The sequence below is a fragment of the Pyrus communis genome, chromosome 4 (assembly GCF_963583255.1).
Source record: "Pyrus communis chromosome 4, drPyrComm1.1, whole genome shotgun sequence".
Taxonomy (NCBI): domain Eukaryota; kingdom Viridiplantae; phylum Streptophyta; class Magnoliopsida; order Rosales; family Rosaceae; genus Pyrus; species Pyrus communis.
The window spans coordinates 9,534,291-9,603,578 of NC_084806.1; the positions used below are offsets into that span (position 1 = coordinate 9,534,291).

General features: G+C 37.6%; 9 protein-coding genes across 9 annotated transcripts in view; 7 read left to right on the forward strand and 2 right to left on the reverse strand.

Annotated features, from left to right (window-relative positions):
* Positions 1-4,725: 4,725 nt before the first annotated feature.
* LOC137732012 (large ribosomal subunit protein eL29z-like) lies at positions 4,726-5,439 on the reverse strand. Its single transcript, XM_068471293.1, has 3 exons — positions 5,322-5,439; positions 5,131-5,234; positions 4,726-5,004 (listed from the first exon to the last, which is right to left on the reverse strand). The coding sequence occupies exons 2-3, from the start codon at positions 5,230-5,232 to the stop codon at positions 4,921-4,923; spliced, it is 186 nt and encodes a 61-aa protein (XP_068327394.1). The 5' UTR covers positions 5,233-5,234; positions 5,322-5,439; the 3' UTR covers positions 4,726-4,920.
* A 2,383-nt stretch (positions 5,440-7,822) lies between these two features.
* On the forward strand, positions 7,823-9,614 carry LOC137732092 (small COPII coat GTPase SAR1A-like). Its single transcript, XM_068471386.1, has 3 exons — positions 7,823-8,160; positions 8,275-8,406; positions 9,062-9,614. The coding sequence occupies exons 1-3, from the start codon at positions 8,032-8,034 to the stop codon at positions 9,380-9,382; spliced, it is 582 nt and encodes a 193-aa protein (XP_068327487.1). The 5' UTR covers positions 7,823-8,031; the 3' UTR covers positions 9,383-9,614.
* Positions 9,615-10,508: 894 nt separating this feature from the next.
* LOC137730600 (small COPII coat GTPase SAR1A) lies at positions 10,509-12,159 on the forward strand. The gene is made up of 3 exons (XM_068469587.1): positions 10,509-10,783; positions 10,880-11,011; positions 11,574-12,159. The coding sequence occupies exons 1-3, from the start codon at positions 10,655-10,657 to the stop codon at positions 11,892-11,894; spliced, it is 582 nt and encodes a 193-aa protein (XP_068325688.1). The 5' UTR covers positions 10,509-10,654; the 3' UTR covers positions 11,895-12,159.
* Positions 12,160-12,558: 399 nt separating this feature from the next.
* On the reverse strand, positions 12,559-19,120 carry LOC137730599 (calmodulin-binding transcription activator 5-like). The gene is made up of 14 exons (XM_068469586.1): positions 18,978-19,120; positions 18,775-18,890; positions 17,792-17,917; positions 17,164-17,279; positions 16,992-17,080; positions 16,837-16,882; positions 16,410-16,545; positions 16,063-16,164; positions 15,886-15,950; positions 15,300-15,704; positions 14,531-15,225; positions 13,587-14,133; positions 12,957-13,265; positions 12,559-12,869 (listed from the first exon to the last, which is right to left on the reverse strand). Exons 2-14 carry the CDS (start codon positions 18,827-18,829, stop codon positions 12,822-12,824), a joined length of 2,739 nt encoding a protein of 912 aa, XP_068325687.1. The 5' UTR covers positions 18,830-18,890; positions 18,978-19,120; the 3' UTR covers positions 12,559-12,821.
* A 3,240-nt stretch (positions 19,121-22,360) lies between these two features.
* Positions 22,361-24,881, forward strand: LOC137732980 (chitinase-like protein 2). The gene is made up of 3 exons (XM_068472208.1): positions 22,361-22,776; positions 23,521-23,680; positions 24,222-24,881. The coding sequence occupies exons 1-3, from the start codon at positions 22,386-22,388 to the stop codon at positions 24,643-24,645; spliced, it is 975 nt and encodes a 324-aa protein (XP_068328309.1). The 5' UTR covers positions 22,361-22,385; the 3' UTR covers positions 24,646-24,881.
* Positions 24,882-26,420: 1,539 nt separating this feature from the next.
* LOC137730915 (acetate--CoA ligase CCL3-like) lies at positions 26,421-31,026 on the forward strand. Its single transcript, XM_068469917.1, has 3 exons — positions 26,421-26,771; positions 28,882-29,472; positions 29,896-31,026. Exons 1-3 carry the CDS (start codon positions 26,556-26,558, stop codon positions 30,790-30,792), a joined length of 1,704 nt encoding a protein of 567 aa, XP_068326018.1. The 5' UTR covers positions 26,421-26,555; the 3' UTR covers positions 30,793-31,026.
* Positions 31,027-36,055: 5,029 nt separating this feature from the next.
* LOC137731006 (putative beta-D-xylosidase) lies at positions 36,056-40,978 on the forward strand. The gene is made up of 7 exons (XM_068470041.1): positions 36,056-36,540; positions 38,261-38,542; positions 38,756-38,925; positions 39,042-39,139; positions 39,239-39,589; positions 39,703-40,116; positions 40,201-40,978. The coding sequence occupies exons 1-7, from the start codon at positions 36,133-36,135 to the stop codon at positions 40,800-40,802; spliced, it is 2,325 nt and encodes a 774-aa protein (XP_068326142.1). The 5' UTR covers positions 36,056-36,132; the 3' UTR covers positions 40,803-40,978.
* Positions 40,979-63,830: 22,852 nt separating this feature from the next.
* LOC137732120 (uncharacterized) lies at positions 63,831-67,374 on the forward strand. Its single transcript, XM_068471418.1, has 7 exons — positions 63,831-63,904; positions 64,051-64,111; positions 66,329-66,388; positions 66,510-66,557; positions 66,714-66,776; positions 67,057-67,129; positions 67,219-67,374. Exons 1-6 carry the CDS (start codon positions 63,831-63,833, stop codon positions 67,114-67,116), a joined length of 366 nt encoding a protein of 121 aa, XP_068327519.1. The 3' UTR covers positions 67,117-67,129; positions 67,219-67,374.
* A 1,082-nt stretch (positions 67,375-68,456) lies between these two features.
* LOC137730536 (uncharacterized) overlaps positions 68,457-69,288 on the forward strand; it is a 1,347-nt gene continuing 515 nt past the window's right edge. The window contains exons 1-3 of the mRNA XM_068469525.1: positions 68,457-68,743; positions 68,847-68,959; positions 69,244-69,288. The exon at positions 69,244-69,288 is cut by the window's right edge and continues 181 nt beyond it. Coding sequence (XP_068325626.1) covers positions 68,668-68,743; positions 68,847-68,959; positions 69,244-69,288 — 234 coding nt within the window. The 5' untranslated portion in view covers positions 68,457-68,667. The remainder of the gene's footprint in view (positions 68,744-68,846; positions 68,960-69,243) is intronic.

The following is a 69,288-nucleotide window of genomic DNA, read 5'->3' on the forward strand; positions in this document are numbered from 1 at the left end:
GAGGATTATGTGAATGCTTACTATTCAAAGGCACGGTACTTGGAAGTTTAATATCACTTAATAATGCCAATGAATGATATGTCATTGTGGGAAGATATTGAAAACCTACCAATCTTGCCTCCATTATATACAAGGCATCTTAGAAGACCAAGGAAGAAAAGAAACAAAGAAACTGCTGAATTGGAGAAAGATGGTGAACAAACTCCCACCAACCCACCTAATAATCTTGAAGATCCTCCTAAGCCACTTAAGCTAGGAAGGAAAAGGCAAGGTGCTTTGAAGTGTACCATATGCAAGCAAGAAGGACATAATTTAAGGACCCATCATCGACATCTTCCTCCAAGGGACAAACATGTAACATTTTGTAATTTCTTTAATCCTTTCATCCTTTAATCCTTTAATCCTTTAATCCATGTGCTCGAATGATTTTATACGTTGTTATAGGCATCCACATCAACATAAGGGAGAGCATCATCATCAGCCAAAGCTGCATCTAGAAAGAGGACAAGGAAATCTAAGGTAAAAACCCAATCCTCTCCTTTATAGTTTACAACAACAAGTTTAGTTTAGAACCTTGCTTTGCATCTGACATTTTGTAATGAACATTGAAATTAGGCATCACAAACAGGGGATGGTTCATTTGCAACTCCTAAAGCTCATTCACCGAGACCCACCAAGCAAAGAAAGACAAGGTAAACCAACACCTAAAGATGCCAGAAATTGTAACAAATTACTGTTTTTTAGTTCATGTTTTATGTGCAATAGGAACCGAAATTATGGTACATGGGTTCTGGAAATGCACTGTTTTGCTAGAAGAATTTCAGTAGGTTTTTTAAATCAGTGCACTGTGCATGTTGGGATATTTAAGGATCTCTAATGGATATCTTTGTAAATGTTGGATGGATTAACGATATCATATGAATTACAGTTCATCATTTGGTCTTTGCAAATGTTTTGTTTCAAGTGGACTTTGTGTTCATCTTTTGGTTATATCATGTGTTTATGTAAGATTTGTGTTTATCTCTAGCTTACATCATGTGTTGATGTGGGATCATGTGTTTATGTAGAATTTCCATTTGGTTTTTTAGTTGTATTATCTTCCAAAATGGATATAACATCTCACATCGTCTAGGGGAGTGGATCTTATAAGCCTTATATGTATATTCTCATCTCTATCTAGCACGAGGCCTTTTGGGAGCTCACTGGCTTTGGGTTTTATAGGAACTCCAAAGTTAAGCGAGTAGCATGCGAGAGCAATCCCCTGATGGGTGACCCACTGGGAAGTTCTCGTGTGAGTTCCCAAAAACAAAAAATGTGAGCATGTGGTAGGGGCCCAAAAAGGACAATATCGTGCTACGGTGGAGTTAAACCCGGGATGTGGTGGGGGCCTGGGCTGGGATGTGACAATTTGGTATCAGAGCCTAACCCTGGCCGTAGTGTGCCGACGAGGACGTCCGGCCCCTAAGAAGGGTGGATTGTAACATCCCACATCGTCCAGGAGGTGGATCATGTAAGCCTTATATGTATATTCTCATCTCTACCTAGCACGAGGCCTTTTGGGAGCTCACTGGCTTCCGGTTCCGTAGGAACTCCAAAGTTAAGCGAGTAGCGTGCGAGAGAAATCCTATGATGGGTGACCCACTGGGAAGTTCTTGTGTGAGTTTCCAGAAACAAAAACCATAAGGGTGTTGTAGGGGCCCAAAATGGACAATATCGTGCTACGGTAGAGTCGAACCCGGGATGTGGTGGGGACCCAAGCTGGGATGTGACAATTTGGTATCAGAGCCTAACCCTGGCCATGGTGTGCCGACAAGGACGTCGGGCCCCTAAGGGGAGTGGATTGTAACATCCCATATCATCCAGGATAGTGGATCATGTAAGCCTTATATGTATATTCTCATCTTTACTTAGCACGAGGACTTTTGGGAGCTCACTGGCTTCGGGTTCTGTAGGAACTCCAAAGTTAAGCGAGTAGCGCCAGTGCCGGCCCTGAGGGGGTGCAATAGGTGCCACCGCACAGGGCCCCCGATTTTTCAAATTTGCATGCATTTACGTATATATGGTAGTATGTATAGAATATTACAAACTTGAATATTAGCGCAAGTGGTATTATTGCTTCTTTACAACAACCTAGGAAATGGGTTTGAAACTTGTCTCCATCATCTTTTCAGTTTATTTTTATTAAATGCATGAGCTTCCACAAAATAATATAAAAATTTCACATAATAACATGAAAATTCAAACTCTGACCTTCTAAATAGTTAAGAAAAAACAATACGCCACATTTTCACATGTTGATTTGTTAAATTTGTTTGTGCTATTAGAATTTATAGAAGTTTAATTGAAAACTAAAATTATTTTTTTGAACAAAAAAAATAAAATAAAATAAAATTCTTAGTGTTTTTTAGGGCCTCCAATTCACTTTTGCACAGGACCCTGAAATCTCAATGCCGACCCTGAGTAGCGCGCGAGAGCAATTCCATGATAAGTGACCCACTGGGAAGTTCTCGTGTGAGTTCTCAGAAATAAAAACCGTGAGAGTGTGGTAGGGGCCCAAAGCGGACAATATCGTGCTACGGTAGAGTCGAGCCTGGGATGTGGTAGGGGCCCGAGCCGGGATGTGACAATGGACCCTTCAAAAAAAAATACATTAAATTTTTTATTATTTTATTTTTTTTGTTGACGTGGACTACTTTTGGCTGGAAAAAATTATGCTGAAAAAAATGACGTGAAAATTAATTTTAGGGGGAAATCTACGTGTCATACCACGTGGAAGTTCATATGTGGAGAGGATGGGACCCAGCATAAGCCACATTAGCATATAACAGAGGAATTGACAGATAACGTAACGGAGGTAGAACATTGCAACAAATTCGTACATAAGGTATGACATTTAAACTTTTTAAAGACAATGTATGAAACTGTTAATGACCCAATAGTTGAGGTAATTCTGTGTAATCTACCAAAAAAAAACCTTCACGAATAAAACCAAACACACAAGACACTAACCGAAAAACATAAAATGTTAGCCCTTCTTCTTAGGATTCTCTTCATTCCTATTACCATTTCATTTTCTCCCGTCCTCTCACACTCTCCTTTGTCTTTTTCTCTATATAAAAATTCAAAACAAGATATTGAAGTATGTTAATTGTAACCATTGAAATAAGAGAAGAAGGAAGAGGAGAACAATTAGGAGGGGAAACAATGCTACTCCCCTTCTTCGGATGATGCACAACTCTACCTTTCAGCAGGAACAAAACATTGGTTCATTTTATTTGTGAACAACAACATCCTCTACAACAAGTGTTTACAATATTAATACATATGAAAATAACAGTATGTAAATCTAGGGAAGTATTAAGTAACATGTTGATATCGGCTGCATTCAATGGAATTATAAAAATTTGTAATAGAGTTGATACATCAACTCATTCAGATTTACTCAAAATTAGAGAAAAATTTATGTAAAACATTGAGAGGTTTGAAAGCAATGAGTTCCATCAAACTTCTTGTAGTAAATTGATAAATATCATCAATTTTCATTGATTTTCTTTATCTCGTTGATATAATATGAAGTTTCCATTTCACCCCTCTCCATGTCAACCATTGTTTTTTCGGAAAATTTGACATAAATATCAACAAATTTGTGAGTATTTAAACACTGCATACAACAACAAAAATATAGTTAAAATTATATAAATAAGTATAAAATATGAAAAATACTAAAAACACTTAAAATTAAAATGGCAAAAATACGGTATATCCAATTTTTTTTTAGAAAAAACAATATTATTTTCACTAAGCCTAAGAGAGTGTGAAAGTGAACTAAACCTCACAATAGACCAGCCATAAAAATGTGATTGCTAGAACCGAACTTAAGACCTTTCACTTATAAGTGAAGAGATACTACTAAACCATAATACTAAGTAGGTTGCCGAAAATAGAAAATGACCCTTTTATTCTCCTCTTACAAACAAATATTTAATTAGGTTAAATATTTTAATTTTATTTATTCAATTCCATGATAAAAAGTAAAGAGGGTGAAAGGCTAAGAAAATATGAACATCAACTCCCTTCTTGAAGAAACTCAATAATTGCCCCAGATTCGGAGAGTTCAGATTTAATTAGGTTTTAACTTTACAATCTCATAGTTAAAAGGTGACCCCAAAATCATAATATCAATCCATTGATAAGAACTCAACCAACAACAAAATGAAGCATAAAACGACATCAAAATCAAAACACCCTACCCGGAAAAACCATGAATTGAAGGTCTCACTCTGCTCTTCTCACCCAATCGAAATCCAAAAACCCTAATCGGAAAAATGTCAACAAAACCCTAGATGTACTCAAATACTAACTACAGTTGTGAACCCAAATTTTAATCTGCAGAAAGCGCAGCGGTAAGGGCGTCGATTCTGGCAATACTTGAGTATCCCAGGAAATGAATTAAACCATTAAACCCAAAAAACAAAAATCTTAACAAATACAGAGATGCGATGCTAAAAGCCTAAAATCCTTCAGAAACTGTGTCCAGCTAACCAAAAATGCTTGCTAAAAATTAGAGCAACTAGCTCCTATGAATGCAGAACCCAAATACCATTATCAACCACAATCCATACAAGTAATCTAAACTAAAGAAATTGAAATTCCATACCACCGTGATAATTAAGATTAAGCATTCGTCGATTTCAATCGATAAAATGAATGCAGAAACACAGAAAGTATCTCAAAACCTCGTAATCTCTTTAACAGAAGTAATAAATTAGGAGTACTGCTCGTACATGAAATTGAAATAAATCCCACTTGAGTAACATCAAACTACTATGTTACTAACGACAAAGTAAGCATAAAACGGCATCGAAATCAAAATACCCTAATCGAGAAACCCAATCAGAGCCATGATTGGAAGGCCTCACTCTACTCTTCATCAGAGGCGGATTCGTTCTTGGTGTTGTTGTGCTTCCTGGCGTACCTCTGGTTCCTCAGAAACTTGGGGTCCATCTGAAACCCAAAAGCCCCAAGAATTGAAACCCAGAATCCAAAATAACAAAACCCACAAACAAGTATTTAACAAAAAAGCTTAAATAACACAAAATTTGATGAGAGAGAGAGAGGTAAAATGGTTACCCCTTTGGTTGAAGTGTGGCGGTGCCTCTTAGGCTTCTTGATGCCGTTCCTGTGGGCCTTTCGGGACTGGTTGTGGGCGGTGTGATTCTTCGACTTGGCCATCTCTGCAAATCCAAAAACCCCAATTCAAAATAAGTGATTAGAAGCAAAAATGGAGACGACGATCGAGTTAGAGAGAGAAAGAGACGAACCGGAAAGAGAACGACGGATCTAGCGCGTCGACGCTTGGGTGGTTTAGGGTTCTCTTAGCCGCTGTAAAGTGAGAAGTAAGGCTTTATATGTGAGCACCTCCAAAACCCTAGCTGCCGGGTCTTGTATTTCGCCATGACGAAAGTACTCTTTCAGTACCAAATTCAAATCTTGGGCTTCGGTTGGGCTGGAGATTCAGGACCCGGTCTTAGAACGATTGGGCTTTATTGTTATCGTCACATAATTTGGGCTTAGTTTCATTTTTGGAAACTACAACACTTTTTTTGTTTTGTTGTTGGAATAAGACTACAACATTTGGAAAAATATAAAAAGAACACACTTGATAAACAAATGTTGGCCAGGATTCGTCTTCATACACTTCCACAATTTTCATGCTGTATTTGTATAGCTCTCTGATAGAAGTAGGACTTACCGCACATATGAGTTTCGTCTATATTATAAATAGGATGCAAATGTGATATGAAAAATATAATAAATATAAAATTTCTGATATAACAATACTATTTTGTCAAAAAAACAACACGAACAATACATTTAAAGTTAGCGAGAAACAACATATTAAAATGAAAAATAGGATAATTTATGAATAAAAGTGAAAGAGTGAGAGAATTATTAAAAAAAAAAATTTGATAAAATTTGGATTGTCAAATAATGACGTCATTCAATACAAGTTTTTCATACATTCTAGTAATTCGTGGTTGGACCTTTTTTTTTTTTTTTTTTTCAAATTTGGATAATCATATTATTAGTCAAATCATCGAAGATATTCGAATTTGAGTCAAATTTGGAAGGCGGAGGTCCAATTACATTGTGAAAAGGGGAGGTATCGCAAACCGGATCCTATCTGTGATGATTTTGAGAATCTGTGAATTATATCCGTTTATTGTATATCGTGCGGTTATAAATTATTTTAAATATTTTATTTAAAATTAAATACAAAAAGTACCTAACAAAAATTAATGTACGATGAACGAACATGATTTATAAATTCTCATATCCTCACCAATGAATCGGGAGAGGATACTGTTGGGTGTATTTGTATATCTCTCTAATAGAAATAGGACTCATGCTGTATTTGTATATCTCTACAATTTTCATGCTGGCCAGGATTCGTCTTCATACACTTCCACAATTTTCATGTTGTATTTGTATATCTCTCTAATAGAAATATGATTCATTACACATATGAGTTTCGTCTATATTATAAATAAGATGAAATGTGATATGAAAATATAATAAATATAAAATTTATGATATTACAATAGTATTTTGTGAAAAAAGCAACGCGGACAATACATTTAGGGAGTGTATTCAATTGAGATTTTGAGGGATTTTAATTCTTTTAATGAATTTGGGGTATTCAATTAGGATTTTAAGTGATTCTCTGAAATTCAATGTGTATTCAATTAAGATTTTAACATAGTTTATTAAAATCTTTAAAAATACAGGTGTATTCAATTGAGATTTTGAGGGATTTTAATTCTTTTAATGAATTTGGGGTATTCGATCAGGATTTTAAGTGATTATCTGAAATTCAATGTGTATTCAATTAAGATTTTAAGATAGTTTATTAAAATCCTTAAAAATCCAGGTATATTCAATTAGAATTTTAAAGAAGTTTATAACATTCTAGGTGTATTCAATTAGAATTAGAATTTAGAGAATTTGCAAAAGTTGAGGAATTAGAGGGAATTGGAGAGATTTTGTAATGTATTTTAAGCATCCACAAATCTCACATATTCCCATGAGATTTCAAGGGAATTGAATCAAAATTTTACATAGAATCTCTACAAATCAGTTAAACTCCGTAAAAATCCATAGATTTATAAATCCATTAAAATCTCTCAAATTCCCAATTAAATACACCTCCCACAAAGTTAGCGTGAAACAACAACATATTAAAATGAAAAATAGGAAATTTATGAATAAAAGTGAAAGAATGGGAGAATTGTTAAAAAACAAATTTGATAAAATTTGGATTGTCAAATAATGACGTCATTCAATACAAGTTTTTCATACATTCTAGTTATTCGTGGTTGGACTTTTTTTTTTTATTTTAAAATTTTAGATAATCATATTATTAGTCAAATCATCGAACATATTCGAATTTGAGTCAATTTTGGAAGGCGGAGGTCCAATTACATTGTGAAAAGGGGAGGTGTCACAAACCGGATCCTCTTAGGATCTTAAGAATCTGTTAATAATATCTATTCATCGTATATCGTACAGTTAAAAATTATTTTGAATATATTTATTTAAAATTAAATACAAAATATACCTAACAAAAATTAATATACGATGAACGAACACGATTTATAGATTTTGGTATCCTCACCAATGAATCGGGAGAGGATCCCATTGGGTGCATTTCATCTTATTTAATCTTTCCCATACATGATTGCTGTTGATGGTCAAAAGTCAAAACGACAGAGAGGAAGAGGAAGAGGAAGACAACAAATCAAAAGCCAACCAAAATTACATAGTATATATTGTAGGAGTCCAGGCTCCTCCAGTTGTACCGCCCAACTGGATTCGCTTGTCTCCACCGAAACGACAAACCACCACAAACCCATTTATTAAACCCCGCTCCGATTCGATCCCTCATCCTCCGATTCCTTGTGGGTTTTTTCCTACTTCCCTCGCAACCCCGCCGAACGATCTGCTCCCGGAGAAGCATCAGCCGCCGCCGCCATGTTTCTGTTCGACTGGTTCTACGGCGTCCTCGCCTCCCTCGGGTTGTGGCAGAAGGAGGCCAAGATTCTGTTTCTGGGCCTCGACAATGCCGGCAAGACGACCCTCCTCCACATGCTGAAGGACGAGGTTTGACTCTCTTTCTCTCCCTCCTCGTTTTCGGGTTTTCGAGGTTTGATTTTGGGTGGGGCTTTTTGTTGTGTTTGACTAATGTGTGTGAATGCGGTGGTGGGTTTGTTGCAGAGATTGGTGCAGCACCAGCCGACCCAGCATCCCACGTCCGAGGAGCTCAGCATTGGGAAGATTAAGTTCAAGGCCTTCGATTTGGGCGGACACCAGATCGCTCGCAGAGTCTGGAAAGATTACTATGCTAAGGTATTAGATTTGTTGAATTGGTACTGTTGGAATTTTATTGGATAGTAATTTTCAGCTGAAATTTTGATCTGCCAATTGCTTTGGTGTATGAACTTCATGCTTTCACTTTAACTCCGGCCACTACTTATATCCGAATCGCGATCTCTTGTTTTGTTCTGATTGAGTGGAGGTTATGTTTTTCAATACGAAAATGTCATACAATGCTGTTGTTTATGAGATTTCGATCAATTTCAACTTGGGACAGGTTGTTTATGAGATCTCCATGCTTCCTAATGGAGAAGTCATTGGTATTCCAGAAAAGATTTAGGCGTGGTTGCTTCTCTTTGCAAGTGAACAAATCTGTTGTGATTTTATTTTGGTTCAGACTTGAGACTTCTTTATCAAAGTAAAAGCGTAGTAGCTGCCTTCTTGCATTCATTTTGATTCCCTCTGATACACCATGTCTCGCCGTTTTCATGATTTCATATAAAATTCTGAGTTCCTGCTCATTTGCTCCGGTTTCTATTTTGTCCTATGGCGTCTATGGTCCATACTCTTGGCCTTGATTCTTGTTAATGGATTTAAGTTATATTGTAATTTCGTCGGATTGCTGATTTGCATTCTAAATGCTGCGAGCTTTCCAATTCAACTTCTTATTTTTCTGTGCTGTGAACAGGTGGATGCAGTTGTGTACCTGGTTGATGCATACGACAAGGATCGTTTTGCAGAATCAAAGAAGGAGCTGGATGCGCTCCTTTCAGATGAGAGCCTCGCAACTGTTCCATTTCTTGTGTTGGGCAACAAGATTGACATCCCTTATGCTGCTTCAGAAGATGAACTGCGATATCATCTAGGACTGACCAATTTCACAACTGGCAAGGGGAAGGTGAATGTTACAGACTCCACTGTTCGCCCTCTCGAGGTTTTCATGTGCAGTATTGTGCGCAAGATGGGGTACGGGGATGGCTTCAAGTGGGTCTCCCAATATATCAAATAGAGAGTAGTGTGTAGGAGGAACATTTCGGCTCAATATTCGTGTGGTAATTTTTCCTGCAAATTTGTAGTTTCTGACCACAATTATATTGGAAGAGGAATTTCTTATCTGAGTTTGATCAGATTGAAGGATTAACAACTCAGTATATCATTTGTCGCAACGTTCGATTTAAATCTGTGCTTCCTGAACAAGATTGTGATTTTTTCTGTTGAACTATTACACAATGTTTTTGGTTCTCAGCAGTTTCATATTCATTTACTTTTGGAATTCTTTGTTTTTTAATCCACATTTCCCATCTGGTGATTGATTCAATTGTCATTTCCATGAGCATGGATTCTTCTTGTTGGAGATTTGCTTTTGGAATGGCTAAGAGCGGTTTCGGATAACCAAAATCACTCTATTTACCGTTTGACGTGAAATTTGAAATTGTATCTTACAAAACCATTCAACGAGCTTTGTATCTCAATTGAGAACATTCGAGTTCACTTCTAAGTGCCATTTTTATCAACCAAATATATCTAGTAGGTTATATGTTATATTAAACTATTGGTGAATAAATAAATTGATGTGAAACTCGTCATTTAAAAATAGAAAATGATCGTCGTCATATTCTTTTTTGGGAATTCTGGGTATCCCGTGATCATAACGGTTCATCGTATATCGTGCAGTCAGAAATCATTTTAAATTTTAAATTTTAAATTAAATATAAATAGTAATTAACCAAAACTCATCGCACGATATACGATGAACGATCACGATCACGGAATTTCCGAAATCCCTTGGAAAAGATAGGTTCCTTTGAAAAATTTGAATAACGACATAAAAAGTGCTGATTTGGTGCTTTGCGTTATAGTGGATAATTACTTTACCGCTCTACCTGTCCACCAATTTCCAAATCGATGGTGGCACACGAGGACACAACCTAATGACGCGCACCATCCAATAACAACTTTCCACGTAGGATCCGCACTCCCTAAACCGGCATTTCTCAGTCACCCTTCCTATCCACCGGCTCCACGTCACCACCGTCCGTCACCAAACCCCTTCCGCTTACCTACCAAAGCAGTCACACCCCAGTACAGCTTACGCACCCTGAAGTCCCACATAAATACATATTTTTCCCGGAAAGTCTTTGAAATGCCAACCAAAACAGAAAATTAGGATTTTCCGTCACTTTTTTTTGGGAAAATCTCGATTAAATTTTTGTATCACTCGAAAATTGAAAATCTCGGTGATTTGAATTTCTGCTCCGATTAAAAGAGAAGAGAAGAAATTATGTTTCTGGTGGATTGGTTCTATGGAGTTCTGGCGTCGCTTGGGCTATGGCAGAAGGAGGCCAAGATCTTGTTCTTAGGGCTCGATAATGCCGGAAAGACCACCTTGCTTCACATGCTCAAAGACGAGGTTTTGATTTATTTGAATTCTTTTATTGCTAATTTCAAATTATTGTTGTTGAATTTTGGATTGAAGAAATTAGGGTTTTTGATTTGGTGGTTGCAGAGATTAGTTCAGCACCAACCGACGCAGCATCCGACATCGGAGGAGCTGAGTATTGGGAAGATTAAGTTCAAGGCCTTTGATTTGGGAGGGCATCAGGTCGCTCGCAGAGTTTGGAAGGACTATTACGCCAAGGTTGAAATTTTACTTAAATTATTTGTTCAAATTTCACTTCCTTTACTTTTGGTATGCTAATTTAGTGTCTGATCTGATTTATTTTTCGAAATCGTGGTTGCATGTTGTAGATGTTCGATCCTAAACCCAAAAAAAAAATGAAAAATGCATATACGTGCGGGTGTTATGGTATTTGTGTGTGCTTATATGCAATGGGTTGAAGCCCCATTGCAGTTTTGAATGATGGTTTTTAACCTTGCTAGTGACTGAATGAATATTTAAGCAACGCCGCGGTTTTGTTGTCGCATCCATGGGTGTGAAATTCAGTGGATTCCGTGTGATTTTATTCCTAGTCGCTTGAAATTGTAGTTGTAGGTGCAGGGTTGCAGTCAAGAGTTTGGTTCTTCTGCTTAATATAATGCCAATTGATTGTTTATTTATTATACGATTGATTTTCGGTGTAAAGGGTGACTTGTGAGTGTCGAACCTAGGACAATAATTTCACATCGGGGATTAGATCAAGATTTTGCTTTATGTGATGGGCATATATTCATAGATGTTTTACGATCGTTTGATTGTTTAGGTGGATGCTGTGGTCTACCTGGTTGATGCTTACGACAAGGAGAGATTTGCAGAGTCAAAGAAGGAGCTTGATGCTCTACTCTCTGACGAGTCACTGGCAACTGTCCCGTTTCTTATTTTGGGAAACAAGATCGACATACCTTATGCTGCATCAGAGGATGAGCTACGTTACCATTTGGGCCTGACTAACTTCACCACAGGCAAGGGGAAGGTCAATCTGACCGATTCCAATGTCCGCCCGCTTGAGGTGTTCATGTGCAGCATTGTCCGCAAGATGGGGTACGGTGAAGGCTTCAAGTGGCTTTCTCAATACATAAAATAGGGATGAATGGGCAAGCAACTATGCCACAAGTGATCGACACAGTGGCTTCCCTGCCACTGATGCTCTCCGGTTGAATTGACGTTGGCTATTTATGCATCGGTGCTCGTGTAAAGTGGATATGTTATCTTAGATAGCAAGTTTTTGCTTCGGAACCCAGCGTGCCCTCGTTTCAATTACTATTTTGTGTTCTGGATAGATGTGTTAGTTTCCTTACTCTGTATTGGTAACTAGATTGCAGAAGTAATAAATATTTACAGATTGTCTACTCTGCCTCTATGCTTTCCTTTTTCGACTGCAATTGAATCTTGCTGGTACTGCCATTTAGTTAGGCAACTCCTAGTAATTGTGACCACCTCTCACAACCAACCATTCAGTAAGTATTGTCTCCCTAGGTTGCACCGGGCCCATACCTGCGAAGGTCAATTGTGCACCAAACCACTAGCTAGATTAATTGTCTACTCTGCCTCATGGTCGTTGACGGGTTATAACGGATGCATATGGTTTGCGGCTTATAGCTAAAGTGGTTAAGTGCATTTATTCCTATCAACCGAGATCTTAAAGAACTAGTATCACTTATATAAAAAGAACTAAACAAGCAAACGAAGAAAACTATCTTTCGGATACTAGGACATCGGGAACCATGTCAAAATGTTGTGCCCGGAAGAAGATTAAAAACACTGAATTTATAAGGAAGATCCGGTGCTCATAACGTTCACAATGACGTTAAAACCTGAGCAGCAACGTATTAGGACCGGCTCCTGATCATACAACACTGAAAGACCTTCCCAACAATCCTAAAAACGGTCTGAAAGGGTCTAAAGCACAGAACTAATTGTTCTAGGCATTTACAATATGTACAGGCTACACAAGCAGAGAGCACAACCCCTCAAATGTTATCAATTGCCCGTCCGGACCTCCTAAGTTTCTTCAATTATCCATGATTGCATCAGGATCAAGAAAATCATCAAATTCCAGCTGCGGACGATAAAAAGAATTGATTGGTTTATGTATCTGCAGAATTGTAATGTAACACTGAAAGAAAGTCCAAACCAGATCACTCACCGTTGCTTCATCGTGGGCCATCTTCATCCTACTATATTCTTGTTGTGCTTTCTTTGAGCGGAACATGGCCTGAACACGTACAACAGATCTTTCAATACGCTCTTCAGCTTGTTTCCGGCTGGCCCTGTAGAAGTCTTCTTCTGTATCACTTTCCTGATTCTGATCTGCACTGACTTCAGCTGGGGCCACCTTAAGCCCACGAAGCCCTCTTCTTTTGAAGCGCCATCTCAAAACAGCTTTCTCAAGCACTCCAACTGACCAGAGAACTTTACGGTACTGCCTCCGCACTTGGAAGCCCCGAAAAGCAGCCTGCATACAATGCCAGTTCAATTAACCGGTTTTTCCTGTACTCTTAAGAGTTAATAATACAATGGTTACGAAAATCCAGTTGCAATTTCCATGCCCTAGTCATGTCTAACAACCCAAGTTAAAGTTACCGAAAACCTAACAAGGTTGCAGTTTGACCAATCATAGATGTTTTAGTAGTGACTGACTGACAGTAGATTGACTAAATCTTTCCTATTTAAATTTGATCTTCCAAAAGGATTTGGTCTATGTCCCTGTGTGGTTCATACCAGCTATATTGACTTTTCAAACATACCAGAAAGAAGAGAAGGGAAGAGGATTTACTTGAATTTTGATAGCTTGACGACGCAAACTAAGAAATTCTTGACGCATCTTCCAAGTACGAAACCTATATTGAATGTGAGCAGCAGCTTTGATCTTCTTTTTTGCCTCATAGTTTCTAAAGGCATGTTGAATTTTCAGTGCTGCAATAATACCATGTGCTTCAGCCTCTGGAATGGAATACTGAATTGCTTTAGTCTTTTGTTTAAGTGAGTTCTCCCTGAAGGCAGCCTGTATTCGTGCTGCTGCATCAGCAGCTGTCCGATAAGCTGCCAAAGTATCCTTCAGATATAGCTCTTCCTCACTGAGGTTCTCAGAGTTTGCTGCATAGTTTGAGCGAATGTCAATAGAGCCACTAGCATTTCCAGCCATGCGCATATCCTTGAATTGTTCTACCAAAGCCTTCTCTGAAAGATAAGCTGCTAAGCCATCATGGCCCTTCATGAATGCAAGATCAGCAGCAGTGGATCCGCCAGGGTTATCTTTCGTGGGGTCTGTGACCAAGTTTGGCTTTGCCCCGGCAGATAAAAGTACTGCAACCATTTTCTCCCTACACATCGAGTGTTTTAGCATTAAGAAAATCTCTCAGAAGATATGCTTCCAATCTTATCACAGAATGCATGTAACAATTTCAGATGCAAGTAAAACAAATACGCCCAAAATCAAGAAGATAAAAATTACTACATAAAGCTCAAGCTATCGTGAGCAGAGGATAGAGTTGGAAAAGTTCTACTATACAAGTACCAAAGGGACACAGAAATCTAACCAGTGAATGATGTACAAGATATGTTTCAGACTAATACAATTTAAAACAAATAACTGAATTTATAAAACCATACCCCTTCCACAATAATTTATCAAATGGTTATAAATTAAAAAAAAAAAAAAAATATATATATATATATATATATATATATATATATATATTGAAAAGAACAATGGCATACCTTCCACAATATGCCGCCCAATGAAGGGCCGTCCATCCACGTCTATCACGAAAGTCTAATGACAAGCCAGACCATGAAAACAAGCGAACAGCCCATGTATATTCTAGAATAGCACATAAATGGATTACTCCTTGACCATGAGCATCATATTCTTTGGTTTTAGAGACCTCAACAACTTTCTCCAACAGCCAATCCTTTAGCCTGTTCCTCAAAATTAGTTCAAACAGACTATCCTTTGCCAGCGGTAAGGGAGTTTTGTTCTCTTCAAATGCCTTCATCAAATATGGCCAGCTATTAGATATGTGAGAGGTTCTGTGGGAAAACTTCTTGGCTTCTTGCAGGGCATTCGGGGGCACTTTACTAGATATAATGTTAAGGCTCTTAGATGAGGAGAAAAGCAAATAAGCAAGCCGCATCTGTACTTGGAATTCTTCCCATTTGTTATCTTCTGAAGAAACTACTGTATCACTCAAAACAGGAGCACGATATTCGAAGTTTAGTACTTGGCTGATGGGTTTATGGCCATCAATACTCATAAAAAGGTTTACGACTCTGGGCAAATGTGGAGGTACAAAACAGCGATACACCCCAGTCTGAATAATTTCCGCACGAAGACATACATCACCACAAACACAAAGTAGATCTGACTTTGCAAGATGAAAAAACTCTTTATGTAAGAAGCCAGTGATTAGAATCTGCAAAAGGACTTAATTAGAGGCTGAAATTTATGCTAAGCAGTACAGTATGGGGTTTAAAGCAAAGAGGATACCTTTGTTTTTTCATTTGAAAAAGCCCACGTTGGTGAAATATCAGTTATGTTAAATATTTGCTGAGGAACAGAAGATTGAAGATGATCCATAGTGGGAGAAGCAAATGAATTTTGCGCAGCTGAAAGTGAGGAATCAAGTACTGGGTCTTCCACTGAAGGTTGAGAGTCTGTCATGATCTCGTTTATCCACCTTCCAAAACTGTCTTGACTATATAATCCATTAGTATCCAAAACTGTCTTGTCTTCCTTGGCAATAGAATCCCTTCTCTGGGCATTTGATTTCACTTCACCCCCCACAGTCTCAACATGACTGCCTGGAAGATTGAACTGAATGTTTTCACTCCCTGCGGTGGGATTTGTTAAATTACCAATAGACGAAATTTCAGCTGATAAACTGCTGGCTTCCTGCAAAGACGAACCATTTATCCAAATGAGCTGGAACAAAACAATATGCGACCACATACTACAGATCAAGGATATAAAGAATACTAAAATGCCAATGTGTACGAAACAATAAATTGTCAATATGGAAGAACTAGACTAAGTGGTCTGTAAAAAAGTAAGAATAATGAGTAAATCTACTTACGCCACTATTGGAGCCATTTCCCACGACTTGATTCTGCTGGTCATAGCCTGAAACGTTGTCTGGCTCTGGCACCACAAAATCCCCCACCACAAACAATTGACAGAGAGAGAGAATAATGGTTAGTATTTTCATCATTCTGAATTCCGCTATTGCAATAACTGTTATCTGATCACTTACTTTCTTTAGAATCATTTGTAACCAGAAGTTCCTCCCATTCAAGTGTATTAATATCATGGAGCCTCTGTTCATGATTATTAACAGTGAACCTGTCACCAAGCTCTGTAGATCATCAAAACCCAAGAGTAAGCACATTGTATATCCGTTTTCAAGAAAAATAGAAATAAAGTAGCAAACCTTCACTAAATAAAGAAAAGAATCATTAAAATATCAAGTAATAATGGAAAAACGAATGTGATCGTGAAAGTAATTTATTTCTTCTAACATCACACTCCAAATTCTGTTATGGTTTCCCGAAATGGAAGCCTATTCCAAAACAAAAAATGAATGACATAAGTCATCATCACCTGGAAGCTCATTTTCACCAGCACAATATGCATTGTTAGCCCCAGAATCAAGTTCTTCTGATAAAAACCATGGAGCAGATGGGTCAGAGACAGAACTAGAGTTTGAATTCACAGGTGTGACCGGAGAACCCTGAACCTGTATGGTAAGAAACAGCAAGCCCATATAAGGTCAGAAGCTCTAGTTGGTTTCTAAAAAGAATTGGTTCCAAAGACGGGCAAGTTCTCCCTCTTATTCACGAAGCTATTACCAAGTTCTCACTATGCTTAACCGTAAACCCCTAAACGGAAAATTGTTGAAAACTAAGAAAATAGTGTGCACTTAAATATTCTAATACTGCAATAACAGACTATTCATGCCTTGAAAATGAACATAAATTTTGAAGGCGCTTCATATTGAACTTGAAAAAAAAAGGCACAAAAAAACCACCTCTTGTGTTTCACGGTAATGAACAAGTACTATATGTTCTAGACTCCTGCAACAAGAAAAAAAACAGTACCATTGGTAAGACTACTCTATGTGAGATACTGGTACTAAGAATAGAATTCACTAATGGATCCATGTAAACTGTAATAATTACGTACTTATCAAGTAGCCAATAACACCTCCGGACAAAGGTTGGGCTATCTTCACCGTGTGCATAGTATACATGAACTCTTTCTTCATTGCCAACCTGAACCAATAAAACAAATGAAAATTTTGGAAATTTGATTAATGAGATTGTGTGCAGTTGAAAAAGGCAAATACAACACTCACTTTCAAATGTTCATGAGCTTCTTTAACTGTCTTCCCATCCTTTTTCTTCTTCCAGTTATGGCCATCTTTCCTGAAGTTTCTAAGCATCTTCCGATCAAACAGTACAATGGTGCCACCTGTAACATTTACAAAAATTACCAAGATAGGGAACATAGCAATTTCAGTATCTAGATACCTCATGTCAAAGTCATTTTGTGTGCGCAAAATTTATCAAAACTAGAAGGGAAACATGCTTCTCTGTTATCATTGATAGAACTGCAACTATAGGAGTTATTAATTTATGAAACTGATTGCGTACAGTATTACCTATGCATAACCTCATATGCAAATCCCTTGCACTTGCAAATGTATTTCATCTCATCATATATACTTAAATGGTGTATTAATTCATCAAAACTCACGAGGAGAGCATTACTCTTGTAAGGAAACTAAAACATAAATATTCTGTAGACGTACTTTTCAAGAGAATATGGAAAAGTTACTGCTACCAAAGTTGCATTTTCATCATGAGTAAACAATATAAGGAAAAGTTTGCTGAAATCAGAAGAGGATGAATTAAGAATGGGGAGGGACAATAGTTATACAACACAACATAATCACCTCACTATAAACTGTAAAAGATGCTTACTTTTGGGCAAGTTCACTGGCTTGACGTGGATGGTGAAATACTTGTAATTGTAAAGTATTGCATGAATTTCATTTGGGCGGAGCCATCTTGATTTGGCTTCTTCCATAATAGTCGGAACATCCAAATCTGTGCATGAAACAAGAACCCACAACAAGAAAAATAAGCAAGGGAACTTACATCCTGGTAGTAACATGTGAAATTAAGGAATCTGATCAAGAGTTCACGGTCATAATCAGAACTGCCTTATGAACCAACAGACGCACGTAGTTACAAAAAGAATTCAACATAGGGAAACAAAGTCTGATCCAACCATCTGAACAGTATCAACCGGATATCTAATCTATGTCATTTTATCTATTCTTGTCTTTTCCTAGTTCCCAATGAACCATAAATCTTGCGTATATAAAACTATCGCAACTTTGCAAATTGCAAATGTAAAATCTAGTTTGACATGGTTCTTGGGCATTTCTACGCTGGCGACTTCGGCACTAATCATCCTGAGCTTTCATTGTAAAAGCTCATCCAGCAACTTGATTGCTCCCAAACATGATTTACAAAGTACAAACCATAAAGGTGAAGCCTTTCTATAGCTTTTGTTTCATTGATCCCCCACAATAAAAACGAGAAAGAAGGCCTTTTTTTTTTCCAACACTTCCTATGCATTTCTCTCTCTCTCTCTCTCTCTCTCTCTCCCAATTAGCACATAAAAATACTATCTTTATAGCTTTTATTCGTGCAAAATTCGCTTCTGGATTCACTAGATAACACTTTCTGTGTGGAATTCCAAGCTCCAAGCTCTTGCTTTCGCAGAACATGTAAATTACTTTGGAAAAGCGATAATCCAATGACAATTTCACTTTCATCAATAATCAAAACCAATCACTTTCCATTATACACCAAATTACACACACACACACATACAAACAGAGCAAAATTACAAGTTTTTGACTTAGATCATAAATAAAAAACAGCACAGTCCGTACCTTGCATTGTATGGAATCCATGTATCTCTGAGCCCACGAGCTGATTCTCCATCATCAATAAACCCTCCAGGTAATCCCAAAATTTCCCTCACTCAAAACCTTAAACCCATCAAAACCTAAAACCCAATACAAAAAATTAATCAATAATTTCACAAAATTAACAGAAAACGATCAAAAGCAAAACAAAATCAACCCAAAATTACCCAATTAAAATCCAAGCGAAAGGAAAATTCAGAGAGCTTCCAGCACTGAGCCTCTCTCTCTATGATTGTCAGTTTTTCCGTAAGAAATGAAAAGGCAGCAAATGAAAGGGGCTGACTAATAAACAATTTCTAAAAAGTAGGGACTTAAAGACTTTTGGACTAACGTGACAAAACAAAAAAAAGAGAACTTTTTGGGCTAAAAATAAATAAATAAAAATTAAAAGTGGTAAATAATGCATACATAATTGTACAAGACAGGTCAAGTGAGCTGCTGTTCAATTCAATGCCGGATAACGATTCTGCGGAGACGGACATTGGCCGTTCGATATTGTTGCGTCAGTGTTAAAAGACACTTGTTATTTCCACGCGTGGGCTGCTGGTTGGTGAAGACCTTTTCCTTTTCCTTTTTCTTTTTCTCTTTTTTTGCACTTCTTTCTATTGTTAGTTATACGCGTTTGAACAATGTCATAACTCATGAGTTAAGTCGCTCATGCGTAAGTTTCTGACCCTCGATGTAATAATTTAACGAGAACCGGTGGGTTTAGTAATACAATAAACTAGTAATAAAGTGATTAAAATTCTTCTTTAGCGATAATTAAACTTAAGACATCTCACTTAAAAGTGAAAAAGAATACAACTAGACCGTAGTACTAATTATCATGTAAAGTTTACATATTAACACTTGATATTTGGTTTCAATAGTGTTTCTGTCCAATGAGCATTTACCACTTGTTAAAAGAATGCATTAACCGTCTCATGAACGACGAACTTTTAATGAAACGACGACACAAGAGAATCTCTTTGCATGTTGAGTTTTGCATATCAACGGCTCAAAAAACATCATGCGCGGGATCAACGCTGGACTTTTTTCTTTATATAGATGCAATCTAATTTGGCGATTTTGCTGCCGGATTGCACCGTCCAGGAAGTTATGCTAAATTTCAAATAGTGCCGTTGTGCAGTACTTTTGACTGAATCCCGACTCCCACATTAGAAATTCGAGTGATGTAATTTTCATAGTCCCCACTCTCCTATCGACGTTCCAGTATCTGCATGGTTCGTACCAGGCAGCTTGAGCCCTCGTGCAGTCGTGGTCAAATGTGTGCCACAATTCAAATGGCTCAAATACATATGCATTAATCAATATCCACAGTCCTTATGATACACCGTGTTTTGCAAGTTTCGTGGAATTTTACAAGACTCTTACCAAACAGATCAAAATATCTCAAGTAGCACACATTGTAGGCTAATTATTTTCATTCTATTTATAGTTGACACGCGTGCTAAACTCATTAAATTTTCGTTAGTGCTAGAACTTTCACAATCTTGAAAATATTTTACTCACCATCCTTTTGTCGTAAAACAAGTTTTTGATTTTATCTATTAACTATTCAAATTTTAAATTTTAAATTAATCTAGTAAAGGTGGTGAGAAACTTGCATTCTACTTTGAGAATAATGGCTGCAAATCAAGAAAGCTTATTGGACCACCATGATTTTATTCGGATTCTCTTTGTGATGATCCCGATAATTCGTATATTGTATCCGCTTATAGTATATCGTGAGGTGAGTTTTTGTCAGGTACTATTTGTGTTCAATTTAAAATAATTTTTAACCGCACAATATACGATAAACAGACACGATTCACAGATCTTCAGAATCTTCACAAAGAGGATTCAAAGAGGATCCAGATTCCAACTAGTAGAATCGTTTTTCCTGGTCGTTAAAACAAAATCATTAAAAAAATAATCAACAACTCTTATAGTGATTAGATGTAGTTAGTGGCTGTCGTTTTATTTGTGTATTTTCAAAAACACCCAAAAAAGATGGAATCATTTGACATATATGGACAAATACTAACCAATAGCATCATAAAACATATTTTAAGACTTTCGATTCCATACAACGGACCTATCAAATCACTTGCAAAAATCCTATTAATTAATATTAAGAGTGATCACCAAAATATTCTGAGTGTTTATCTTGCATCTCAAATCTCATCTAGAAGTGAAATTGGGGAGAGAGGTGATTTGAGCGTAGACGGACGTGGGTGTAAAAATGGACGCTCTAAAGCACTTTAGCAACAAGTTCTTTACAAATCTTACCCTACCTTATCCTATTCTTATTGATTTTAAAAACACAAGTAGCATTTTTCTTTCAAGTGCTAAAAGACATCGTTACACAAATCGCACCTCCTCGGTTTTTTTATACAATAATATTTTGAAAGAGCATTTGAGCTTAGTCTCATGATAGATAACCGTATTAAAGTATTAAAGTTGTCGTTTGCAAGAGCAGGACTTGAAATTCTATTTACAGTCCTCGTTGATTAGACAAAATTAGTTGAGTGATTGAAGGATTAACTAACTTTAATTTAACAAAATAAGAAAACCTCTTCTACTAGACTATTTCCTTTTCGATACATCAGCAACGCAAACCCTCCAAACAATTGAGGTCAACCTGTCTAGCAGACAATAAAACTAGAGAGAGAACAAGAACTTCCTACATGTAGAGCATTTCACGGTTCGGAACTGGACCAAATTAGTAACAGTTGAAAGGAAAAAAAAAAAAAAAGCAAAAATATTGAGCCTTTGTAACCAAACAGACACTATATCAATCACGTAAATCACAATGCTGCAAATGAAATATTCCCCATTTGGCTGCTCGGAAAATGAGAGGAGATTGCATACTCGAAACGAAAATTGCAAGCATTGTTAGTGCAGTTGTAGTTCCGATGACTGTTTTTTCCTTTATCTTTCCCGCATTTTCTCGTCAGCCAAACAGAGAAGGAACAGGAAACGAGAGAGAGAGAGAGAGAGAGAGTGGTACAAGTTAAAACTCCGAACGTGAAAGGCAGACGAAGGGGAAGATCATGGAGCTAAGATCTGAGACACTGCGTGTCCGGGCGTTGCTGTCGAGTGTCGACTCAATTAATATGCATGCAAACCCAATAAATACGCCACTTGATCAGATTTTGGGCCACAAAGATCCACCCAGCATATTCCAATTTTAAGGTCCAAACTGGACCAGGCCAAGAAATTATCCAACCAAATAAAAGCCCTACTAAGCTCCAAACCTTTACGTACCCTGAAAAGCTAAAGCCCATCTGGATCCGAAGCAAGTGAATCACCACCCCTTCTTAGATTCTTAATTGGAAAGCAAAAGACGATCAAATTCTCTGCTACTTTTTGCTTCCCTTGCACTCAAAGGGAGAAATAGATTTGAAGCAAAACCAGAAGGTGGTGGGTGAGCGTTACATATCGACAGTGTCCTCCTAACTCTATTTGTTACACTTTCTTTTTCTTTCCTTTTCACTCCCCAAAACCATTAATATTCTAAATTCCATATATTTCATTTCATTCCATTTCCACCTTCACCATCCCACAACACAAACATAATCAAAGGAAAACATATGGAGAAAAAATGGCTTCTGCTTTTCTCAATGGCAGCTGCAATGCTGCTAGCGATCGACGTTGTGAACGGTCAAGAGGATTCAGCGGTGAAGCCGTTGGTGAAGATAGTGAAGGGCAAGAAGGTGTGTGACAAAGGGTGGGAGTGTAAAGGATGGTCTGTTTATTGTTGTAACCAGACCATTTCTGACTACTTCCAAGCTTACCACTTTGAGGACCTTTTCTCCAAGCGTAACTCGCCGGTGGCGCACGCCGTGGGATTCTGGGACTACCACTCTTTCATCACCGCTGCTGCCGATTACCAGCCTCATGGATTTGGTACCACAGGTGGCAAGCTCCAGGGGATGAAGGAAGTTGCAGCTTTTCTTGGGCATGTTGGAAGCAAAACTACGTGTAAGTTGTAAAACTTTTCTTTCTAGGGTGTTTTTGGGTTGATTAATTTGGTTGGACTTTCTTTAGGATCTATTTTTCTCTATACCACAGAAGGAGGGTATCAGGTACCAATCTTCATGATGTTGTACCAAATTCCAATATACTGTATGTGGATTGAGTACTTATTTACAGTATGCTGTCGAATATCAACAATCTACTGTATTTGGTACCGAATACTAACTAGTATTTAGTACATTGTTGATATATGATGATATCTTTAATATATTGACCAAATATCAACAATCTCAGGTATTGTAGATTGGTGTGCAGTGCCAAACAATCTTTTCTCATCATTCAAGTATTCAACTAGTACTTGCTTTGAAATGGATTTAATTAGGGTTATGTAAGATTATTTTTGTTAAAAAGCCTCAAATTGCAAATGAGGGAGAGTTGAATCGTTGGGATTTTGGTGTCATTTACAGCGAATTGACACCTTAATTTGATCCTAAATAGCTTCTTAGAACCCAGGAAAAAAGAATATACAAATTCTAGGAATGTTGAGTGCTATTGATTGAAATTATTACTCCAAAATGCTTTCCCTTGGAGTGCTTTTGGGTATAATTGCTTTTGAAGTTTGGATTTAAAATGATTTTAGCAGTCTTACATATAAAGAAACAATGATGAAGTGTTTTTTTTTTTTTTTCTTTTTTTTTTTTTATAAATAAAAAACAATGATGAAGTGTTAATAATTTGTTTGAATTTCAGGTGGCTATGGGGTTGCCACGGGAGGACCATTGGCTTGGGGTCTATGCTACAACAAGGAAATGAGCCCTAGTCAGTTATACTGTGATGACTACTACAAATACACTTACCCCTGCTCTCCTGGTGCTTCATACCATGGCCGTGGTGCCTTGCCACTCTATTGGTATAAACAATCCCCCTAATTCCCAGATTTGTCATATTCAGAATTTTGAGCTGTGAGCACTCGAAAATAGTCATCAAACATTCTTTCCTAATGAAAAGACACAAGGGATCGAAGAATGTATGACAACTATTATGGAGTGTTTATAACAAACTATTGGTTGGCTTCTTCCATAATATCAGTCATTCCTCGTTCTTGCAAATCACAGTTTGACACATACATAAATTACTTGTCAAAAACACAAAAACATAATTTTATATACATGTAATTGTGAAACTTGATTGACAAGTGATTTGGAATGCTACTTCTAGAGGAAGGGATCCAAGTATATTTGTTAATAACAATTCCTGACCTTCTAATTTCAAAATTTAGAACTGTTATTGGCACTTGTCCGCATACAAACTTTCGTACAAAAAAAAAAAAAAAAAAGGAAATAAAAATATCCAAAGGACTATTGTAGAGTGTTAACAACAGTTCCGGCATAACTTTCTACTTTGTGATTTTGTTTTAGTTTTCATTTACTTTTGGGCGTTTTTTATCTTAGGAACTACAACTACGGAGAAACAGGTCAAGCCCTAAAGGTGGACTTATTAAACCATCCAGAATACATAGAACAAAATGCAACCCTAGCCTTCCAGGCTGCAATCTGGAGGTGGATGACGCCAGTGAAGAAGAACATCCCTTCAGCCCACGATGTCTTTGTCGGCAAATGGAAGCCAACCAAGAACGACACTTTATCCAAAAGAGTTCCTGGCTTTGGCACCACCATCAATGTGCTCTATGGAGACCAAGTCTGTGGCCAAGGTGACGTTGACTCCATGAACAACATCGTCTCCCATTACCTGTATTACCTTGACAAAATCGGGGTTGGCCGCGAAGAGGCTGGTCCTCATGACGTGCTCAGCTGCGCTGAACAGAAGGCTTTTCAACCTTCATCATCTTCTTCGTCTTCGTCTTCGTCTTCTTGAGGTTTTTGTTCGACTTGTTTCGAGACTTATGGATTGAAGAGGAAGAAAAATGAAGACAATATATTTCAACTTTATCTTTGTGTGAAGGTGCAGTAAGTATGCATTGTTATTATTTTGTGTAAATTTTGTTATTTGTGTTTTACCTAAATATTATTATCTGCAACTATACGATTTTAATTCTACGTGAAACCATGTTTTAGTTGTATAATGTATATACTCAAAACTCTTCAATCCCATTTTTGGCTAGAACCTTGTTGATATATCTTATTAACACTTAATAGTTCTCATCAAACAAATTTGTTTTTGCTAATTGCTATTGTATAAGATTGGTATGCAGCCTGGCGTTTTTTTTACAGACACAAATGATCAAAATAGGCATTTAGATTTTGGTGCGTTGTTAATTTTACCCAAACGTATTTAAAAGGTAGAGATCTTAAATTCAATTCTCATATGTGAGCAATCGATCTTCAATTCCATGCTTAAGTAATGTTGGCCTTAATTTTACCCAAACGTATTTAAATCCCTACAGGGTGGCTAATGGCATATAATGGGCTCCAAATCGGTGGCTGTAGAGTGTAGAGCGTAGATTGGTGGCGCTTTCTACTTGTCCTCGTTCAGCTTATGTGATCTTATTAGATTAAAAACGAAACTTGTATTATTTTAGGCACCACTTTTTATCTTCGATCCACACACTTTTTGTTAATTTCAAATTTTGATCATCTTCAATTCAACAAATTCAATAACTAAAAACTAAAAAACGTACGTGAAGTACGTGGATAGGCCCATCTTTAATTTATGTGTTTCTTTTTCTCTATCTTAAGGGAGTGGTGGATTCAGTTTTAAAACTCGATCTGATGTTAGTATCATAATAAGTTTAAAACAATTAGGATTGAAAATTCAAAATTATTAGAATCTCTATATATATTTTAATTTTCAAATTCAAAATTTTCGATTTCGATTATAGAAACATCATTCCAATTTATACCGAGCTAATCACTTGCAAAGGAAATACACGGGGGTGCATACCAATCTTTATTAATACCTGGAATAAATGAAAAAAAGAAGAAGATGATGAAGTTGCCCAAAATGGGATAAAGCCACTTCCACTTTCGTGTAGGCCAACCGTGCGAATATCCCATATATAGGAGCTACAGAATATTAAGCCCACACTCCACGTGTTTAAAATGAAAATAAACGGCGTCATGTTCTATAATTTTCGTTAAATTTTGAGATTCACGTTTATTTATTATATAAATATAAAAGTTTTAATTCATCAGAGTATAATACAAATGGTGATGAGCAACACGATTTAATTAAGGATGGTGACTGTGAGCACAAATAATTCAGAATGAATGAAGTGTATGCTCATTATTTTATTTATTATTATTAGATAAGTTTAAATTTTAAAATTTGCGGTTATCATCTATACAGATGTTGAAATTTAAACTCATTCATTAGCAATAAATATAGTGTCATCATCATCACCACTTTTAAAGTAGTCAGCAAAAATATTTCTAAATAGATAAAGTACATTTTTGCTCTGCAATCTTGTTCGTGAGCAAATATGTACTTATTCATATGAAATATTTTTGGTCACCAGTCTTAAACGATAATAATGCTCACTATTGTATTTTGGCTCAACACTCAAGCGAAAATTATATGATTTTTTTTGTGGTTAGGAAAATATATGAGTCAAGATCAAGTGATGAGTAGACAAACGGGTGATGTAAATACAAATAAGGCAAATGAAAAACGTCAACTAAGGAAAGCGGTGAGTATCACCGTCACTGAGGAAAATTTCGTCTATAAAATGCGTGAAAAGTTTGGCCATATAAAATGTCTGCTTCTTTATAGTTCTGAATTTCTGAGTCTCCGAGTCAGAGAAAGAGAGAGGTACATGTGCATCAAAGATGGTGGTGGGGCGAGACATAGACGATCTGCCGAAGAACGACGCCAACTACACGGCATTAACGCCGCTGTGGTTTCTGGATAGAGCAGCTCTGGTGCACCCCACCAGAACATCCGTGGTCCATGGATCAATTCGCTACACGTGGCAGCAGACTTACCAGCGTTGCCGCCGTCTGGCCTCCGCTCTCGCCAAGCGCTCCATCGGCCTCGGCTCCACGGTGATTTAACCTTAATTATTATTATTATTTCTGTCATCCATTTTACCTGAGTGCTAAATTTTGATTTTGTTAATTAATTGTATTTTTTTGTAATATATATTTATATTTCTTGTCGAATTTATGGAAAATATAGGAAATGAAAAGAAATTGTAGAAAGGCGCTATCTTTTTCCTGTTTAATTGGAATTTATGGAAATGAAATTGCTGTAGGAAATGTAATATCGATGAATTTTATATTTGGTGAAGCATTTTTCTGCTCAAAAGCGCTAACGCTAAAAGTAGTGTGCTGCTTGGGCTCGTTTGGTTTATTTATCCAAAAATGGTAGTGTGCTGCTTGGGTTCGTTTGGGACACTTTATGTAGGAAGCATTTCTGCTCAAAAGTGCTTATGCTAAAAGTGCTTTTGTTATAAACATGTGGAAATTTTGTTAAAGGTCCATGCTTTAAGCACTTGGAAGTGCTTCCTGCTAACCACTTCTCCAGAAAATGTTTCTACAACCCATAAGCGCTTTTAAGTGTTTCTGCCACAAGTAGTCGTAAGCGTTTTGTTGGTAGTTAGAAAGTACTTTGATGCTTTAGAAAAGCAATTCCATTGGAGTTTAGCTTATTACTTTTTTATATTGGCACTTGAACCAACACATGTACCCACATTCAGATGAAATAAGTGCTGCTCTTGATGAATGCTTTCTTGTTTGGTTATGTTTCGTATTAAAAAGCTGAATTCCATTACAGGTTGTTTTGGATTTATCCCTTTCTACCACTTATTTGTATAGGACTTGCTTTTAATTTCATACTGAATACCGCTGATGCCTTTTGTCATTGTATTTAATGGAATTCAATTGGTTTAACCTTGTTTTAGATTAGAATATTCAATGCTGCTGAGAAGAAACTTACAGAGTCCATTTCTCGAACTGCCCACTTTTTGACTAACATCAAGTAGCTTTAGTGACCCAAAAACAATCTTTCCAAACGACATTGGTTTTCCATAGAAAGAAAAGAAAAAAAAGAAATCTCCCACATAGATATGGAACACAGTTAGAGAACAAAGAAAAACTAGTATTGTCCATCTTTAACTTCAATTAGACAATTCGATGATCCAATAACTTACCTGTGATCCTGTAGAAAAAACAACTATTTCTACCCCAGATGCATGCGAAGAACTATAATATGAAATAAAATTGCTGCATGACCCTGGTCATTTCAATGAATTGCTTTAGTAACATCTTCTTTCTCCTCTATAATGCATATTGGTAATAGCTTTCACCAAATTTCTTCTTTTTAATCTTGTCCTTCCTGTTTTATGATCAAATTTTGTTGAGATAATGGCCTTTTGTATATGTTGTCTTGCTTTTTTTGCCCCATGTCATTTGCTGATGATTATGGTCTCTGCACAATGCTTGTTATTGGGGCTTCTTGAAGTTCCTTTTTAGTTGTTTTTATGATGGATAACTTTACTTCTACCTAGATTTATTCACGAAGCATTGAGCATACTTTCTATATAATTTATGCTTTTGCCCTGCCGGAATCTTAACTGGACGTCTATTGAAAAGGGCGGTGAATTGAGAAAAAAAGCATTTCATTAAAAAAGAGAGTGGATTCTTGAGGTTACATTACGCTATAGTAGCTTGACCAACGTGAAAGTGGAACAAGTGCATGCCCCATACACGAAATTGAATATTAGAGTATAAATCTCATATCCGTATGAGGCTTTCAGTCGAACATCTGACTCTGCCTATCACCTTATTCTGCTTCCATCGTCTCTTTCAAGAAGCCAACTCAATAGCTTCTTTTAGAACCGCTATGCCCTCTGCTGAAACTGAGCTAGTTATTGGGAACAGATGGGGACTACATCAATAGTTATGTTGTGCTTGAAAATTCATAACGGCATCCTAATCATGGACTTATTCGCTTTCAACTAGCATCGGAACATCTTTTGTTTCTTTGGTTACTGGTTTTTCATATTTAATAGTATTGTAATGCTTGGATTTCTTAGACACCTTACCTATTGTGTTATTCTCTTGCATGGTATCTCACCATCAGCTTCTGTTATATGCTTCTTGTGTTGTGTTGGAGCTTGTTAATTGACAGATCACTTCTCTTATATTGAAACAGGTATCGATAATAGCACCAAATGTGCCAGCCCTCTTTGAAGCTCATTATGGAGTTCCAATGGCAGGAGCTGTGTTAAACACTGTAAATGTTCGTCTAAATGCAGTGACTATTGCTTTCCTTCTTGGTCATTCATCGTCTGTTGTTGTGATGGTGGATCAAGAATTTTTTCCCTTGGCAGAGGAAGCTTTGAAAATATGGGCAGAGAAAAGCGAAGGCAGTTACAAGCCTCCACTCTTAGTTGTCATAGGTGATGAAAGCTGTGATCCTGTGGCACTAAAAAGTGCTTTGGGAAGAGGCGCCATTGAATACGAGACATTCTTGGAAAGTGGTGACCCTGAGTTTGCTTGGAAACCACCAGAGGATGAGTGGCAGAGCATTGCTCTGGGTTATACTTCTGGCACAACAGCCAGCCCTAAGGGGGTGGTTTTGCATCACCGTGGGGCTTATCTGATGGCTTTGAGTGGTCCTCTTGTATGGGGGATGACTGAAGGAGCTGTATATCTGTGGACTCTACCCATGTTCCATTGCAATGGTTGGTGTTTCACTTGGTCGCTTGCAGCTCTTTGTGGGACAAACATATGCCTTCGACAGGTAAAGTGCTTATATCTGTACTTGCAAATGCTGTATGTTTATTCAGCATATTGAGTGATTTTGTTAGTCTCTGATGAATTTGTCATAGTGTTAAAGCTTATATTCGATGTAGTCACTACTGCTTGTTTAAAATATAGAAGGCCATCATATGCATGGATTGCTGAATCCTAGTGGTTAGAATGGTGCAATATGAACTTGCTAGCCCCAAGGGTGATAGTGACCCTGATTCCGTGAGTAAATACTAAGACCCCAATGCAATATGCTCCTTGGATCTTGCAGTTAAAGTAATGTCAAGTTCTTACGTGTGCCATCAGTCTATATGTTGAGCCAACATTTTGCGTTTGTGTTATTTTTCATTTATTTTTCCCTGGTTGATTTGCTTGGATGCTCATGTCCACACTGCCTTTTGTTGCAATTTCATAGATTACAGCAAAGGCAGTATATTCAGCGATAGCCGAGCATGGTGTGACTCACTTTTGTGCTGCACCCGTGGTACTCAACACTTTGGTTAATGCTTCCCCGGAGGAGACTATCCTTCCTCTCCCACATGTTGTACAGGTGATGACAGCTGGTGCTGCCCCTCCACCTTCTATTCTCTTTGCAATGTCCCAAAAGGGCTTCCGAGTCACGCACACTTATGGTCTGTCAGAAACTTATGGCCCCTCCACAGTATGTGCGTGGAAGCCTGAGTGGGACTCGCTGCCCCCTGTAAAACAAGCACGGCTTAATGCACGCCAAGGTGTTCGGTACATTGGCATGGAGGGCGTAGATGTTTTCAACCCTGAGACTATGCAACCAGTTCCAGCTGATGGAGCTACCATGGGGGAGATAATGATGCGGGGAAATCTCGTAATGAAGGGGTATTTAAAGAACCCAAAGGTGAATAATGAAGTTTTCGCCAATGGTTGGTTTCATTCTGGTGATCTGGCAGTGAAGCATCCAGATAACTATATCGAAATCAAAGACAGATCAAAGGACATTATCATCTCCGGAGGTGAGAACATCAGTAGTGTGGAGGTAGAGAACACTCTATATCAACACCCAGCCATATTCGAGGTATCGGTGGTTGCAAGGCCACATGAGAAGTGGGGTGAAACTCCTTGCGCTTTTGTGACATTGAAACCGGGTGTCGATAAGTCTGATGAGAATCGTATGGCAGAAGATATAATGAAGTTCTGCCGGTCCAAGCTACCTGCGTACTGTGTTCCGAGATCCGTGGTATTTGGACCATTGCCAAAGACCGCTACCGGGAAGATACAGAAGCATTTGCTGAGGGCCAAGGCCAAAGAGCTGGGACCTGTCTCTATGAGTAAGTTATAACTGCGTTGTGTTGGCCATTGTATAAAAGGCTAATAAAAGCTTGGATCATATTTAGTGCCAAGCTTGGTTCTCTTGTTAAGACTCTTCGGTCATTTTTCTTTTGGTAAGAAGTGGATGTAAGATTAAGCGAGGAGAAGAGCGAGGGTCCAACTTTCGCCTCCTCGGGATTTAATGATGTGACCTAATTTCTCATATGTACACGTCATAGAATTATGAAAAATAGATTGAGAATCTGCCAAAGCCATACGTGGGCCGTCTGATAACCATTTGAAAACTGAAAACGTGGTTTGGTAACTACCAGTAACACGGTTTTTTGGTTTTTTTCTGTTTTAGAGACCAAAAATTGAAAGCTAAACCGAAAACTTAAATGATTATTAAACGGGCATTAGAGTGTTTGATTTGTTGTTGCTGTATCCAAGTAATTGCCTTTATTGACCGAGTCTTGCGTAAATTACAGTTTCAAATGTCTAATTGTTTCAAAAGAAACTACGTATGAGGATGTGATGATTTGGTAATTATCCAGATTCGTTATGTTATCCAAAAAGCTATCCCAAAGCATTTCAGACGTGCGGGTCTCAAGAAGTATATGATGTGATGGTCAATTTCTTTTAAGGGCGAGTATACGGGCGAGTATACGGTTTGATCCCAATCACTACTGAGCCATACTAATGACAGTTGCTTAGCAACAAACGTGAGCATAGCCAAGTTAGTTAGATTGGTATATTTTTAGCATTCAAGTCTACTCCCTCCAGTTATTAAATAAAAAGGATAATTGCTTAGCTATATAAAAAGAAAGTTAAAAAATCTAAGAGGTAAGGGTACAAGCCCTAGTAAAGTCCATGAAACGGGGACGCTAAGATGTTTCATTCCAATGCAACATGAAAAACTTAAAATACATAATATCGTGTTATTGGTACATGATATCACGTTAATGTCTCAAGGGATGTAATTAAGTCCATCTATCCCGGAATCCCACTCCAAGGGATTTTTGACTACTGACCCAAGTGAGCGACTTTCAATTGTTGGTGCCATATATGGAATCATATCTCATTAACTAGGAGTCGTTCACTCATGTGAACCCTAATCACAATTCAAATATATGTGTTGGTCTTTCACTAACTCTTGCGCTATATGATGCATGTAATATATTAATCCAACGCAACTAATCAATCCATGTAATTTTGAGAGAGTAGCATTCATGACACAACAAGTACATGATTCTTTACTATGACATTTCGTGTTAATGCTACAACGTTATGATATACTTGTACCAGCATTTCTCCAATTTTGGAGCCAATAGTCCAAGATTTTCTGTGATATGATCAGAATAATGTGGGAATGAGCCAAAGGCTTTCATTTCTGAAGGATGGGAGGAATCTCCTTCACTACTAACTTGAAAAAGTTGTAACTTACAAAGGCAAACTAACTTCCGAACAACTAAGGCTTTGGATCTTGCGGCGCATAACAGTTTACAGGTAGACATGCATTTACGAAAATTTGTAAAAAATTGACAAAGACTAAGGCGTAAAGAGATTTCTCCAAACCAGTAAGCAACCAAAAGAAGATAAGCAGGAGAGTAGAATTTTCTCAGATTCGTTCATATGGGGATAGCTAGTTGGCAGACCTATCTTTTATGCACTGATTGATTGGCTTTTAAGGATAAGAATGTAATGGTCAAACACTATCCGCACCCATGATACTGTTTTTATAGCTTAAATCAGCTCAATTTGTCATCCATGCAACCACAGAAGATGATGGTCTTATCCATGCATGTTGAGAATGTAGTGTCGTGTGGTTGGGCATGTAAGGTAAATTAATAAGATATTGTCACAATGACATAAGTAGGGATAGATTAATCAAAAAGCACAAAGAATTTGCGTGTGTTTATGAAATAGTGACTTATATGATACAAATCCACCATTATTTTGACATCTTGTGCCAATAATACAACATCGTGTGAAGATAAACCTATACGCATGATATTAAAACATCTGTACTGACAGGTTGTGGAGTCGAAGAAAACACCCATTGGCCATTGCCCTACTCAAGCTTTTTAATTTCTTTTTGTTGGGGGGTTGTCTCTATTAGTCAAAACCCAAAGATGGGGAGGTCTTAGGCGGGCCCATATGTATGCTTCATCATCAAGTTAGGTCATGTTTTAGCGCCTCTTATTTTTGGCCACATCTCCAACGGATGATCTTTCTTTCACAAATTGTCATTTATGGTCACATTCCTTGTCTACTCCAACTGCCAAAGCCAACCAAAAATAATACGTAATGTATGGGAAATCAATCACACGATTTTCCAGCGAATAATAGATAAGGAAAACAAAAGTGTTAGAGCTACCAAGATTAAACAAAGAAGAAGATAAGCCAAGCTAGTTAGAGGCCCCAAGCTGCTAGAAATAACCAAATTCATTAATGAAAGAATGGAAATCTTCAACAAACGCCTTTTGAACTTAGTACCTTATTTCGATTAGTTCTCTAGATTTGTTTGATGAACTCAATGCCTTACTACAATACAAGAGACTAGCCAGCCAATTGGCTCTAAACTGCGTCATTTGACGTGGTCCAATAAGATAAGACCCCCTAAACCCAAAAAATGAAATACATGTATGTATGTATGTATACAGATGAAATGTAAAACCAGAAAAGCTCTAACTAAAAGCATGGTGACCTCAAATTCATAATTGGTTCTGTTGAAACATTTAGGGTCCCACAGAATATAGACATTGAGTTTATCTGAGAGAATTGTAATGTTCCTTTCTTCTTTGGTCCTTTTTTTTCCTTGGTAGTAAAGGGCTTCTGGTGTTAATTCGGATAATATATATTATCATTGGGGAAGGGTTGTATATACAATTGCACAAAGAATTATTTAATTGAATCATTGGCTCTTATTATTTCTTATACGCATGCATGGTGCTTATATCCAATTAATTTGTTCTTATCGGGAAAAAAGATTCTTGGATATTGATGATTTAGTATTGATATTGATCGACGATAGGGAAAGGGAGGACTTTGCAGTCTGTGTATTTTACGCTCATCTCTTTTCGTTTTCGTTTTAAGCTTTGGGAATGAACACAATTAATGATATGTTACTTATTTGGAATTGATATTGTACTTATTCTTATGCTTTACTTTCACTGAATGCATGAGCGTTAAAATAATTTCGATTTAACCTGCGTTTACTGCCGTGTGTGGTCTAATGTTGTAGTAGATAGGGTGTTAGGTTTCCATCTATGCGTCCCGGTTCGAAACTATTCATCTCCTAAATTATTGTAATAATAGTTTCGAACCCTCCCTCTCTTCCTTTAATAATAGAAAAAAAAGACATGCGTTTACTACCACGTGAGAAATACATAAATATGTAACTTTTACATTTCAATTTGTAATCCAATTTTTGAAAAACCATAAATAACTATGTTGACGATTAGGGGAATAGTTGATCATTTAGGTCATTTTCTACGTAAATGATACTCCTCTCATTTCACATAAGTAAACTTGATGAGGAAAAAAAAACCGAGCGCATATATAAGAAAAGAATAAGAATATGAGAATCACTAGCTACTCTAGAAGAAATTGATAACGGCGAAGTCCTCATGTATTATAGCTATAAGCTCCATATATAGATGCGTATGTATATATATTTCTTTGTTTATATTGAAAGGGAATTGAAAGAATTAAACCTTGACCTAACTCATGCCAACCTATTTCCTGTTTAATTACCTCAACACTAAGGCTAGGCTAACTAACGGCTGAAGACTTAGAGATTGAAGAAAGAAATTAATTAAGAAAGCAATTGACTACTGAAAGGTACAAGGTTCTAATTAAGTTGTAACAAAAAAACTGACAAGCGTATTAATAATCTCACCCTCTTTTTATTTATGGCCCTATCTCTTATGGTAAATTCTCAAACCCACAGAATAATTTTACCTGTCACATATTACATCCTAGTGATTATGCACAAATATTCTCTATCTATTTAAATATTGGATATGGTTAACAACGCATAAAATTTGCTACCATTTGTTTATATTGGGTGTGGAAAATCCCCTGATGTTAATGCATTTTGAGTTCAACATGCATTAACATTCAGATATTCCCAACGATTATGTGCATCTTGACTGTAGTATAGTTCAATGGACAAATATATAAAGAAAGAAGTAGTTTGGACGGGTTAACAATCTATAGTGCGTTGTGTACACTGTTTTCATGTCGGTGTGTACATCGAGTATTTTAAGTTAGTGCATGGTACTAAACTACCACTCCCTATATATAACTTGCACATACATACGTATAATGTTGCTGTTGGGTTAAGTCGAAGCATATCAAGCCATTACAGTACAAACTCACAAGAACAAAATAAAGAACGAAAGAAGAAGAGACAAATGGTTTTGTTTCATCGCTGGTAGAAACTCGAAATAGCATAGGCACGGCCCGTGCAGTCTGCGCAAGCAAAAGTCACGAGATCAAATAAAAAATTTCTGCTCCTATTCCTTTTTGTGAAATAATTATAACTTAAAAGGACTAAACACTGCATTTTTAAGACAGAAAAGCTTCCAAGACACAAATTCTTTGTCCTTTTTAATCATTTCTCCTAATTATTTTCCCCAGAAAAATCTAAAAATCACACTGGTATATAAATTTTCGTATTTGTTTCTGTGTTGTTAAATTATACAGAGTCAAATAACTAAACCAAGATTCTAAAGACCATGTGTCCTTCAATTTGGCAACAAGTCTGGGATTTATCTGGTTCTGTTGAAAAATTGCATAACCATTCTCCACATTCCCTGTTAAATATTTAGTTTGTTCTTTTCCCAAACCAACTATAGTGACAAATTAAAGAAGAAGAAGTAGATTTTATGTCTTAAATATTTATGGTAAATATTCTTGAATTATTTTATGTCTCCTCCTTTTCCCATTTTGCTTCATGGTTCTCAGGTACACTTTTTTTAACTGTACCTCCTTACCCTAAGTCTCCATCCTGTGCAACTGCGTGTTGCACTGAATCACTGACAGACTCATCCCTCCACTTGCTCTCTCTCTCTCTCTCTTCTTTTTTTTTTTTTGGTCGATCACTATATTTCTCTCTCTCCTTTTTTTCTGTTTTGGTTGGCTTCAAAGTCTATAATCTGATCGTCTACGTGGAAACTCAATCATGAAAAACATCTCCTCCCTCATACTTCTCATCGCATCATCATAAACCATCCTCCAAACGCAACCTTCTTAAAACCCTCCCTATAAATACACACACACCAAACCTTTCTCTCACAACAAATACAAATTCAAAATATCACAAGAAAAAGGGAGAAAAATACACAATATTCCAGTTTTTTAAAATATGGCATACAATATTGCCAAACTCTCACTTCTTTCTCTTCTGTTCTTATTTTCTTCCCTATGCAGCATTGCAGTTGTGCATGCTCGTCCACCCTTCGCCTGCGACCCTCGAAACCCGATAACCAGAACGTTGAAGTTCTGCAGGGTGAGGGTGCCAATCCACGTTAGGGTTCAGGACTTGATCCGACGGCTGACATTGCAGGAGAAGATCGGGCTGTTGGTGAACAATGCCATTGCTGTGCCTAGGCTTGGCATTCAGGGGTACGAGTGGTGGTCTGAGGCGCTTCATGGTGTGTCCAACGTGGGGCCTGGAACCAAGTTCGGTACCTTTCTTGGGGCTACTAGCTTCCCTCAAGTCATCACCACAGCTGCTTCCTTCAATGAGTCGCTCTGGGAGGAAATCGGACGGGTGAGGATTCTTCTTCTTTTTCTTTTGTTTATTTTTCTCATCGGTACGAAATTTAGAATAGAAAATATAAGAGGAGGCCAAGTTCATTGTTTTTTAAAATATATTTTCCATCAATCATGTGATCAAAATTGTCATATATATCATATATTTGTTTTAATACTAAATTAATAATGTAAACTAGTAATCGTGTAAAGTGATACATATTTGACATGTTATGCTACCGAACATTATATAATCAGATACAAACGATTAACTAACATCCGATTTTGATTAATTATTTGACAAATATAATATGATAACTTTCAGTGAACGAAATGTTTTGTAATTTTATTTTAAATAATTAACATTTTAAGTGAAAGGAGAGAGAGGTGCAATTTGAATGGATACATGTAACATAGTGTTACATGCATTGGAAATTCCGTGAGCTACCTAAATTCAACATCCCTTTATGATTTTGATAATATATATTGGCCGCCATTGATAACGAAAAACGACTAGCAAAGCTAGATTTAGCCTTAAAAACCATGACGATATTTTCAGTATCTAATTATTGTGGTTGTGGCTCTTGTTTATTTTTCTTTTCTAAGCCATGTCTGAAATTCTCCACTGTCCACACAGACTTATCACGTATATAGTTGAATTATATATATAAGATGCCCATTACAACATGCTTCCATTAAATATAGTTTATACTATGTTATACTAATTTAATTAGTAGCCGTCGATGGGGCAGACCCAATGTTTAAAGTATCAAGTGGAAATATCAATATACAAATTTATGAAAATATCGATAGTTAGATAGAATTGATGAATAGACCTTTGACATAAATTATGGAAATTTGCAATGGGGTGGGATATCAACTCATTCAAATTTAGTTGAAATTAGAGAAAAATTTCTCAAAAACAAAAATTCAAAAGTTCAAAATCTGCAATGGGTTCTACTGATTTTTTTGTATTGAATTAGGAAATATCATTGATATTCATTGATGATTTTCCTATATCTCGTCGATATAAGGTGAAGTTTGCATTTCACACCCCCTCCCGTCCATATCAATCATAGATTTTTCGGGATATTTCGATATAAATATTGACAATTTCGTAAATATTTTAAACACTGGACAAACCTGAGTTTATTAAAGTTAGTGGTGATCTCCCATCTGCACCTAGGTTCAAATATCTCTCTCTATCATTATAATAAATTCAATCTAGAATGTCGCTGTTATAGAAAAACAGAAAAGAGACACAGATGGGTGCAAAGTATTGATGAGTTCAAATTGACACGGTGCCATCACTAATTTGGTGAATTTACTCTCGCCACCCCCTTTGGGGACCCATCTGAGCTTCTAAAATTGTTACCTTGGATTATGGTATAAGCATACACCCATTATTACATGTGCGAAATATTGGACCATTTTCTTATAAGGTAATGTTATCTGCACCACAATTTTAACTTTTCACACTTTATCTCAATTTTTGACTGTTGAATCAAATGAATTGAAAATGATCAATTGCCAAAAATTAATAAAGGTGTTTGGGAGATAAAAATAGGTATGTGAATAGAAATTTTCTTTTTCTAATGGCAAAACAGAAAATAAATTAATAAAGTTCATTTATCAATCAATATTTCCCTAATTGAAAACCTACTCACTTTCTTTTATTAAAAAAAGTGAAGGGAAATTATTATGCAGTCGTATAAATTTTATTTTATTTTATTGGACAGGTTGTGTCTGATGAAGCAAGGGCAATGTATAATGGGGGCGCGGCTGGACTGACATTTTGGAGCCCAAATGTGAACATATTTCGTGACCCGAGGTGGGGAAGGGGGCAAGAGACTCCTGGGGAAGACCCTGTCTTGGCTGCCAAGTATGGTGCTAGGTATGTCAAGGGCCTCCAAGGTGATGGTGCTGGGAATCGCCTTAAGGTTGCTGCATGCTGCAAACATTACACTGCCTATGATCTCGATAATTGGAACGGTGTCGATCGCTTCCACTTCAACGCTAGGGTAACAAAAACTTAACCTAACTAGCTAGTCATCATTATGTATGTTCAAGTATATTTGCATGCGTAACGTGTTATGTTGTCAAATTGTCAATGTAGACCTAATAATGTTTCGATTCTCGAATTGACAATCTGACCTCGTAACATATTAGACTGTCAGACAAAAAAGCTTTTTGGTATATGCAGAGGTAAATAATATTTCGTGTGAAATGTGCAGGTTAGCAAGCAGGACTTGGAAGACACATATAACGTGCCCTTCAGAGCCTGTGTGGTGGATGGGAATGTTGCTAGTGTTATGTGCTCCTACAACCAGGTCAACGGAAAGCCTACTTGTGCTGACCCTGATCTCCTCAAAGGCACAATCCGTGGTCAATGGAAACTCAATGGGTGAGTCCCATTGATTTTAATTATCACTTGAATTGCTTATGTATGATTTTCTTAATTTGTATTTGTAGCCTCAAATTAAACATTGATTAAGCATTGGGTTTATGTGTCCAAAATAGGTATATTGTCTCGGATTGTGATTCAGTTGGTGTTTATTATGATAACCAACATTACACCAAAACACCAGAAGCAGCAGTTGCATACGCAATTAAAGCAGGTCATTAGCGATTTAACCATTTTATATGAGTTTAATGTTATCTAGTGCGTCTCAAACAAAGAAGTTAAGAAAATCTAAGCCAAATTTTGTAATAAGCAGGTTTGGATTTGGATTGTGGGCCATTCCTTGGCATCCACACAGAGATGGCTGTGAGGACTGGTCAGGTAAACGAGATCGACATTAACTATGCATTGGCTAACACAATCACGGTCCAGATGAGATTGGGAATGTTTGATGGCGAACCGTCAACTCAGCGATATGGAAACCTAGGCCTAGCAGATGTGTGCAAACCATCCAGCAATGAGCTAGCCCTTGAAGCTGCCAGACAAGGCATTGTTCTGCTTCAAAACCGTGGGAATTCGCTACCCCTCTCAACCATGCGCCACCGTACTGTGGCGGTAATCGGGCCCAATTCTGATGTTACAGAAACAATGATTGGAAATTATGCTGGTAAGTCTACTAAAAATGTAAAATTGTGCATATATATTGTGTTGCTCTAGTCCAATTTTCTTAGCAAAGATTTAAAATTTAATCCATTGGATATTTTTTGTAATTGTATATAGGTATTGCATGTGGTTACACTACACCACTACAAGGAATTGCGAGGTACACAAGGACCATACACCAAGCTGGGTGCACAAATGTTCATTGCAATGGAAATCAACTAATTGGTGCTGCTGAGGTTGCAGCTAAACAAGCTGACGCAACCGTCTTAGTAATAGGCCTTGACCAATCAATTGAAGCAGAGTTCAGAGACCGGACCGACCTTCTCTTGCCCGGACACCAACAAGAACTGGTGTCCAGGGTGGCCAGGGCTTCAAGAGGGCCGACCATTTTGGTCATAATGTCAGGCGGGCCTATTGATGTGACGTTCGCAAAGAATGACCCTCGTATTGGAGCGATTATTTGGGTTGGGTATCCAGGCCAAGCTGGAGGAACCGCCATTGCTGATGTTCTATTCGGCACTACAAACCCAAGTAATACTTGAACTAATGAGAAACTTACGTTTATGACCGTTACGCTATCACGTGGTACTTATTAATTATATTTTGTTTCTTTAGGTGGAAAGCTCCCTATGACATGGTACCCTCAAAATTATGTGGCCAACCTGCCAATGACAGACATGGCCATGAGAGCAGACCCAGCAAGAAGGTATCCTGGTAGAACCTATAGATTTTACAAGGGCCCAGTTGTGTTCCCATTTGGGCTAGGCTTAAGCTACACCAGATTCTCCCACTCCCTAGCCCAAGGGCCTACATTGGTCTCGGTCCCACTGACCAGCCTTGTCGCTGCCAAAAACACAACCATGCTAGGCAACCACGGCGTTCGAGTGAGCCACACAAACTGCGACACACTCTCACTCAACGTCCACGTTGACATCAAAAACACCGGAACCATGGATGGGACCCACACTCTTCTGGTGTTCGCGACCCCGCCGGCAGGAAAATGGGCCCCCAACAAACAGCTGGTCGAATTTCACAAAGTCCATATCGTGGCCGGATCAGAGAGACGGGTCAGGGTTGGCGTCCACGTGTGCAAGCACCTCAGCGTAGTTGACAAATTGGGGATTCGGAGAATCCCATTGGGCCAACACAAACTGGAAATTGGTGACTTGAAGCATCATGTTTCTGTTGAAGCAAATTTAGGAGAGATTAAGTTTTAATTAGGAGCTATCAAAAAATTGATAGTCACACCCAAAAAAATATATGGGATTAGTAATTAGTCCTCTTCTTTTTCGAAGTCAAAGAATAGGAAAGAAAAAGGAAAGTTCTACTGTAAAACTAAAAGGAAAGACGATCCAAAGATAATATATGGGTAAATTAAAAAAAACTACCTTAACTATTGGGTCATTAACAATTTCATACCTCGTCTTTAAAAAGTTTCAATGTCATACCGTATCTTTCGAATTTGTTGCAATGTCATACCTTCCGTCAGTTGTCTGTCAATTCCTCTATTAAATGCTGATGTGGCACACTTTCTAATAAAAACGAAAAAAAAAAAAAAAAAAGCCAACCCCCTGCAACCTAGAAGAAGAAGAAAAAGAAGGAAAAAAAAAAAAAAAAAAGACCCAAACCAAACCCAATTCGTTCACCCCCAACCCCCCCCAACAAAAAAAAAACCCGATCCCCTGCAACCCAGAAAGAAAAAGGAAAAAAAAAAAAAAACAAAACCCAAACCAAACCCAGTTCGTTCTCACCCCCCTCGGGCGCCCACAAACCCAACCCCCTGCAACCTAGAAAGAAGAAGAAGAATAATTCGTCCCACCTCCTCCCCTCCCCCCCTCCCAAAAAAAAAAAAACAAACCCAACCCCCTGTAACCCAAGAAGAAGAACAAGAAGAAGAAAAAAAACCCATTTCGTCCCCAACCCCCTACAACCCAGAAAAAAGAAGAAGAAGAAGAAGAAGCAAAAAAAAAAAAAAAAACCCAGTTCGTTCCCCCCTCCCCATTCTCCCCCAACCAACTTACAACCTAGAAGAAGAAGATGGGTTTTTTTTTTTTTTTTGGGTTGCGGGTTGGGCTTGGGTGGAGGGGGAGGAAGATGGGAAAGATGGGTGAGCAGAGGAGGTGGAGGATAGGTTGCGAGTTAGGCTCTGGTTTTGGTTTTTATTTTTTATTATTTTTAATTTAAATATAAATTTTTTAATATTTAGTTAATATATATATATTTTTTAATAAAAATGGACCCCGCCTCATACCACGTCAGTATTTAACAGAGAAATTGACAGTCAACTGACGGAAGGTATGGCATTGCAACAAATTCGAAATATACGGTATGACATTGAAACTTTTTAACGATGAGGTATGAAACTGTTAATTACCCAATAGTTGAGGTATTTTTTTGTAATTTACCCATAATATATTAATTGATGAGCCTCAAGGTTTTTAATAAAAAATTGTTCATACTTTATTTTATTTTATTTTGTTCTAGAATTTGGAGCGTTCGAATGCTGCACTAAACTTACATCTACGTATAACATATTATTCTATTCATTCTCACCATTCGGCTAACCTCAATAACTTTTTGAATGGCTTAAATGGTCATACCGTCATTGAGCATGAGCACGCATTTTTAGCGTACTAGGGCTCCTTCAAGAAGGAAATAGTTGCTTGATAGATACCAATAATGCAAGGCTAGTTTGTAGTTCTACTTGTGGAGCCAAAAATAATCAAAAGGCGACACGTGGATTTTTAGATGAAGAGGACAAAATTACCCTCGAGGCACACCAATTCCCGACACCCATATGGGTCTGCTCTCCAGTGCGAGAGGATAAACTAATTGCTCTCCAATGTGAGAGGGTAAACCAATTCCCCAACACCCATATGGATCTGCTCTCCAGTGCAAAAGGATAAACTAATTGCTCTCCAGTACAAGAGGGTAAACTAATTGCTCTCTAGTGCGAAAGGGTAAACTAAATCCCTAACACCCATCTGGGTAAGCTCTCCAGTGCGAGAATGCCACATAGCTCAAAAGATCGAATGCTTGAAGACCAACTAGGCAAATGGTTAGGGGGCAGCAACCACTTTTGCACTTAACAGTTCACTCATCCGACACTTCATCTTCAGCAGCTCCGATCTTGGCAGCTTTATCCTTGACTGCTCCATCTATGGCAGCTGAGAAATCAAACTTAAGCAGTTTCCTCATTTTTGGCAAGCAGCCCAGACATGGCAGCCCAAACTGTTGCCCATGCCACGCCACTTCCTCAGCCCATGCCGAGCCAATTCTTGGCTTCAATCAAGCCGAGCAGCATAAGCAATGACCCTTGCCACACCACCTTCTTGGCCCATGATAAGCGGACTCCTGGCCCCTGCCAGCCGACGTACCGCACCACCCCTATGGCTGCCTCGTGGCAGCACCTCCCAAGAAGAAGACAAGGAGAATTAAGTTTTCCTTACATCGGTGCGGCGCGGAGAAAATGAAGAAAGCAACGAAAGACGATCCTTTGCACGGGCAAGTGTAGAAGATTGCTAGGGGAGCGAGAACAAATATCCTCTAAGCTTTCTCTCTCTTGTAGGGTAGAATAAATTGCTCTCCAAAGTTGATTTAACAACCCACTTAAGGTGGACTCAAATAGGCTTTGAGAGAAATTTATTTCCCTTTCCTAAAAGAATCTAATTTCATATTAAAGAGGAAATCTACATCAAAATAGGAAGCAGTCCTAGAGTAAGAAGATCGCAAACCCATCCAATTCATTAACTTAAGGAGAACTTGACGGTTAATTTAAGCAGGACCTAATTAACCCGGGGTGTTGAGTTTCATAATTTATCGAAAGACCAACCGAAAATCAATCTTGTATGCAAGTGTAACATGTGTGGAGAAGAACCCCCTAGCTATTCCATCATCCATATTTTCATCACATTCATATTTACATTTTGCCCTTAATTATAATCTGTCCATTTAATTTAATCTCGTCCAAACACAATCCCCCCCATATTTTGTTAAGTCTTAGTCATTACAATCTATCTTATTTTGTGTTTTTAAGTATTTGGAGTCTTGTGTACTTGTTTTGAGTTCTTGTTAAGTAAGTTAAGTGTTTTAAAAGTTAGTTTTATTTATTTGAGTCAAGTGTTTAGCACCCCTAGTTAATCCCCGGTTAGAACGATCCCTACTTACATCATTACTACAATTGTCACAAATAGGGTTTAATTTGTGTGCGTATAAATTTCGCATCAAATTTTGGCGCCGTTGCCGGGGATTGGCAAATTTGCTAATCCCTTGTCTTGAGTCTTGTTTAAATTGTTTAGTTTCTGTTTTGTTTTAATTTTTGCACCGTGTGTATGTGTTTTGTTTTTGTGCCGAGTCTATTAAGTTGGTTTCTTATCTTGTTTACTCTTGTGTGTAGGTACTAGTTTATGACCCGTAGCTCACAACCTGTTCGTGAGCATATCTCCGATTTTGACGGTGATTTCGAGAGGACTTTGAGAAGGAAAAAGAAATCACAAGCATCTAATCCTCCTAGTCCCGAGCCTGAATTTAAAGAAGAAGTACCAACCATGGCAGTGGACAATCGGACCATCAAGGAGCTCTCTGCCTCAGGTATGGGCAATGCCGTTCCTTTATGCATACAATACCCTACGACAGCTGAAGGTAAGACGGAAGAATTTGAACTTAAGTCTAGTTTATTACATCATATTCCTAAATTCCATGGGTTGTCCATGGAATATCCTAACAAACATCTTAAGAAATTTGAGGTAGTTTGCTCATGTATGACACCCATCAACGTTGATGGGAGTATTTTGAAGATGAAGGCCTTTCCATTCTCACTTATGGACAAGGCCAAAGATTGGTTGTTTGAATTGTCCCCTGGAACTGTCAATTCTTGGGAAAGTATGAAACGTGCATTCTTAGAGAAATTCTTTCCCACTGCAAAGATCATTCTCTTGAGGAAACGAATTAGTGGCATCCAACAAAATCAAGGTGAGTCGTTTCCATCTTATTATGAACGTTTTAAATCACTTGTTGCTTCATGTCCACAGCACCAAATGAAGGAGGAGCTGCTCATTCAATATTTCTACGAGGGACTCCTTCCCATGAAACGTCAAATGCTAGATGCTTCGGCGGGTGGTGCATTAGTGGACAAGACTCTGTTGATGCCAAAGCTCTAATTGCCAACCGAGCACACAACGCTCAACAATATGAAGGTGTTGGACAAAGAGAGGGGCCACGACAACAAAATGTGAATGAGGTAAGTGCAATTTCTGATATTCAGTCACAATTGGCTAATCTTACTTCTCTCGTGTCTCAGGTTGTCAAGGGGTCAAAACCACAAGAAAACCAAGTGTGTGGCGTGTGTTCAATACAAGGGCATCCATCGGAGACGTGCCCTCAGTTAATAGAGAATGGAGGTTGGGAATCTGCCAATGCCGTGGGTTTTGGGAACCAAAATCAACCACGCCATGATCCATACTCTAATACCTACAATCCGGGGTGGAGGGACCATCCAAATTTCAAATGGCGGGATCCTCAACAACCCCAACAACAAGGAGGATTTAGGCAGCAACCACCGGGCTTTTATACAAAGCCATTCATCCCCAATCAAAACCAAGTGCAATCTGCCCCAACAACCTCGGGTATGTCTTTGGATAATGATCAAGTTGTTAAGTTACTTACTACTTTGACGCAGGAAGTACAAACTCAAAATAAGGAGAGACAATCCAAGACAAACGGGTGGATAATTTGGAGAAGCAAATGGGTCAAATTGCCGAGTTTATGGGGCAAATTAGAGAACAAGGCAGATTGCCTAATTCAACCGTTATGAACCCGAAGGAAGGATTTGAAACCGCTAAGGCCATCATGTTGAGAAGTGGTAAACAGGTTGGAACGGACTCAAATACATCCAAATCAAGTTAAGACGAGGAGGACAAGTTGCTGCAAGAAGAATCACAGGGAGCAAAGCCCACGACCAAGGATGACCAAACCTTGCCGAATTCATCTAGTCCTCCTAAACCGTTCCAAACCACCAACGTAAGTCCCAATTCGACTTTTTCTAGTTCTATTCCACTAAATGTGCCCTTTCCTGGCAGGTTTAGGCAATCAAAGAAGGAAGAAGCCGAGAAGGACATTCTAGAGACCTTTCGGAAAGTTCAAGTCAATATCCCGCTCCTTGATGCGATTAAGCAAGTCCCGATGTATGCTAAGTTTTTAAAAGAACTTTGTACAACAAGGAGAAGGATTTCAAACAAAGAGGTGGTTCAAGTAAGTGAAAATGTCTCTGCTGTGTTACAAAGGAAATTACCCCCTAAATGCAAAGATCCAGGTAGTTTTACGATTCCGTGCGTTATTGGTAATACTAAGTTTGAACAATGCATGTTAGACTTAGGGGCTTCGATTAATGTTATGCCATACTCTATTTATGCATCTATGAACTTAGGTGAGCTTAAAAATGATGGTGTGATAATTCAATTAGCCGATCGTTCTAATGCATATCCAAAGGGTGTTTTGGAAGATGTTTTGGTACAGGTTGATAACTTGATTTTTCCAGCGGATTTCTACGTGCTTGACATGGAGGATTCACCCCATTCCACCCCATTGCTGATTCTATTAGGGAGGCCCTTCATGAAAACAGCACGCACCAAGATAGATGTGTTTAAAGGAACTTTAACGATGAAATTTGATGGGGAAGTCATTGATTTCAAACTTTCTGAAAGTATTAAATTTCCTAAGGACGATCATTCTCGATTCTTTGGAGAGGGATACACTTGAAACAACAATTTCACAAGGAATTGGGCAAAAATCTGGTTTTGCCGTGCCTAGAAGTATGGAGGAGGCCGAGATAGTGGCTGCCCTTGAGTCACTACCTCAACACCATGGTAAACCTTCTAACCCAATTTCAATTTCAGTTTCCACTAATAAGTTGTTAACCTCAGTGATTCAGGCACCCGTACTTGAGCTTAAACCGTTGCCCGATCATTTAAAGTACGTCTATCTGGGAGACAACGAGACATCGCCCGTCATTGTCTCCTCATCACTCACCGCCATAGAGGAGGAGAAGTTGATCCAAGTGTTGAAAGAGCACAAGACGGCCATTGGGTGGACTTTGGCCGATATTAGGGGAATTAGCCCGACTACATGCATGCATCGCATACTTCTAGAGGAGGGGGCTAAACCAACTCGAGAGGCTCAGCGCCGTCTCAACCCTCCAATGATGGAAGTTGTGAAAAATGAGATTATCAAACTTCTTGATTGTGGAGTGATTTATCCGATCTCTGATAGTCGTTGGGTGTCACCGGTGCAATGTGTTCCAAAGAAGTCCGGAGTGACAGTGATGAAGAATGCCGAGAATGAGCTTGTGCCAACCCGTATCCAAACAGGTTGGCGAGTGTGCATTGATTATAGGAAGCTCAACGCCACCACAAGGAAGGATCGCTTCCCTTTGCTGTTCATTGATCAAATGCTTGAAAGGTTAGCCGGTCATTCTTTTTATTGTTTCCTTGATGGTTATTCTGGATATAATCAGATTGTCATAGCGCCGGATGACCAAGAAAAGACAACTTTCACGTGCCCCTTTGGTACTTTTGCTTATCGTCGCATGCCTTTTGGTTTATGCAATGCTCCGGCCACGTTTCAAAGGTGTATGGTAAGTATCTTTTCAGATTTTGTGGAAAAGATTATTGAGGTCTTTATGGATGATTTCAGTGTGTTTGGTGATTCATTTGATGGTTGTTTGGAAAATCTCACAATAATTTTGAAACGATGTGTAGAAACTAACCTTGTGCTTGATTGGGAAAAATGTCACTTTATGGTTAGACAAGGCATAGTTCTAGGGCATATTGTTTCTGAAAGAGGAATTGAAGTGGATAAATCGAAAATAGATCTTGTGCGCTACTTACCCTCTCCTACTTCGATTCGAGAGGTTCGTTCGTTTCTTGGTCATGCAGGATTTTATAGGCGATTTATCAAGGACTTCTCCAAGATCTAAAACCCTATTTGCCGTCTCCTCCAGAAAGATGTAGCATTTGACTTCAACGAGGAGTGTGAGAAGGCGTTCAATCACCTCAAAGAAATGCTAACTTCGGCCCCTATCATAGTTCCACCGGATTGGAGCCTTCCTTTTGAGCTTATGTGCGATGCTTCCGATTATGCATTAGGAGCTGTTTTGGGGCAAAGGAAGGAAAAGAGGCCGCATGTTATCTATTATGCCTCTCGGACTTTAAATGATGCACAATTGAATTATTCTACCACTGAAAAAGAACTTCTTGCTGTTGTATTTGCTTTAGATAAATTCCGTTCTTATTTGCTTGGTACTAAAGTTATTATTTATACTGACCATGCAGCATTGAAGTATTTGTTCACCAAGAAGGAAGCCAAACCACGACTCATTCGTTGGATGCTTCTTCTCCAAGAATTCGATATCGAAATCCGGGACAAGAAGGGAAGTGAAAACGTGGTGGCTGACCACTTGAGCCATATGGTGCATGAGGAGGATGCCGTGCCTATCATAGAGACATTCCCAGATGAGCAACTGATGTCCGTCAAGGTAAGTGAACCATGGTATGCTGATTTGGTGAATTATTTGGTGTCTAAACATGTTCCTAGTGAATTACTTAAACACCAATGTGATAAATTGAAGAAAAAGGCACGGTTTTATGTGTGGGATGACCCGTATTTATGGAAATATTGCCCTGACCAAGTTATACGTAGGTGTGTGCACGATTCTGAGTTTAATGCTATTCTAACCTTTTGTCACACTTATACTTGTGGGGGACACTTTGGCACTCAAAGAACAGCATTTAAGGTGTTAGAATGTGGTTTCTATTGGCCTACCATCTTTAGGGATGCTAAAACATTTTGCATGTCTTGTGATAGATGCCAAAGAACGGGCAATATTGGTCCTAAACAACAAATGCCGCAAACCCCCATTTTTAGTGTTGAAATCTTTGATGTTTGGGGTATTGATTTTATGGGTCCCTTTCCTTCGTCACATGGGTTTCTTTATATATTGCTTGCTGTGGACTATGTGTCGAAATGGGTGGAAGCAAAAGCCACCCGAACTAATGATTCTCGAGTGGTTGCAGATTTTGTGAAAACTAACATTTTTGCAAGGTTTGGAATGCCACGAGTGCTAATCAGTGATGGAGGTTCCCATTTTTGTAATCGAACCATCGAGGCGTTGCTCAAGAAATACAATGTCATGCATAAGGTAGCCACACCTTATCATCCTCAAACGAGCGGGCAAGCCGAGGTTTCAAATAGGGAAATCAAGCAGATTCTTGAGAAGACCGTGGGGCCTACAAGGAAGGATTGGAGTTTGCGCTTAAACGATGCATTGTGGGCGTATCGCACTGCATACAAAACCCCCATTGGGATGTCACCTTTTCGGCTCATCTATGGGAAGCCATGCCATCTTCCCGTCGAATTAGAGCATCGTGCACATTGGGCCGTCAAAACGTTCAATATGGACCTGGATGCCGCAGGTTTACATAGGAAGCTTCAATTGTGTGAGCTTGATGAAATCCGAAATGAAGCATATGAGAATGCCCGGATTTACAAGGAGAAAACGAAGGCATTCCATGACAAGATGATTCGTGCCAAGACGTTCTCTATTGGGCAGAAAGTGTTGTTGTTCAATTCTCGCCTTCGGTTGTTTCCGGGTAAGTTGCGTTCCAAATGGGTTGGTCCTTTTATTGTCACTAATGTTTTCCCTCATGGTGCAGTACAAATCAAAAGTTCAAGGACGCAGCAAGAATTCAAAGTGAATGGGCATCGATTGAAGTCCTATTACGAGACGTTTGAGGAGCATGTCGTGGAGGAGGTACCCCTCCATGCCATGGAACCTAGTCAAGCTTAAACGGAGGTACCGTCCGGCTGCAAGACGTAAAAGAAAGCGCTACTTGGGAGGCAACCCAATACACTGAATAAAACAAAGCTTGTTCATTGATTTCTTTCCAAAAAAAAAAATTTAAAAAAAATAATAAAAAAAAAATAAAGATAGGCTGGAGCCTTCACAAAGGTCGTTTGCTTGAAGCCCCACTACTGGGCAAAACTCTAGGAGCGGGAGGCATCGGAGCGGGAGGCATCAAAAAAGAGGCCTCAATACTTGGTGGAATGCTTGATGAGCCAGGAAAAAGGTGTCTCTGGAAGAAAGCCGCAAACCTTTGACGGTCACTTTGAATTCGACCATTGGATTCTTGCAGCTCATCAAGCTTCCTCTTCATGCTGGTCAAATAGTTATTTGCAAGCACGTGCAAACTTCTATTCTCGTGCTTAAGCTGTTTGATCTCTTGCTTAAGACTTTCCACCTCCGCCATCAAGGATTCAACTTGGCGGGATCGAGCAAGAAGGCGTTGGCCCATGTTGGACACAGAGCCCGCACACTGAACGCTGAGAGCTAGGGACTCTTGAATAGCCAACTCATCGGACCATCCTGAAAGCAACCTACTATCTTTTGGAGTGAGGAGGTTCCTAGCTACTATCGTAGCTGTTGTTGCATCCGTCATCATGGAGTCTTCACCTGTAAGAGGGCCGTTAGAAGATAAGAAAGAAGGGCACCATACATTTACTTGACGCGGCGCACTTGGATCACTGCTGAGACTCAAATCCAAGCAAAGGTTAGATGGGTTTGCTATTTTTCAAAGAGGAAGAGAAGGGGTGGATGGAGAAAAATCTGAAAGGGCCGAAGACGATTTTCACAAATGAGAAATCTTCAAAGTGTGCATGTTGGAGGTGATCGTTACCTCTATAAAAAGGAAAGGCAACACGACCACCGATTCAAACAGCCGGATTTTCCTGCGTAAAGCTCGCCACACTTTTCAGACGCTTTCGCGGCTTTTCAGATAACGCGTTCAACTTTGTCAAAAGATCTCTGACAAAGTTGAAAACACGTGAAGGTTATCATCCCAACTACGCACTTTTGCCAACAAGCGTGGTGACAGAGCCGCACCCGTGACTTCTACTTGCCATTCAGAAATCGAAGAGGCGTTTGTTCAGAAATCGAAGAGGCGTCTGCTCAGAAATCGAAGAGGCGTTTGTCGACAAGGGTAAAAGAACAGTACCACCACTTGCTATTGGGAAATCCCTATATATGTCGACCTTCATCTTTTATGGCAAGGCAGACCTGAAGAAAATGCCCAACTCTTCCTCCCCTCTGAGGGCGAACTCCCAGCAAAGCCTCTCGAAATACTCAATTTTTCTTCTTCCCCAATGTGCTGATTCATTCGCTGCCTCTTCAAAAGCAAAGGTATCTCATATCATCAAGGGCGAAAGCAAAGGTATCTCATATCATGCTCTTTCCCTGTCTTTTCCTTTGTCCTTGTTATTACTCGCATGGCAAAATGAAAGAGAGCAATCAGAGGCACTTGGAGTCAGCCTTCTGATCTGGAACCAACTACCTGGAATCTATTCCTGGTTGCTTACCTAGTATTGCTCTCGAGTAGTCATCTTCAACGGTTGATACACTGCCAGAGAAGGGACAGCTAAGACGGGTGACAATGAAACATCAATCTTTCCAATTCGTATTCAATACGAAGTGGAAAGATTGAACAAAGAAACAGGTCAGCACCTCCACCTCGTACTTGCCTGCCATGTGTCTGAATCCTGAAACCGCTCATAGACCTTCGGGGGAGAACAAAATAATCCTCCAGCCCAGTTCAAGAGTAGCCTGTGGAAAATCAACGATTCGGGGGAGACCAAAAGAATCCTCTAGCCAGTTCAAGAATAAGCCTGTGGAATCACCAAGATCAACCCATGCAATCACCAAGGAGAAGATGGAATCTACACTCCATACCTAGATTTGCGTCCCTAACCTCTTCTCTTTGTTATTTACATTCTGCCATGTTTAGTATGTTTAACTGCTGTTTATGTATTTACTTATGTTTTGTGTGAATCTATGCTTAAAACATTGAGGACAATGTTTGATTCAAGTGTGGGGGGTAACTAAGTATATTTGATGCAAATTCGTGGGATTTTATCACCCATAGCTTCAAGTGTTGTTCCTTGCTGTTTTAAGGTGTCTTTAAATTGTTTTAGAGTGTTTTAGTATTTTTTGTTTTATAACTCCGTGAAGGATTATTTTGGAAGATGACATGTTCATTTAAGCAACATCATTAGCATGCAATTAACAAATTAAAGGCGAAATCATGCTAGCATGCACTTAAAAACAAAACATTACCCATGAATGTTCAAAGCCTAGTAAAATGGTGAACCAATAATCAACTCAAAACAAAGTGAGTTGAAATATATACCTTTGTAGATTCCTCTTTGTATTTAAACGAAGGCTAATCACCCAAAGAGAGGGCCTTCATTCCTTGCATCTTAGATCTATGGATTTGGATGGATGAAAAAGGTTTCTCCAAAGTTCCCAAAATTGAGAACCTCTAATGATTCATCACCAAGGCATAATGAAGAAGAAATGAGTGACCTTGGAGGAGTTTGATTGCTAGATGATCCCTCCAAGGTGGCCGAAATTTTAGAGAGAAAGGAGAGCTTGTGTTCTCATCCTTTCCCCAAAAACAACCCTTAATGAATTTTAGGCTATAAAGTCCTTTATATAGTCCCTTCAAATAAGAGACCTAATGGACCAAAAGCCCTATTCTTCTAACATGGCCGGCCTATAGGGTTTATTGGGCTTTCAAGCCCTTTGTTTATTCAAGTTGTCATACAACTTGAGTTAATGGGCTTGACATTCAAATCCCATTGGGCCTTGCGGCCCAAAACTAACCCGAGGTCTTTAACGAACTTATTCGTTTGATTAATTAACATATTAATTAATCCTAGCCTTAGATAAATAATTAAACCATTTAATTATTCTTACTCATCTCCGTTGTTTCTTCAAACTCTACCTTACTCGGTGAACGATCCATTAGGTTCCTTTTAGCGAGGCAGTGGGCGATTAAAACTCTTTCTAATCGATTGTGAATTGAAACTTACTTTCAATTCTCCCGTTAGTGATAATAAACTTTTAGGGCTTCCACAAACCATGGTTGACGCCTAGCAGCATGTCATGGTTACCCAAGCTAATCAGAAGAGGTGGAGAACCTATTCAGTTTTAGGATTACAAATGCAATACGGTCTTTCTCTAATACAATACTCTTGACCACATTGTTTGGTTTGATAGTTTATTCATGTCTACTATCCAATGTGAGTCTTGTGCTTATATGATTACCTTGAATGTGATTTGGAACACATTCCTAAATCTCATTCATACTTTGGCCAAAGATTCTTAATCATATCATAGAGTATTCTCCCTCAAACAGTTTGAAGGTTAGAGATCCCTTGTTGCGCATTCACTTGCCTCCATGGCTAAGTGGCTTAACCCCAACGATGCCGTGGACACCCTCCTGATGGAGTGACTTTGACATAATCAAAGATTAAGGACCTAACCACAAGACAACTGTGATGCCTCAGGTCAAAAGACTAATTTGCATTATCCCAACCATGAGTTCTCATGTGACATGAATATGAGAACTCTTCGTTGATTGTGTTCAGTGAACTCATTCTCTATTGAGCACCTACGTACTTGTCTTGATGTCACACACACCAATGACTCGAGACTAGTCACTCTCCCTGAGAGAAGACATAGCACGTACTGATCTTAACGGACTGTCAATGCCCAATTGACAATCCTATGATCAGGAACATTTAGGATGTGTCAACGAAAGAATGGTCTCATGAATCTAACTTCTTTAGATCGCATTCTTCCAATCACATATTCCTTGGACTTATCGTTTAAGCATATAACATTTATATGAGACGGCTCAAACAATAATATTTGCCCTTTACATTTAAACTACATTAGTTTAACTTTGTGAAATGTCCGTAAAGTATCATCATATGATTGGTTTTAGGGCACATTTCCAACACTCCGAAAATCACATAAAAATTTGAAAAACATGTTTTGAAAAACCTAAAAAGAGTGTTTTGAGTCGTTTTTGTGTGTTTGTGTCTTAGGGTACCTTCCAACACAAAAATGAGGATTTGGTTTGTAATTGCATGACTGTTAAAAAGAGTTATAAACATGGATGAAAGTTTGATTTACTCTTGGTATATGCTTGGTTATGGTTATAATGTATGACTTCACATGCAATCATAAAAGGAAAATTTGTTTTTGTAACATGCTTGAAGGAAGGAACTCAAACAAACGCTACAACCCTGTGAGACTCGAGCCATTACCTTCTTTGGAGAGTTATAATCTGTGATTCTTTGTTTTTTTTAAAGTTGTTGCATGATCTCATTATTCCTTGCTTGATTGCTACTTAGATTGCAATTGTATCATGATAGAACTAAATGCTAGAACTTATATCCGTTGCATTCAAAGCATGACATTGAATTGCATAACATATATCAAGATGAAGTTGTGTAGTTGCCACCATAGCCAAATAACCTTACTTCCCATATTTCGTATATGTTGTAAAGTTTTAACCCTGTTGAGCCTTGTTTAGCCCATGTTCTTTGTTAACCCATATTATCCTCACCTAGCCTAGATTAGGACCATCCGTACCCTTGTTCTTGAAGCATAGTAAGCATGACGGAAAATGAATTCCTTTTGATTAATATGTTGCAGAAAATAAGTGTGGGGGAAGGATTATTGATGAGAGTTGTTGTGCCATAAGCACGGCTAAAAAAAAAAAAAAGTCATGAAAAAGAAAAGAAAAATAAGAGTTGTTTGAATCTCCCCTATTTGTCTAAAAGTTGTTTTCTGCGCTCTAAAGGAAATTCTAAGTGCCTAATTCAATACTTTGCTCACTATTACTTTAAGAACCTTTGTTTTCCATATCCCTTCTTCGTTATCCAAACACCCCAAGCCCCATTACAACCCGTGACTTCATTCTTCAGTGTTATGTGTTTCAATTTGTGGAGTTTGAACTTGGTATGAGCATATGGTGTCACTGGTTCTCGCATCTAAGTAGTAGCATTCCATTCATGAGATCATACCTAAACATGCTTATTAACTCCAGAAATTGCTCTCTTTATGGTACATATATGTGAGTGTTCGTTTTCATGTTTACATCAATCTTCTCACATGTAACTAGATTAGGGTGTGTAGTTAGAAAATCTGAGTGAAAATTGAGTGCATATCTTGTAAGGAATTGAGCAAATTCTCTAAGGCATGTTACTACATTCAAAACATGGTTTTAAATGCTTAATTGTGAATTGGTATGTGATGACTATGATTAAGTATGTACTTAAGTGTAAAGATAACCAAAATCTGTGGGAATGATGATTTTTAACATGTCATGTGCATTGGAAATCCCTGAGGCAACGTTGGAAGGTTTAAAATTGTCTTTGGTTTGTTTCGTTTCGTTTTGTTTTGTTTTTCTGTTTTGCTCGAGGACTAGCAAAAGCTAAGTGTGGGGGAATTTGATAGGAGCATATTTAGGCGACTTACTTAGCTTGTTTTCGTGCATTTATATTGTTAATTCTTAGTTGTTTTAGTAGTTTAAGCCATTTTCGTGTGTTTTTAGGTTCATATGGCTAAGGAAGCAAAAAGATGCATTTTGGTGCATTTTGGAGCAAAATTGGGCTTGAAATGGATATCATATGCTTGGAGCCAAGAGGATGGATGAAATTGAAGGCCTTGTATGCACCTTAGGACATAAAACAAAGGGCCTAACCCATGCATAACCCACCAATTTCAGCCACATGCACACAAACACATTCTATGCCATGCAAACCACCCTATTTTAGGCCCATTCTATGTACTTAAACCCTAGCCCTTTAACCTTGCAGCCCTATTATGATTTATTCACTTCCATATTCTACTTTAATCCACATACATTCATCATCATTTACCCTACATTCCATTCACCACAACACAACACACAACACAAACACCCATTGCCGTGCCTTCACTCCAGTTTTCCAGCATTCTCTCCTCCATTGCAGCCATTTCCACCATTCCCCACTCTATTCCACATACACCTAAGGCCCTAAACATATCCTTAGACCTTGTGCCGCAACAAAGAGGAAGAGAAGAGGGCCTAAACGTTCATACAATTCAAGTTTGAGTTGTTGGAATGTTTAGGTGTTTCTTTGATTTCAATGTTTAATTTCAATTCTCTTTATCTTGTTTGTATGAGGAACTAAACCCCCCCTTTAGCTAGGGGGTGATTCGAAACCATGTTTATGCTTGCAATATGAATTGATTACCTTTGGTTGGAATTTCATAAGTTGTGGATTCAATTTGTTTAACCGTTCGATTGATAACTTATTTATGTATGTTTATTGAAAGTGCACGCTTAATTTTTATGCATGAATATGACGCTAGAATATAAGTGAGTTTCACCTAATAGTTATGAACTTATATTCACAAGTAGTGGAGGTTGCTTATAAACAATCGCGTTAAATGAATTCTTGGCACTAGTTTCATGCTGTTCATAGTAACGAAGGCCTCGTCAACACTTATAGTTTTCATGATGCTTAATGATCTTTGATTGTATCTTTATTGTGCTTTTCACGTAAAGGACTTTTAGAGAATGTTGTGAATTGCGTTGCGCAAACCCATCCAATTCATTAACTTAAGGAGAACTTGACGGTTAATTTAAGCAGGACCTAATTAACCCGGGGTGTTGAGTTTCATAATTTATCGAAAGACCAACCGAAAATCAATCTTGTATGCAAGTGTAACATGTGTGGAGAAGAACCCCCTAGCTATTCCATCATCCATATTTTCATCACATTCATATTTACATTTTGCCCTTAATTATAATCTGTCCATTTAATTTAATCTCGTCCAAACACAATCCCCCCCATATTTTGTTAAGTCTTAGTCATTACAATCTATCTTATTTTGTGTTTTTAAGTATTTGGAGTCTTGTGTACTTGTTTTGAGTTCTTGTTAAGTAAGTTAAGTGTTTTAAAAGTTAGTTTTATTTATTTGAGTCAAGTGTTTAGCACCCCTAGTTAATCCCCGGTTAGAACGATCCCTACTTACATCATTACTACAATTGTCACAAATAGGGTTTAATTTGTGTGCGTATAAATCTCGCATCATGAGATTTCGTGGTTTTTAGCACTTGAAAGTGGTATGATTGTGTTCCTCTAGTTCTAAGCTTCATTTTGGTACCAATTTTGTGAAATTTGGATGAAAAACGAAGAAGATATCAAAGTTTGAAAAATTCCCAGTTTTCCGGCGCCGGAGGCTCGCCGAAGAAGACGACGGAATATTCCGTCAAGTCTGACGGAATATTCCTGACGCCGTTAACGGAATCTGTTAAAACTGACGGAATATTGACGCCGTCAGCGTGCCAGGCACGTGCCTGCGCGTGGCCGGCGCGTGTGGCCGTCCCTTGGCCAGCGCGTGGGGGCGCGTGCAACGGTGAAAAATTATTTTAAAAATATGGGGATGTTCCTGAGGTTGAGTAGATCACGTTGGTGTATTCATATACCCCATTTGAGCATTGTATGAGAAGTTATTTCTAAAGGTTGGTTATGTGCTTTAAAATTAACGTTTTTGTAGTTGTTTCGCATATAGGTGATACCTATCCCGAGGACGAGCGTGGTCACTCGAGGCAGGGGGGCTACGACCCTTCCACATACCAGTGAGTGGGCTTTTGGTTTTCCATATATACCTATATACATATATTTTCCCAGAAATCGATTTGAATTGTTAATTGCCATATGCCATGCATTATATTATCGTTGTTTATGCATCGTTAGTAGCAATATTAATCGTATACATATTTATATGCATATTTGGTGCTGTGGACGCACAGGTAAGTGCCAGGTAAGTGTTATTCATGTTTATATTCAGTAGTGTTTCGAGATATTTAGAGAGCTCATAACCTGCACCCCCGGTGTTAGTGCTCCCGCCCAGAGTTGGGCACAGTCCTTCACGTGATGTTCACCTCCCGCACCACACGCTCAGCTTGGATCCAAGTTAGGTGCACAGTCCTGTCGTACAAACCACTCTAGGTGGTTCCGACTCGTAGGTGACCCGCGATTATTCGCCCAGCCTTCACGTGATCGTAGCACTAGAGCGTATATATGTATTACACCCAGGCCTGTCGTATAGACCACTTTAGGTGGTTCCGACTCGTGTGCAGGTCCCGCTAGTGAGATTGAGATTTGAGCTCTAGATGCAGCCGTACAGGTCACGTTAGGTGACTCCAGCTGCCAGATTATATGTTATCGATATGATTTATACCTGAGCACTTGCATTTCATTTTGAGGTTTTGGCATGGCATATTCTTGAGTATGATTGGTATATATATATATGTATATCTATTTTCTGGGAAGTATACAGGTTTTACGACGAGGCGTTAGAACGTATTTATTAAATGGTTTTCGAAAAGCTTTGTTTTTGCCCACTCACGCTTTTGTTTTGCGCCCCTCCAGGTTCTAGTTGAGTAGCAAGTTTGGTGGTATCCCAGAGGGCTTCCCGGCATTTCTGACAGACGATCACCAACGTAGGGCCACCTTCGGGTGTACTGTTGTCACATTTTTTCATTTGGACTGCTTTAGGCTTATGCTCTGAACTTGTGTCTCAATTACGCTAGCACTTGTTCTATTACCTTTTGTATGCTAGTTTTTATTATTCGTACTATTTACATTATTATTTTATTCGCTTCCGCACTGTGCACATGGCTACGTCACTTCCACGTGACGGCCAGCATGCCCTGATCTCGATCGGGGTGTGTCAGTTTTAGGAATAAAGTGGCATTCATGTTTTATATGTAAAATGCATATATAAATTGTATTATGTTTGTGGTGCAATTTCCTTGGTAAATATGAAGGTTTTGTTAATAGGAATTGTGATTTGCGGTTATAATGCATTATTTCTAAGTTTTTTGAGTAATGAGAAAGTTATGTGAAATATATATGTGTTGAGAATTATCATGAAGTGAAATGAATTGGATTGACATTATGTTATGTAGTATGAGATATTATTGAATTGTGGGTGTGAATTATGACTTGTATTGACATTGCATGATTTCATAAGTTCTATGAGTATGACGGAAATTATGTGAAATGCATATATTGTGAATTATGATACTTTGAATTGAATTGAATGGGAGTAGGAAAATTTTAAAATATCATATTCATGTTATAGTTTTGAAGATGAGCATTTGATTAAAGTTTTGGATTAATCTGAGCTGAATCGATGTTAGGCTATGCATTATGAAAATGTTGAATGTTAAGGCGATTATGAGGTGGTGATAAGTAGATGGAGAATTTGTATTATACCTGGCACTTGAGAAATTGAATTGGGCTAAAAGGCCCGTGGATATAAGGGTGGATATGTGAGATTAGGCGAGAAAGGCCCGTGAATGTGAAATGGGGCAAAAAAAAAAAGGCCCATGAATGTGAACTTAGGCAAGAAAGGCCCGTGAATGTGAAATTGGGCGGAAAAGGCCAGTAGATATGAAAAAAAAAAAAAAAAAAAAAAGAAGAAGAAAAGAAAAAGGAAGTGTGATGTGTATTGGCCAAGTATAATACAATTTTTTCCAGCCTACTAGTCACTGATTGAAATAAAAGAAAATGATGGTGAAATCGTTGTTCTGTCAATGTTAGGTGTGGATAGAATTTTTGAAAAATCTTATGACCAACGATAATTATGATTGGAAAATTTAAATATTTATGGAAGATATGGTGATTTACCGAATGGGAATGAAATTTTAAACTGTGGTTGTGGTTGTCTACTATAATTAGAGTGGTGGGTAGACATGAATGAAACTATGAAATGAAATTTTGAGTTCGTTTAATATAAATGATTTCTCAGTTGAGTTTTTTTTGTTTAATGACAAGAATTGGCGAGAAAAGTTTATAATTGTAACTTTGATTGGTTTGGGTTGCCATTAATGAATTATGGTGTGAAATTCTGATATTTTGTTAGCCACGATATCATGACTCAGAATTTGACATTCGATTTGTCAATGTGAGAGAAAACAATTGGACCACCAGTAGTTTAAAAGAGATTCATTGATGCTTCATTTTTTGCACAATTTTTTGTCTCTTGACATGCGAAAGTGTGTTAGGTGATGTCATGACAAACTTGGGTGTGTTATGTGGTTTCATGACAAATTTGGGTGTATGGAAACCCATAAGCCTTATGTTCATTTACTTCTTTTTATTTTCTTACCAATATGAGAGAAAAGAAAGAAAAGAAAAGATAAGGTTTTTAAAATTTTGCCTTGAGTAATTGAGTAAATTGCCGAAATCAAGGAAATCAAGGAATGAGATTTTGATTTCATTCCATGGTAACAAAAATTGCGGATCTTTATTTTAGTGGCAAGTAATGATGGTTGGAATTCCAAAGATTTTGGTTGGAACCTTGCTAATTGATTTATCAATTTTAGTTGTTTGGTTTGACATTGTGATATTTACTTAGCCACTGACGATCACAGCTAGAATTGATGGGGAAGTCTGTAATTATAATCTCGATGGGTTTGGTTACCACAATTATGAATTGTCATTGTTGAATTGGATATTGCGAACCAATTTAATAACGAGCACTTATCCTCGTGGCTATGTGATAAATAAAGTTTAGTATGTTTGGCCAATATAGTGTAACCTATTTAAATTTTCTCTTTTAATTGATGAAATGTGAATGGTATTCTGAAGGTGCGAGTCACTTATTTATTATATTTGTGGCTGTACTTTGAGAAAAAAAAAACGATCGAAAGAAAGATTTAAAAGGCTTTAAATTTTTACTATGGGCAATTTAGTTAATCGTAGAAATGGAAGGAACTGTAGAATGAGAATTTATATTAGTGGTGTTGCAAATTTGGTTTAAATCTTCTTTCCATTAACTAGTGAGTGTGATTGGAAATTTCCAATGAATTTGGTTGAAGATTTTGATGTTTGGTTTGCCAATTATAAAGCTTCGGCTTGAAATTTTGAGATTTTACTAGGTTACTAATGGATGATTTAGAATTTTGATATTTAATTGGCCGAGAATAGTTATGGCTGTAAATTTAGAATAATTATGCTACCAATATCGAGTATTTTCTGATGTTGGTATCGTCAGTGATGGTAGCTAAAAATTTAGAAGAAGGATTGGGGTAACGGCTGTGTATAGCCAATGAAGGCCATGAAAAATTTTGGGTTAATGTGAATATTTATTTTGCCAATGGGTGTGGTTAGGATTTTTTATAGGTATTTTGCCAATGAATGTGTTTGGGAATATGAGAATGTGAGTAATAATCACGATTATAATTCGATGTTTCACTTATTTTTGTAACTTGAATAAAATTGGAGACGGATGTTATAAGTTTATTTCACTATAAAAGAAATGGTGGAAGTAATGTTAGTTCCTTCTCGTAATTTGACGGTTGAAATCTTGAGAACGAGATTTATTTTAATAGGGGGTGAATGTAACACCCTGAAAAATTTAAAAATATGAATTAGATAATATAATTATGAATATGTGGAGAAAATCGAAAATAAATCGAGTTACAGTTATGAAGATAGAATTGGGAAATTATTATAATTCACGTAATTGTATTATTGAAATTTTATATTAATTTTCAAGAAATTATATTAATTTATTTGAGATCAGTTTTAAATTAAACTGGTTACAAAGTTGAGGTTTGGAAGTTAATTATTTAAAATTCGTAGACCATTCGAGGTCATAATTTATATTTTTGAATTAAGGTCGATCTCACGAACGCGTGGGCGCAAACTGTTCGTGAAACAGAGTTATAACGAAGAAGTTATTAACGATTGAAGTTAGGGATAAAATGGTCATTTAATCAATTTCTAGAAGGCTCCATATTTGCTGGAGTAAGGATCTGAGAAGCCACGTGTGTGGCTATGATGGAAAAGGAAAGAGAGAAAGGAAGAGTCACGGGCCAATCAGAAAAAAAAAATTAGGGAAATGAGAGAGAGAGAAGGGGGAAGAAGCCCGACTTGGCGAGAAGGACCGACTTCCTTCGTGGTGTTTCACAGCGAAATTGCCACCACCTATTACTTGGAAACACTTACCCTACCTCCCCCTCTCTCAATTCTACTAAAAACATAAGGGTTTTAGATGTGGTTTAGGGACGAAACACTAGTGGGTGTTGTGGCCACCCTTGTTCGAATTCCACCAATTGTGAAATGTTTCCCTCCAATTACTACCATTACTAGACTTCCCTGGAGGCCTAGAACAAAGCCTAAACAACTGTAGGGGTAGCGGAGCACCGAAGGTGATGATTTGAGGTCACACATGTATAGGGTTTTCGACGGGGTTGGGCCAAATTGGACTTGACCTCAGGTATAAAGTTTGCTCTACTCTTTGAGATCTTCATTTATGTAATTTTTAGAAATAGTTGAATTTTCCGGCGAGTCAGGACGGCCGACCTCTACCCGCGGCGGCGCAAAGCCAGGAAGCCTACATTGTGTTTTTATACGAATTTCGTTATTCTAATTATGCTTTTGAGACCTAACTGATGTGGTTTAAATATTTATACGATTATGGTATATGTTGGATTAAATGAATATATTTGGTTTTGGTTTTAATTTTTGTATCCTTGTTTAGCGTACGTAGGCAGTCTAACAAGATGTTAGATGCATCCATACAATAAGTGAGATTCAATAAACGAGACAAAGCTTTGCTTGAGAAATTGAACTAAGTAAGGAGTTCAGAATTTTATTATAAAAGGAAATCTTATGTTTTGTATATATAAATTCTAGTTACAATTTGGAAATAAATCAAATAGGAAAATTGATTTGGGCCTATCATTGGAACTATTTCCCAAAAATAAATATCTCGGGGCTCGGGGCGTGACACATGCCCACCTCCATTTAGCATGAGGCATTTTGGGAGCTCACTAGCTTTGGACTTCATCGGAACTCCGAAGTTAAGCGAGTTCGCGCAAGAGCAATCCCAGGATGGGTGACCCACTGGGAAGTTCTCGCGTGAGTTCCCAGAAACAAAACCGTAAGGGCGTGGTCGGGGCCCAAAGCGGACAATATCGTACTATGGCGGTAGAGCGGGCCCGGAATATGGTGGACCCTGGGTCGAGATGTGACAACAATAATTATTATTAATTTTATTACTTTTACACTCAAATAAAAAACACTATTCATGACGGTTTGGAGGGTTTTAAAAATTTAAACTATAATGTAAGGGTAACCATTGTTTACTCGTGGAGGAATGTTGAATCACGAGTGTTTATATATTCTTTTACATTTTTCACTTATAGGGATGTCTTATTGCCTATAATAATACTATACTAGTTGATTTTAATTCTGGATAACAACATATTAAGTAAAATTTATTGTATTAATGATAATAAGAAACTCTCATAATAAAAATAAATAAATGAATAAAACTTAATTTTTTAAACTTATATAGAATAATAATACAAAAATATATATTTAATATAAAATATATTAATATATACAATATGGCTATTGTATTTTATAATAACCTTCTTAGTAATTAAACTTTAAAATTATAATGAATTTTTCTTAACAAGTTGAAAATGATTACCCACATGTTACCTGCGTGTATACTCGTTAAGAATCCGTTATTAACGGATCATCCAATAATGATCCGATTAGTTATCGTGTTAATCTAAAATCTGTTATTTTCATATCGTGTCATAGTATCGTGTTAGGAACTGCCAATTCTACTAGACGCTACTCCCTTTCTTATGTCATCTCTACAAGACTGCAACAATGGCATGTCAAATCCATACAAGAAAACAACCAATAAAAATTGCAGTGGTTGTCGGTACGTAAAGTGGATAAATTGCACATGTACAAATGTACTGTTTGTTTTTGAGTGGACTACCCGGTGGCTCTCCTCCTAGTCCAATAGAATTTGAGAATTTGCTCACATTCGATTAACCTCAGCCTCAGCTACGCTATCTTATACGGTTTATTAGGGAGATTTAATTCCCATTCTTTCGTTTATCTATTTACGATATAAATCAAACTTTTATATTGGGCTTGGTTTGAACATACTTTCTTTTTATTTCTTTTTCCTGCGTAGAATTATTTATATGAAATCATTGATACATTATGAGAATCGCTTAATTATGCATAATTAGAATCATTCGACAACGCGTCACGAGAAATAAAAAGAGAAAATGAGATATGCATTTCTCAAATCAAAATAAAATACTAAAATACAAGACAGAGAAATAAATACAAATACATTCTTATCTTACCTCTCACTCAACCCTCATTCCTCGTCTCTCTCTTTCTTTTTATCCTTTGGTTCCCTTTTGCATCTCTCACTTTGCTCTTCCACAAGGTAATGCCAAGATCCCTTTTATCTTTCTCTTATTGTTTCTTTTATCATTTTGGTCTATATATATATTATTTATATGTATATATTACTAAGATTAACCTACTCCTACCCCATTTCAATACTTCTGCTATTTGCAGCGGCATTGTTCTTGTTAGCAACCTCTCTCTCTCTCTCTCTCTTTTCATGTCTTAATTCTCTATTTTCATGCCAAATTTCTTCTATATTCCCTTTGGTTTTCATTGTTAATTAGCTCTTAATTTTGTTCCCATGATTGATTAGAATCCATGATCGTGTAGGAGAGCCAAGATGGAGGATTGCAGCAGAGGCCAAGACTATTTCTCTGCCCAAGACCATGAGGTAACCTGCTCCTTATTCTCTCTCTTATTCGTAATTCCAACTTATTATTTGCTAAATTATTGAGTTTAATTAGACGATTTAAAGGGAAAAAAAAAATACAAAAATTCAAATTGCCGTAGGCTATTTCCATGGTGTCGGTTCTAATGTATAAAAACTAAGAACTTTGGTGGTCGTATCTGCAATCGGTACTGCATGGTTCACGTGATACGCTCAACATCCACTTTATTTCAAATAAAGTTGGTGGCAGTATTTTTATGGGAAGTGTTATTGGTATTCTAAAAATTTCATTTACACTCTTCATAAGTGTATTTTTCTTTCCTAATATAGAAAGTTTGGAATGTAGAATGAGATTTTTGGAGTGCTAATAACAATTCCCATTTTTATTTATTAATTACTAATTTACTAGCGGATAAGTTTCTTCTATCCTACGTAATCTATAGATTTTCTCTGCCCAACATATAATTTGAACTAATATATTGAGGTTGGTGGGTGAGAATAGGTCTACTCTTTTCGGATTATCTTTAGAGGACGATCCTAAGCCAACAAAACTCTCCGCTTTGTGAGGATCAAGAGAAAAACGATTTTCTTTACTTTCATATTTTATTATTTTCTTTACTTTAATATTTTATTCTCGTATACTAAATGATTTTCTCCTTTGGTATTTTAATTAATCAAATGGAATTTTAAAAGACTGGAAAATTTGACCATAAGGGTGTTTTACTTTATATACACGACATCTTGACTGTATATCTTTTTACACCGAAAAAAAAAAATATATTTTTCTTACTATAGGGAAAAATAATTATGCTACCATAAATAGTTTCTTTAATTGCTTCCATTTTCTTGTCAAGACACCACAAATAAGCAATGCCAAAATGTAAAACTCACTTGGTTGTGTCAGTTTAAAAACAAAACACAACAAAATAGAGAGATTTCAATTTAAAACATCTTTTTAATGTCAAAAAGGTGAATAATACTTCTTCTTCTTTTTTTTTTTATAAGAAAAAACTTTGATAATTCTCTAATTTTATCTGTAAAATTACATCATCTTTGTGCCAAAGGGCATGTACTATAATCTGTTGACGAAATTTTATATGTGAGATTTTAAAAAATGTAATTTTCTTAGCTAATTGTAGAGGTATCAAATGAGTCGGTATGGCATGGCTCGACCCATTTAAAGTCACTTTGGGTTGTGCTTGGGCCAACTCACTTAATAAACGAATTATGCTTGGATCGACCTACTTAATAAAATATTAAGCATGGCTCAGCCCACAGTCCTAGCCCATTAAGACCTGGGCTGTGCATAGCCTGGTCACTAATTGAACCGACTTCGGCAAAACAAACTTTAGTTATTTTAAAATTTTAAAAAAAATTATTTGAACATGTTATTAAGCTAAATATCACTAATACTAAGTGTTACTAACCTTAAAATGTATGTTTGTAATTAAGAATAATAAAAATTAAGTCTTTTATAATGGGCCAGGGTCGCGGGTTGTGCTTGGGTTATGACGGGCCCAACAAATTGTGTGCCGGTCGGCCATTGAACTCTTAGGCCCGGCTCCACCACTTCTTACGAATCATGAAGTGAGGTATCTTAAATAAATCGACTTAAGCTGTGCCATGCCTTATTTAAGTGGATTGTGTCTGTGCCGTTCTTACACCGGCCCGCTAGGTTGAGACCTATAATTGTTGGGCCCAAAATTGCAATTTAGATTTGGGTGGGTGCGACGCATTACATTTAGGATATTAGTAAGAAACGGCTATTATTTTGACACGACAGGAATATATACCTTTCCTATTCGAAATGTCGGGAGCGGTGAAGTGGTTGCAACTTAAACAATAATGTTATTCATATCATATTTGTGTACCACATTTTCATATTATCTTAGGTGGTATTTGATGTGGACGGCCACATCATTTAAATTAATCAAATTTTTAAATTTAGTTCATTATTTAATAAACTAATAATTAAGAAAAACTAGTTAATTAAATTATGATTGTGATATAAGAAAAGTCTTTCTTTTGCATTTCCTTGGGTTTTGCAAAATTTTCAAATGATATGGCTGTTCATATCATATATCATCTAAGATGGTATAGAAATGTGGTATAAAAAGATGATATGAATAACATTACTCTTAAACTTTAGGAATGCTTACCAAATGTCTCACCAATCAGTATTGACAATTCTTTTTTTTTTTTTTCTGGTTTTAATTACAGGCAACATCTGCCAACAAATATGGAGGCCTTGCGCCAAAGAAGAAGCCTTTGATTTCAAAGGTAAAAACCGATTACAGATTACCACTTCAAAAAATTCAGTCAGTTCTGTTTTTTCTGTTATATTTCATTGAACCCATCGAACAAAACCCTAATTTGTGTGTGCGTGCGTGCGTGCATGCAGGATCATGAACGTGCCTTCTTTGATTCAGCAGATTGGGCACTATGCAAGGTATTGTTAATCCCTACCAAAAAAAAAAAAAAAAAGGAAAGAAAAGAAAGAAAAGAAACTTAACCTCTTTTCTCTTACTCTCTATCTTTTTACTTTTTGCTCATTCAATTCTATGAATAAAATAAAATAAAAATTCAATTCATGGATGTGTAACAGCAAGGTGCAGGGGTGAATCCCAAATCAACAGCAGCAGTGGAGACCTTACGACCAAAACTCCAGGTATAGAATTATAACTACACCTAAGTGCATTACTTTCGGGAACGCGACAATTTTTATTGTCAATGTCGTTGAAGTTTAGAAAAATCTAACGAGTCCATATATCACCTTGAAAACCATATATATTGATATTTCAGTGGGGGCAAGACAACAGATAATTCCTAACAAAATGTCAATGTCTAATTAAGAAGTTTATACAATTTTCTTGTGTTTTTCATTACAATAATGTAATTAACTAGGTTTGTATTGATAAAAACACCCAATTTACGTGACAATATTGCAGAGAACACCACACCAGCAGCTACCCCCAAGACGACCCGCTTGTACATCTGATCATGAATGATATACAGCCTCCCGTAAGTTCAAATGCGATTAGTCATCTTCGTAGTATGTTATACTAATCTTCATTCAATGTTTTGTTATTCTTTGGTTTATGATGTTGCAGGGAGCATGGATTCGTCGAGGGCTCAGAGTAGTTTGTTGTTTGAGAGGATTAATGTTGATTACCAAGCTATATGTATAATTAAGCATTGAAATTGGCTGAATGTAATAATTGTCACTTAGCTTTTTATAATAAGAGTACGTAGTTCTTCTCTCCAAAGTTAGGCATTCTCTATTAATTTCGTGGTTAGTTTTGTGATTCCAACTTGAGTTGAATCCCTAACCAAAACTGGTATTTTATGACAACGACTTCTTTTAGATAACACTTGCCTCAACCGCTAGGGCATACAAACGGTTTGATCCATGCATATCCTTAAAATATTGGAGAAGAAGTTACAAATATCCTTGCACCATTACCTCTCTGCCAATCAACTGTCAAGTTGGTCCACTTTTTGCTTACACGGATGCTAGATTGATGACAATAGATTAATAGATGTATGCCATATGAACAACAAATAATAACTTTCCTCATAAAATTTTAAATTTTTAGATATATTCAATTGAGCGTCCATGTAAGTAAAAAATAGGTGAAATGAGCTCCTAACTAGAATAAACTTTCATAGTTTGGCAGATAGAGGACCGTGGTGTAACAATTTGTAATTTGAATGCCCTCATGTTTGTATAGCATATGGACCAAATTGTTCTGTAAATCAAATAGGTGCAAAATATAATTTACCCTTCTAAAGTGCAATATTCTTTGGTTACAAGAAAGCCATATTTTCACCCTTAAAGAAAAGAGAAAACTGATGTAAAATGGAAACATCAAATTTCCACGTTTGAAAGAGAAAAAACCATGCGCTAGCCACTTACAACAGTACATTCTGTGAATAGTAACTCATTGCCAATTCGCCACAAGTCTCCCTACCAATCTATATATATTGCTTCTCTTACGGTATTACTTAGGCCGTGAACTAAACCTCAAACTCTTAATTTTCTCTCTAACGGAACACCATCTTTACTTGTAGTGCAAGTTAGGCAATTGCATAACGCTAGCTCATGCAAATTTTTAGGTTTGATTTTTGACACTCTAAGAAAAAGTCCTCAGCAAGTGGAAGTTGGTGACTTGCACTCCAACTGCTCTCTCCTTCTAGTCGTCGGCATTTCTCCAAATTTTTTACCTATTTTAGAGCAAACCCATCAATCGGTTTTCATTTCTTCCGATTAAAATCTACCAACATCTACTTTTACAGCATTTTCCCATCCACAATAGTTACTTAAGTTCTTATGTTTGTTCAAGGTGACAATCAATGCATGTATATGAGAGAATTTGGTAAAATCACAGCTGAAATAAGATTTATGTTCAAGAAAGTAGAATGGTAGGCAAGGTTGTTATATGTTTCTTCCATTATATTGCTACGGTCGTTAACACTGCATCGGTATAAATTTCGATTTAGCTCCAATAATAGCTATATTTTTCTTCCAAGGTAGTTGCTCTAGTTTGCAAGCTTCTGTCATGGCATTAACGATGAACCAACTCTCAGTTTTAGCTGCAGCTTTCATCTGCATCTCTCTTTTCTGCTGCAGAACTGGTATATATGTTACAGAGAAACATATATATTATTTTCCTACTTATTGTTCCCCTCCACTAAAATGTTAAATGGAACTTTTTTTTTTTGTGCAAAAATATTACAGGGATGGCTGATGATTATACACCTGAAAGAGGTTATGAGCCAGAAAAAGGCACTGAACTCCAGGATCCAACTCAAATTGTAGACAAAGCCTTGCTGTGTTTCAATGATAAATATGTAAGTCACACCTCGTTAATATGTCAGATACACACTGTCTATGTGTAATATGTCAGATACTGTTATTGCCCACAAAATATACAAACACGTTATAGATCCATTTTTGACAATATTGATGCACACCATCACTTAATTATTAGAACAAATGTCATGCACAAAAAGTTTTCCAAGTGTTTACGTGTGACACTAGGAAAAAAAGCTCATAGAAACGTTAGAAATTGTTATTTGTGGACGTAAACACAATTGTCATGGAAATATATGTAATGGTTTCGAGAAACGTTCAGGTTTACAGCAGCTGTGAAGAGTCTTACAGATTGAATGAGGGTGGA

Coding starts and splice junctions, on each gene's coding strand:
- LOC137730599 (XM_068469586.1), bottom strand. CDS start 18,829: ATGATGGAGAATCAGCTCGTGGGCTCAGAGATACATGGATTCCATACA. Junction 16,165..16,409: donor TGGTGAAAATGAGCTTCCAG/GTGATGATGACT, acceptor GATGATCTACAG/AGCTTGGTGACAGGTTCACT. Junction 12,870..12,956: donor TGGCCCACGATGAAGCAACG/GTGAGTGATCTG, acceptor TATCGTCCGCAG/CTGGAATTTGATGATTTTCT.
- LOC137731006 (XM_068470041.1), top strand. CDS start 36,133: ATGGCATACAATATTGCCAAACTCTCACTTCTTTCTCTTCTGTTCTTA. Junction 38,926..39,041: donor GGTCAATGGAAACTCAATGG/GTGAGTCCCATT, acceptor TGTCCAAAATAG/GTATATTGTCTCGGATTGTG. Junction 39,140..39,238: donor TGCATACGCAATTAAAGCAG/GTCATTAGCGAT, acceptor TGTAATAAGCAG/GTTTGGATTTGGATTGTGGG.
- LOC137732120 (XM_068471418.1), top strand. CDS start 63,831: ATGTATATATTACTAAGATTAACCTACTCCTACCCCATTTCAATACTT. Junction 64,112..66,328: donor TCTCTGCCCAAGACCATGAG/GTAACCTGCTCC, acceptor TTTTAATTACAG/GCAACATCTGCCAACAAATA. Junction 66,777..67,056: donor CCTTACGACCAAAACTCCAG/GTATAGAATTAT, acceptor ACAATATTGCAG/AGAACACCACACCAGCAGCT.
- LOC137732980 (XM_068472208.1), top strand. CDS start 22,386: ATGGAGAAAAAATGGCTTCTGCTTTTCTCAATGGCAGCTGCAATGCTG. Junction 22,777..23,520: donor TGTTGGAAGCAAAACTACGT/GTAAGTTGTAAA, acceptor TTTGAATTTCAG/GTGGCTATGGGGTTGCCACG. Junction 23,681..24,221: donor GGTGCCTTGCCACTCTATTG/GTATAAACAATC, acceptor TTTTTATCTTAG/GAACTACAACTACGGAGAAA.
- LOC137730600 (XM_068469587.1), top strand. CDS start 10,655: ATGTTTCTGGTGGATTGGTTCTATGGAGTTCTGGCGTCGCTTGGGCTA. Junction 10,784..10,879: donor TTCACATGCTCAAAGACGAG/GTTTTGATTTAT, acceptor TGGTGGTTGCAG/AGATTAGTTCAGCACCAACC. Junction 11,012..11,573: donor GGAAGGACTATTACGCCAAG/GTTGAAATTTTA, acceptor TTGATTGTTTAG/GTGGATGCTGTGGTCTACCT.
- LOC137732012 (XM_068471293.1), bottom strand. CDS start 5,232: ATGGCCAAGTCGAAGAATCACACCGCCCACAACCAGTCCCGAAAGGCC. Junction 5,005..5,130: donor GCCACACTTCAACCAAAGGG/GTAACCATTTTA, acceptor TTTGGGTTTCAG/ATGGACCCCAAGTTTCTGAG.
- LOC137730915 (XM_068469917.1), top strand. CDS start 26,556: ATGGTGGTGGGGCGAGACATAGACGATCTGCCGAAGAACGACGCCAAC. Junction 26,772..28,881: donor CCATCGGCCTCGGCTCCACG/GTGATTTAACCT, acceptor ATATTGAAACAG/GTATCGATAATAGCACCAAA. Junction 29,473..29,895: donor CAAACATATGCCTTCGACAG/GTAAAGTGCTTA, acceptor GCAATTTCATAG/ATTACAGCAAAGGCAGTATA.
- LOC137732092 (XM_068471386.1), top strand. CDS start 8,032: ATGTTTCTGTTCGACTGGTTCTACGGCGTCCTCGCCTCCCTCGGGTTG. Junction 8,161..8,274: donor TCCACATGCTGAAGGACGAG/GTTTGACTCTCT, acceptor GGTTTGTTGCAG/AGATTGGTGCAGCACCAGCC. Junction 8,407..9,061: donor GGAAAGATTACTATGCTAAG/GTATTAGATTTG, acceptor TGCTGTGAACAG/GTGGATGCAGTTGTGTACCT.